The sequence below is a fragment of the Oncorhynchus tshawytscha genome, linkage group LG27 (genome assembly GCF_018296145.1).
Source record: "Oncorhynchus tshawytscha isolate Ot180627B linkage group LG27, Otsh_v2.0, whole genome shotgun sequence".
Lineage (NCBI taxonomy): Eukaryota > Metazoa > Chordata > Actinopteri > Salmoniformes > Salmonidae > Oncorhynchus > Oncorhynchus tshawytscha.
In genome coordinates, this window is record NC_056455.1 from 7580078 (window position 1) to 7651393 (window position 71316).

General features: G+C 44.8%; 2 protein-coding genes across 3 annotated transcripts in view; both read right to left on the reverse strand.

The window, feature by feature from the left end:
• Positions 1-13567: 13567 nt before the first annotated feature.
• On the reverse strand, positions 13568-57409 carry LOC112225722 (C-type mannose receptor 2). Of its 2 annotated transcripts, none has more exons than XM_042307251.1 (29): positions 57166-57409; positions 50786-51220; positions 46748-46921; positions 46438-46602; positions 46013-46126; positions 40564-40707; positions 39855-40046; positions 38857-39011; positions 38598-38702; positions 36196-36311; positions 35917-36065; positions 35360-35580; positions 34273-34418; positions 33750-33846; positions 33356-33485; positions 25478-25510; positions 25195-25361; positions 24665-24833; positions 24419-24561; positions 24058-24172; positions 23491-23657; positions 23166-23274; positions 22706-22944; positions 22320-22485; positions 22006-22152; positions 16532-16651; positions 15982-16161; positions 15790-15813; positions 13568-15657 (listed from the first exon to the last, which is right to left on the reverse strand). In XM_042307251.1, the coding sequence occupies exons 1-29, from the start codon at positions 57281-57283 to the stop codon at positions 15437-15439; spliced, it is 4461 nt and encodes a 1486-aa protein (XP_042163185.1). In that variant the 5' UTR covers positions 57284-57409; the 3' UTR covers positions 13568-15436. The 2 variants fall into 2 exon arrangements, with proteins under 2 accessions (XP_042163185.1, XP_042163184.1); XM_042307250.1 differs by having other exon boundaries at positions 22006-22155.
• Positions 57410-60381: 2972 nt separating this feature from the next.
• LOC112225973 (tousled-like kinase 2) overlaps positions 60382-71316 on the reverse strand; it is an 11719-nt gene continuing 784 nt past the window's right edge. Inside the window, exons 2-21 of the mRNA XM_024390131.2 lie at positions 70229-70311; positions 68271-68342; positions 68103-68172; positions 67930-67973; positions 67738-67839; positions 67465-67566; positions 67188-67280; positions 66870-66980; positions 66616-66752; positions 66331-66483; positions 66171-66237; positions 65964-66061; positions 65800-65881; positions 65455-65546; positions 65251-65340; positions 64726-64895; positions 62162-62300; positions 61948-62059; positions 61709-61816; positions 60382-61516 (exon numbers count right to left, since the gene is read on the reverse strand). Of these exons, the coding sequence (XP_024245899.2) occupies positions 61343-61516; positions 61709-61816; positions 61948-62059; positions 62162-62300; positions 64726-64895; positions 65251-65340; positions 65455-65546; positions 65800-65881; positions 65964-66061; positions 66171-66237; positions 66331-66483; positions 66616-66752; positions 66870-66980; positions 67188-67280; positions 67465-67566; positions 67738-67839; positions 67930-67973; positions 68103-68172; positions 68271-68342; positions 70229-70309 (2097 nt within the window). The 5' untranslated portion in view covers positions 70310-70311 and the 3' untranslated portion in view covers positions 60382-61342. The remainder of the gene's footprint in view (positions 61517-61708; positions 61817-61947; positions 62060-62161; positions 62301-64725; positions 64896-65250; positions 65341-65454; positions 65547-65799; positions 65882-65963; positions 66062-66170; positions 66238-66330; positions 66484-66615; positions 66753-66869; positions 66981-67187; positions 67281-67464; positions 67567-67737; positions 67840-67929; positions 67974-68102; positions 68173-68270; positions 68343-70228; positions 70312-71316) is intronic.

A 71316-nucleotide genomic window follows, 5' to 3' on the forward strand; every position in this document is an offset into this window, starting at 1 on the left:
CCAGGCCCGCCACGTCTGTTAACTCATCCAGCTGTAACAGACATATACCAGGAGCTGTGCCAGGCCCGCCACGTCTGTTGACTCATCCAGCTGTAACAGACATATACCAGGAGCTGTGCCAGGCCCGCCACGTCTGTTGACTCATCCAGCTGTAACAGACATATACCAGGAGCTGTGCCAGGCCCGCCACGTCTGTTGACTCATCCAGCTGTAACAGACATATACCAGGAGCTGTGCCAGGCCCGCCACGTCTGTTGACTCATCCAGCTGTAACAGACATATACCAGGAGCTGTGCCAGGCCCGCCACGTCTGTTGACTCATCCAGCTGTAACAGACATATACCAGGAGCTGTGCCAGGCCCGCCACGTCTGTTGACTCATCCAGCTGTAACAGACATATACCAGGAGCTGTGCCAGGCCCGCCACGTCTGTTGACTCATCCAGCTGTAACAGACATATACCAGGAGCTGTGCCAGGCCCGCCACGTCTGTTGACTCATCCAGCTGTAACGCATATAATTCACTTGCTTGTATGCAAAGCAGTAATTGTTTCAAAACATCTCCTGCCATGTCACTGATGCGTCATGAAACAGTGTTGTTTGATGAAGACATTGTCTGTATAGTTATTTTGGCCTTTTCCCCCAGCATTGTCCCAGCCCATATCCGCGGCAGCAGGAAGAATGAAGTCCTCCACAATAGTATGGGGCTTGCCTGTCCTAGCCAGTCGGTAGTTCACCATATAAGACGGTTCTCGCCCTTTCTTATTAATGCTATCTGTTGCTTTTATACACGTCTTACCACTCAAAAGTCGTCTTTATTCTCGCTCAAACACTCCCCTGGCTTATTTTTCAAATGGTCATGTTTCGTTTCTAAATGTCTGCGCAAGAGTGAAGGTTTCCTACCAGAGAGTAACGGTTAACGTGATTGGATGTTCATTATTTGACAAGGCTACCTGTATTTGACATTGTGTTGTTACTTCGCTGAACACTAGATGGTTTAACTTTATTTCACCAACATGTATAGCCCCATTGGAAAATATAAATGTACAGTTTGAAAATGTGAAGAAAATCACATTTTTATTTGGCGTACCCCCGACGACATTGCGGGTACCACAGTTTGAGAAAACCTGCTCTAGATATGCCTTTCTCCTTTGTGGATTTGACTTGTTGCAAATGAAGCTGGAAATGCAGCAGTCCAGTTGTTTGAACATCGACTTTGGCAGAAATATGGGAATCATTTGGAATCACAGTCGTGGCCAAAAGTTCTGAGAATGACACAAATATTAATTTCCACAAGGTCTGCTGCTTCAGTGTCTTTAGATTTTTTTGTCAGTTACTATGGAATACTGAAGTATAACTACAAGCATTTCATAAGTGTCAAAGGCTTTTATTGACAATTACATGAAGTTGATGCAAAGAGTCAATATTTGCAGTGTTGACCCTTCTTTTTCAAGACCTCTGCAATCCGCCCTGGCATGCTGTCAATTAACTTCTGGGTCACATCCTGTGATGGCATTCTTGCATAATCAATGCTTGGAGTTTGTCAGAATTTGTGGGTTTTTATATGTCCCCCAGCCTCTTGAGGATTGACCACAAGTTCTCAACGGGATTAAGGTCTGGGGAGTTTCCTGGCCATGAACCCAAAATATCGATGTTTTGTTCCCCGAGCCACTTAGTTATCACTTTTGCCTTATGGCAAGGTGCTCCATCATGCTGGAAAAGGCATTGTTCGTCACCAAACTGTTCCTGGATGGTTGGGAGAAGTTGCTCTCGGAGGATGTGTTGGTACCATTCTTTGTTCATGGCTATGTTCTTAGGAAAAATTGTGAGTGAGCCCACTCCCTTGGCTGAGAAGCAAGGGAGTGGCATGACACAGGACTGATGGTAGCGCTCACCTTCTCCGGACAAGCTTTTTTCCGGGTGCCCCAAACAATCAGAAAGGGGATTCATCAGAGAAAATAACTTTACCCCAGTCCTCAGAAGTCCAATCCCTGTACCTTTTGCAGAATATCAGTCTGTCCCTGATGTTTTTCCTGGAGAGAAGTGGCTTCTTTGCTGCCCTTTTTGACACCAGGCCATCCTCCAAAAGTCTTTGCCTCACTGTGCGTGCAGATGCACTCACACCCGCCTGCTGCCATTCCTGAGCAAGCTCTGTACTGGTGGTGCCCTGATCCCGCAGCTGAATCAAATTTAGGAGACGGTCCTGGCGCTTGCTGGACTTCCTTGGCACCCTGAAGACAATTTCACAACAATTGAACCGCTCTCCTTGAAGTTCTTGACGATCCAATAAATGGTTGATTTAGGTGCAATCTTACTGGCAGCAATATCCTTGCCTGTGAAGCCCTATTTGTGCAAAGCAATGATGATGGCACGTGTTTCCTTCCTTCCAAGCACCACCCTCCTTTTGAAGCTTCCAGTCTGTTATTCGAACTCAATCAGCATGGCAGAGTGATCTCCAGCCTTGTCCTCGTCAACACTCACACCTGTGTTAACGAGAGAATCACTGACATGATGTCAGCTGGTCCTTTTGTGGCAGGGCTGAAATGCAGTGGAAATGTTTTTTGGGGGATTCAGTTCATTTGCATGGCAAAGAGGGACTTTGCAATTAATTGCAATTCATCTGATCACTCTTCATAACATTCTGTAGTATATGCAAATTGCCATCATACAAACTGAGGCAGCAGACTTTGTGAAAATGAATATTTGTGTCATTCTCAAAACTTTTGGCCACGACTGTACAGTCATCTTAACAGAATTAATGCGACCCACTAATGAAATGGGAAGAGACGAACACATTATGATGTCCTGCATAATGCACTCCAGGAATGTTTAAACAGAGCCTTAAACGAACGTGTGATCTTTATCCACAAATAAGTAAAGACCTGATGCTCCACCTTCAACGTAAAATTGGCATACCCAATACCTTCTGCTAAACTATTAATGGGGAGGAGCACACTTTTTGTTAGGTTTAACTTACAACGAAAGAATGTCCCAACACCTTGTAGCATGTCCAAGAGATAGGGTATAGACTCCACAGGGTTAGAGATGTATAAAAGAAGATTGTCTGCACATAAAGACACCTTGTGAGTTATGTCACCCCTTAACATTCCCTTAATCCCAAGTGGTGCAGCGGTCTAATTACCTACATCTCAGTGCTAGAGGTGTCACTACAGACCCTGGTTTGATTCCAGGCTCTCTCACAACCGGCTGTGATTGGGAGTCCCATAGGGCGGAGCACAATTGGCCCAGTGTCAGCCGAGTAGGGTTTGGCCGGGGTAGGCCGTCATTAACTGACTTGCCTAGTTAGATAAAGGTTCAATAAAAGAAAGAAAGAAAGGTGTCTGAGGCAGTTTCTGATTAGAAAGGATTTCATTGAGCTGAGGATAGGGGATAGCTTGGAGGAGAATGATTTATTATATTCAGTAGGGAAGCCATCAGGCCCAGGAGCGTAACCGCTCTGCATGGACTGGATTGCTCGAGTAACCTGCTCATCCCTTATTGAGGCATCCATGTTAGTGAATTGATGTCCAGATTGTCTAGAAATGTCTGCATACAAGATGTGTCAGGAAGAGCCTCTGACGAGTAAAGAGCAGAGTAGAATTGCTTCAACTGATTGTTGATTTCTTTGGGATTGGTAGAAGTTAAATCAGCTGCAACACAGATTTCAGGTATGGTGCTGCTAGCAGTGGATTGTCAAAACAACTTGATAGCTTTCTCTCCGTGTTCATAAAATGTCTGCCTCGAATGAAACAGAATCTGCTCCGTTTGTTCCGTGGAAAGCTTGTCAAATTCCGATTGGTGTAGCAGTCTCTCTTTGTTGAGTTCAGGAGCCGGAGAAGAGGAATATCTGTTGTCCACATTTAGAATGAGTTGAGATATCTCCAATACACTTTTAGTGCGCTGTTTATTGTCATACGCTGTGTATGAAATCATTTAGATATGCTTTTAACGACTCCCACACAGTAGTATGAGACATGTCAGGTGTGCAAGTTGATCTGTATAAAGACATCAACGTGAGTTGATATGCATTTTTTAAAGGCACTACAGGATAGCTTTAGTGGGTCAAGTCGGCACGCTCGTTGTGACGCAGTACTGTCCGGAAAACTGGTATTTTAGCTGGACAGGGCTATGGTCTGAAATAAGATGCTGTGATATTGGCTATTAGTTACAAAAGGAAGATTTCTACTGTCCAGCAGGAAAAAGTCAATCCTAGAGTATGAGCTGTGGACTGGAGAAAACAAGGAGTACTGTTTAGCAGTGGGATTGCTACTCCTCCATGGATCAGACAAATTATAGGATTCTAGAATTGAGTTGATTACTGCGTCTGATTTTGAAATGACATTGTTGGGCTTCGGTCTGGCTCTGTCTTTACTTGGATGTAATACACAATATCAAATGGTGGGAGTTGAGGTCTGGAAGGGTTGCAAATGAGGTCAGAGGAAAATCACTATAACATATCTGCCATTAGTGTCTGAAATCCCTTTGGAGACAAACGGGGTGCATTTTCTGACAAGGAGGGCTGCCCCTCTGGCCTCGGCACCAAAGAAGGAGTGAAATGTTTATGGTCGCTGGACCGAAGATGGGTCTCTTGGAGATAAACAATGTCCGGACTTAAAGACTTGATGAGCATGTGCTCGGCTACGCTTAACCACATGGTAAATTCCAGCTGATAAAGTATGCAAATTAGTCATAGTAATTACAAATTAATGTTATTACAATCACATGGCCAGTGTGCTGAAAGATCATAATAATATTATAAAAAAATTTAAAACAGGTAAAAAATATAAAAAATACTCAGAAGAAAACCTTGGACCCCTATGCTGCTCTAGTCTACCTCTCCGAGACTAGAGCAGGATACTACCATGTTAAACCAAACTTCAGTAGAGCTCAATCCAGGGTGAACATAATCAAGTTTACACTTACGGAAGGTATTCTGGAGGGAACCACCTCAGTTCTCTAATGTATCTCACACAATATGCATATTTGAAGGATAATGAAAAATATATATACGGTAGCAGTTAAAAGTTTGGACCCACCTACTCATTCAAGGGTTTTTCTAAGTGTTTTATTATTTTCTACATTGTAGATTAATAGTGAAGACATCAAAACTATGAAATAACACATATGGAAACATGTAGTAACCAAAAAAGCGTTAAACAAATCAAAATATATTTGAGATTTGAGATTACGGTGGGAAACTACGGTGGGAAAGCTGACATCAAGGCAAAGGGTGGCTACTTTGAAGAATCTCAAATCGATTTTGTTTAACACTTTTTTTGGACCCTTGAATGAGTAGGTATGTCCAAACAAATAGGAAAACAAACCCAGTATAATTCACCATTTGTATAAATGTAACCGTCGATTGAACATCCTAACAAGCCAGAACACAGAAAAATTACTGGCAAATGCTTGGTAATTAATACACGTCTTGCAGTGTTCACTCTGCTGTACAACTTGCAGCCCCGTGCTAGCAGCCACGAAGCACCAAAGTGGGCCAACCAGTCAACTAGTATTCAATAATACACGTGGTCCTTTGGGAGTATTAACTTGTAATGTTAGGAATTAAACATGCTAACAGTATTCTGGTAGGGTATCCTATTAACATGGAAATAGAGAGCTAAGTGACTAGCCTTATGTAGCGACTAGACATACATGCGCTGGTTATCAAGGGGCAAAGTATTGGCACCTTCTTTTTAATTTAGAGACGAGCTCAAAGATTTCTTTACTGACCATAATTTTCACTTGTCTGACTGCTTGCATGATGACGAGTTTCTCACACGACTGTCCTGTCTGGGTGATGTTTTTTCTCACCTGAATGATCTGAATCTAGGATTACAGGGACTCTCCGCAACTATACTCAATGTGCGGGACAAAATTGAGGCTATGATTAAGACCTTTTCTGTCTGCATTAACAAGGACAACACACAGGTTCTATCATTTTTCTATCATCTTTCTATCATTGTAGGATTTTTTTGTGTGCAAATGAACTCAAGCTTACGGACAATGTCAAATGTGATATAGAGAAGCACCTCAGTTGGGTGGGCAATTACGCAGTTACTTTCCCGAAATGGATGACACAAACAACTGGATTTGTTATCCCTTCCATGCCCTGCCTCCAGTCCACTTACCAATATCTGAACAAGAGAGCCTCAACGAAATTGCAACAAGCGGTTCTGTGAAAATTGAATTTAATCAGAAGCCACTGCCAGATTTATGGATAGGGCTGCTCTCAGAGTATTCTGCCTTGGCAAATCACACTGTTAAGACACTGATGCCCTTTGCAACCACGTGCCTATGTGAGAGTGGATTCTCAGCCCTCACTATCATGAAAACTAAATACAGGCACAGACTGCGTGTGGAAAATGATTTAAGACTGAGACTATCTCTAATACAACCCAACATTGCAGAGTTATGTGCATCCTTTCAAGCACACGCTTCTCATTAACCTGTGGTGAGTTATTAAAAAATGTTGATGAACAAATAAGGTTTTATATGTAAGATGGCTAAATAAAAAGGAAAATGATTGATTATTATTATATTATTATATTACTTCCCACGAGCCGGGATGTGACAAAAACATTCTTATGTTTAATAAATGTACCATATTGTCACGTTCTGACCATCGTTCGTGTGTGTTTTATTTGTTTTAGTGTTGGTCAGGACGTGAGCTGGGTGGGCATTCTATGTTGTGTGTCTGGTTTGTCTATTTCTATGTTTGGCCTGATATGGTTCTCAATCAGAGGCAGGTGTTAGTTATTGTCTCTGATTGGGAACCATATTTAGGTAGCCTGTTTTGTGTTGGGATTTGTGGGTGGTTATTTCTGTGTCTGTGTTTGTTTCACCACACAGGACTGTTTTCGGTTTTCACATGTATTGTTTTGTATATTTGTAGTGTTTTCTCTGTATCCATCTTTACTAAATATGTTTAACCCTAACCATGCTGCGTTTTGGTCTGCCTCTCCTTCCCAGGAAGAAAGCCGTTACAGAACCACCCACCACAACAGGACCAAGCAGCGTGGTAACAGGCAGCGGCTGCAGGAGAAGCAGCCAGCATCACAAGACTCATGGACATGGGAGGACGAGTTGGACGGAAAAGGACCCTGGGCAGAACCAGGGGAATATCGCCGCCCCAAAGCAGAGCTGGAGGCAGCGAAAGCAGAGAGGCGGCATTACGATGGAGCACTGCGAGGAAGGTTACAGGAGAATGAGGTTGGCGACACGAGCACGACAGCGCGGTAGGAAGCCCGAGAGTCAGCCCCAAAAATGTATTGGGGGGGGCACACAGGGAGTATGGCGAAGCCAGGTAGGAGACCTGCGCCAACTTCCTGTGCTTACCGGAGAGCGAGAGAGACCGGGCAGGCACCGTGTTATGCTGTGGATATAAAAAAACTCATAACTGTCACTCAGATCGGTAGAAATGGTAGGCTAAATTACAAGCTTAGCCAAACTTGAAACTCACGAGCTGCAATGGTCTACTAGGTCCCGTGAAATAACGTCCCCACCTCTGGATATCAAAGGCCCGTCCAAGTGATTTGTTCTGTCGCCGGCCCTGCCTCAGACTCTAACTGAGCCTCATCTGTCCTGAATGGACGATGCATCAGGACCACTCTCTCCACAAACTGCGGTGGGGCAGGCACCTCAAAACATTCAACCACGGTCTATGTAAAAAGCAGTGAGTCTGAGGCTTCTCAAAACATTCAACCACGGTCTATGGAAAAAGCAGTGAGTCTGAGGCTTCTCAAAACATTCAACCACGGTCTATGGAAAAAGCAGTGAGTCGGAGGCAAATAAAAACATTCAAAAGGTTTCTCCGTTTGACCTTTTATATGGTAATGAAAAGTTTACAATGAAACTGAATTTAACGTGTTCAAAAACTGTATTCTTCTCATCTACTGATTAAAGCTTGTTGTCCTGGCACCACATGGCCAGGTCTCTGACCTCCTCCCTATAGGTTGTCTCGTCGTTGTCGGTGATCAGGCCTACCACTGTTGTGTCATCGGCAAACTTAATGATGGTGTTGGAGTCGTGCCTGGCCGTGCAGTCATGAGTGAACAGGGAGTACAGGAGGGGACCGAGCACGCACCCCTGAGGGGCCCCCGTGTTGAGGATCAGTGTGGCGGATGTGTTACCTACCCTTACCACCTGGGGGCAGCCCATCAGGAAGTCCAGGGTCCAGTTGCAGAGGGAGGTGTTTAGTCCCAGGGTCCTTAGCATAGTGATGAGCTTTGAGGGCACTATGGTGTTGAACGCTGAGCTGTAGTCAATGAATAGCATTCTCACATAGGTGTTACTTTTGTCAAAGTGGGAAAGGACAGTGTTGAGTGCAATAGAGATTGCATCATCCGTGGATCTGTTGGTGCGGTATGTATATTGGAGTGGGTCTAGGGTTTCTGGGATGATGGTGTTGATGTGAGCCATGATCAGCCTTTCAAAGCATTTCATGGCTACAGACGTAAGTGCGACGGGTCGGTAGTCATTTAGGCAGGTTGCCTTAGAGTTCCTGGGCACAGGCACTGTGTTGGTCTGCTTGAAACATGTTGGTATTACAGACTCAGACAGGGAGGGTTGAAAATGTCAGTGAAGACATGCTCGGAGTACACATCCTGGTAATCTGTCTGGCCCTGTGAATGTTGACCTGTTTAAAGGTCTTACTCACATCGGCTGCGGAGAGCGTGATCATACAGTCGTCCGGACAGCTGATGCACTCATGCATGTTCCAGTGCTACTTGCCTCGAAGCGAGCATAGAAGTAATTTAGCCCGTCTGGTAGGCTTGTGTCACTGGGCAGCTCTCGGCTGTGCTTCCCTTTGTAGTCTGTAATGGTTTGCAAGCCCTACCACATCCGACGAGTGTCGGAGCCAATGTAGTACGATTCCATCTTAGTCCTGTATTGGCGCTTTCCCTGTTTGATGGTTCGTCGGAGGGCATAGCAGGATTTCTTATAAGCTTCCAGTCTTTGAAAGCGGCAGCTCTACCCTTTAACTCAGTGCGAATGTTGCCTGTAAATCCATGGCTTCTGGTTGGGGTATGTACGTACAGTCACTGTGGGAACGATGTCATCGATGCACTTATTGATGAAGCCAGTGACTGATGTGGTGTACTCCTCAATGCCATCAGAAGAATCCTGGAACATATTAGTCTGTGTTTAGACTTTGTATAGGCTAGTCTGTGCTAGCCTATACAAAGGGGGATTCATATACAAATAGATATAAATATTCGAAATATGAACAAATGTACAAATAAATAATACGGTAATAACTTAAAATATCAATACCACTAACAGTGTAAAATATTTAGGCAGATGAGTTTTGACAGGCAGTCTAAGTGAGATAATGACAAAGACATTTAGTTCTCTCCCTGCAAGAGAAACAATCTCCTCTGTTTGATTTGGGATGAGCGATTCCCTCCGTACTCAGACAGAGAGGTCTCTCGCTTGATTAGGGCACAAACAATCTGCCTAAATACCAATATTAATCCAAGTGTTCTGCCTAATCACTACACCCCTGGGTTCATTGGTCCATGGAACAAACCCTGGAGAGACACCTAGGTCAAATAATATGCCAAACAGTGTACCCCTGGCCAGTGGATAGAGCCGTCAGGCCTCATGTCCACTTGGCTGGCATACCTGGTCTGACAAACTGATTGTCTGTCTTAAAAGGCTCCAGTTGAACTCGTTACAATGGCTCACAGTACATTAGTTATCAAGTATCAATGTGAGACCCAAGTGCAGACTGTATGAAGTAACAATGTTTATTGTAACAGAGACAGGCAAACGACAGGTCAAGGCAGGTAGGGGTCAATAATCCATAGTAGGAGCAAAGGTACAGGACGGCAGGCTCAGGGACAGCCAAAGTGGTCAGTCGAGCGGGTACAGTGTCAGGACTGGCAAGGTTTAAAAACCAGGAGGACGAGAAAAGAGAGCCTGGGAAAAGACAGGTTCCGACAGGACAAACACTGGTAAGCTTGGCAAACAAGACAAACTGGCACAACTAGACAGGAAACACAGGTATAAATACCCAGAGGATAAGTGGGGAAGATGGGCGACACCTGGAGGGGGGTGGAGGCAAGCACAAGGACAGGCGAAACAGAGCAGGGCTAGACATTAGTGCTCCAGCTACAGCTAGGGGGGGGCCAGCCACAATGCCTCGCTGCCAGATCAGCCGCAACAGGCAGGCCACACATAGAAAAGCTATTGGTGCCTGCCAAGCCAGGCGGAGTCCCTGCCAGAGCAAAGGTAGAGGTCCTCGGTCCATTCTCCTCCAATGAGGTGTGGCAGATCAGGATCACAGCCTGAACTGAGAGTCTGAAAAGACTGGATGGAGACACAGCCGCAGACATTCAAGCACACAGAAACATGCGCATACAGTAGATATGTATGGGGTGGAGAGAGAGAGAGACAGAGAGAGAGACAGAGAGAGAGACAGAGAGAGAGAGAATATGAAGCATCAGACCAGGAAAGTGAGGAACTCATTTGGAAACACAGTCAAGCTGTCACTGTGAGCAAGTTCTGCCCTCTGGTGGGGGTTCTTCAACATCACCACTATTTATCTTACTATGTCAGTCATGATATGTCAACCATGATACTATGTCAGTCATGATATGGTGTAACTAAAGTACAACTTATGAAATAATTCTATCGACAGTCATTTAGCCAACATATATTTTATTCATTTCATATAAAAACAACAAATATTTAAAAAATCAAAACAGGTGCTTTTACTTGAACCTTTCTTCACAGGGACTCACATTTTATAAGCCCACCACAGTCACACAGTCATTCCCAGACCAGGCAGAACATCAGGGCCAGACTCATACATCGTCACATTGTAGGCAACTCCAACTTGTAGGCAGCTCAAATGTATTACAACCAGTTCGGCAGTCATTTGGAAGCAGGGTGCTACAGCAACCCTCCACTAGGAGGCAGGGTGAACCGATGACATTTCACTTCTCTCATCTCCATTCCTCTCTCCCTGACCCTTTCTTTCCCCATACGTGCCTGTGCCTGTCTCTTTCTCTCCCTCCATTCTCCCCCCCCATTCTCTCACCCTTCTCTTTCGGCCCTGAGCCCTTTTGCTCTGATTGGTTCCAGACCTGCCACTGAGTTCTTCTTGTCGACTCAACATTCCACAGTTGGAGATGACAACACACACACACGACCCCCTCCGTCTCCTTCCATCTTCCCTCCCCCATCTCTCCTCAGCCCCATTTGTCTGGTTTACAGAGCAGAAAAGAGCTAGTTTCGAAGCGTGGCTCACTGGCCCACCGAGAGTTTCTATCTCAAACGTCTCCAAAGAATTCCACGGATCAGGAGGACAGAAATCCGGTCATGAGAAGGAGGGAACTGTAGGAAGAGGAATGTTATGTGGGGGGAGAAAACATCTGTTTTTGCCTCCTATTCAAATGGGAACCCAGAAGTTAGGGTTTGGGTTGATTCCCTGCATTGAATCTAGTTGTGCTTTGTTAGAAACCTTACTTTCCTCCCCCCCAATAATGTACTACACAAGGTTAAGACACGACAAGGGGAAATAAGATGGATGAGTTGATCTTTCTATTTCTAAATATTTGAAGTATGTGGTGGATTCTTTCCCGTTTCAAACGAGTTCTTTGGTTTTCCTAGCTGTATTTTGCATTGATATAGAGGGTACCCCTTAAGTAAGGTTCTCTAGTACCGTGTGGAACATCAAACATACAAATGACAACAAGTTTGTCACAACATCCAGAACTGTAATACTACATACTCATTCAAGGGTATTTTTTAATTTTTTTTATTACTATTTTCTACATTGTAGAATAATAGTCAAGACATCAAAACAGTGAAATTACACATATAGAATCATGTAGTAACCAAAAAGTGTCCTGTTGGTCAACACACCTTCGTGCTGTGTAAGGTCTATTTGACCAAGGAGAGTGATGGGGTGCTGCATCAGATGACCTGGCCACCACAATCACCTGACCTCAACCCAATTGAGATGGTTTGGGAAGAGTTGGACCACAGAGTGAAGGAAAAACAGCCAACAAGTGATCAGCATATGCGGGTACTCCTTCAAGACTGTTGGAAATGCATTCCATGTGAAGCTGGTTGAGAGAATTCCAAGAGTGTGCACATATTATTATTTATTTTTTAAACACTTTTTTTGGTTACTACATGATTCCATGTATGTTATTTCATAGTTTTGATGTCTTCACTATTATTCTACAATGTAGAAAAAAGTAAAAATAAAGAAAAACCCTGGAATGAGTAGGTGTGTACAAACTTTTGACTGGTATCGTACATGTTGACTCATGTCAGATGTGTCACTTTCAAGTGAATGACCTACAGGTGATCTAAGTTCCATGACCTGACCAAAGGTTTGTGGACACCTGTTCATCGAAAGTTTGTGGACACCTGTTCATCGAACATCTCGTTCCAAAATCATGGGTATCAATATGGAGTTGGTCCACCCTTTGCTGTTTTAACAGCCTCCACTCTTCTGGGAAGGCTGTACACTATATGTTGGGATTCCCATTCAGCCACAAGAGCATTATTGAGGTCGAGCACTGATGTTGGGCGATTAAGCCTGGCTAGCAGTCGGCATTCCAATTCATCCCAAAGTTGTTCGATGGGGTTGAGGTGAGGACCTCGCTTTGTGCACAAGGGCATTGTCATGTTGAAACAGGAAAGGGCCTTCCCCAAGCTGTTGCCACAAAGTTGGAAGCACATAATCATCTAGAATGTCATTGAATACATTAAGCATTAAGCATTAGGATTCCCCTTCACTGGAGCTAAGGGGCCTAGCCAGAACCATGAAAAAGAGCCCCAGACCATTAGTCCTTCTCCACCAAACTTTACTGTTGTCACTATGCATTCGGGTAGGTAGCATTTTGCTGGCGTCCACCAAAGCCCAGATTTGTCCATCGGACTGTCAGATGGTAAAGCGTGATTCATCACTCCAGAGAGTGCATTTCCACTGCTCCAATGCCGGAGAGCTTTACACCACTAAAGCCTACGCTTGGCATTGTGCATGGTGATCTTAGGCTTGTGTGTGGCTGCTCGGCCATGGAAACCCATTTCATGGAGCTCCTGACAAACAGTTATTGTGCTGATGTTGCTTACAGTTACAGTTTGGTACTCAGTAGTGAGTGTTGCAACAGACGATTTCTACACCCTACGCGCTTCAGCACTCTGCGGTCCCATTCTGTGAGCTTGTGTGGCCTACCACTTCGCGGCTGAGCCGTTGTTGCTCCTAAACGTTTCCACTTCCCAATAACAGCACTTACAGTTGACCGGAGCAGCTCTAGCAGGGAAGAAATTTGACGAAAGGTGGCATCAAAGTCACTGAGATCTTCAGAAACAGCCTTCTACTGCTAATGTTTGTCTATGGAGATTACATGGCTGTGTGCTTGATTTAATACACCGGTCAGCAACGGGTGTGGCTGAAATAGCCCAATCCAATCATTTGAATGGGTGTCCACATACTTTGTCTATATAGGGTATGTTTTCCATGGCTGCAGGTCAGTGTGTAATCGTACCACCAACACAGACATTAACATGGGAAACCTAACCATCCATACCAGTCATGAGACTAACACAGACGTTCACATACTTTACACCATATTACCCATCCAAAAGTCAAAGGAAGGAAATAACACAAAAACAATTGAAAAGTACCTTAGTAATAACGCATAAACAAAGGAGTGAATGCACTGTCCTTTGCTTAAAGTAACTGTCTAGAGGTCTCCTGAGTGGCACAGTGGTCTAAGACACTGCATTGCAGTGCTTGATGTGCCACGACAGGCCCAGGTTCAATACCAGCCTGTGTCACAACTGTCCATGTCCTGGAGTTCCACAGAGCGGCGCACAATTGGCCCAACGTTGTCCGGGGAGGGTTTGGCCGGGGGGCTTTATTTGAGTCATTGTGCTCTTGTGGCAGGCTGGGTGCCCGCATGCTGTAATTAGTTGGAGAGTGCAGCTGGCGGGTGGGTGTTGAGAAGTGTGGTTTGGCAGGTCATCTTTTGGAGGATGCATGACTTGACCGTCGCTCCTCCTGAGACCGTTGGGGAGATGCAGCGATGAGACAAGATCAACAAAAACAAAAGTAACTGTCTAGTGAAAATCTCACTTTTTTTCTTCTGTTAACCCATAACCAAGTAATGTTGTTGACTTATCCTATACTCGTATTTGTGGTCAAAGCATGAATTTGAGAAAAAATACTTCAAAAACCCCACCTCAAACCTGTATCTCAAACAGACTGTTTAAAAAACGCTTGCTACTTCCTCATAGAAGATGATTTCATCCTCCTAAGGAGGATGTGCTGGCGGTCAGCGGTCTACTCGCATGAATATTTTTAATGACCGATATACTCCCACACCATTCTGTTGTTGGGGTACGCCCACACCATTCTAACACAGAAAAGCTGCTTTTTAACATTTTTAAGGAAAACTATTTCACTCATATTGTAATTAATTATAGGTCTTATTTCATAGAAATCTGGAAACACTGGACAGTTACTTTAAGTAATAAATGTTGGCTCTTCTCATGATGGTGGTAGAAAGTGCTAAAACAAACCCTCTAAAACCCTCTAGAATGTTACATACTGAAATATAATGGGTGTCATACCCTTATCGACCCCATCACACTGTACCAAGACAACAAAAGACGGTATCAGTCTGTATCAACGTCAAATTTCTCTCTCTCTCTCTCTCCTACTGTATGTGCAGTTGTGGTGAACAGGCCAGGGACTCGTTAAAATCACTCTAAAATCGCCACTCTAAAAATCACTGTCCTCTTCTCTTCCACACTGAAGTAAGTATTGCTTTCCAACCAGCCTTTGCTGACGTGTCAGTCAGAACAGAAGGGGGGGGAGGGAAGGGGTCGGGCAACAACAAAAGCTTCACGACAACAACCAGAATTAGAAGGAGGATTCGCTACAGATTCACTACAGCTGCACTGGACAAAAAAACACACAAACAAACCAAAAGGAAATATACAAAGCAAACCTGAAGTTAACCTCAGGTAAATACTGTCATGGTGTCCATGGTAATTGTGTTGATATTTGGATGATACTGAGTCTCCTGACAAGGGAAGGACTGGTGCAAAGCCTTAGTCTATGGCTTTTGGCATCTGCCTTTTTGACTTAGGGACCAAAAACAGGAAGTGTTTGAAATGAAATGTGAAACTGACATCAGAAACATTATTGCTATACTACTAAGAAAAGCAGTTCATATTGTAATTTGCATATTATTAACCCCTTTGGAGAATGACTGTTTAAATGGAATTTGATTGGCATCTGCTGCGCTCGACACAGCACAGACCTTCAGCATCTTCAGCATCTTTTCAAACAGAACGGGGACATAAAATGTAGAAGCAGAATGCGTATCAGTCAGACAGTGGGTCAGTCAGTATTAGGTACTCCCAGGTGTCTCCTGCCCTGGGGGGAGGGGCCAGGCCTGGTTGGCTGTGCTACTCCGGCTGTTCGTTGAGCTCCATGTCAGACACCAGGATGTTCTTCTCGGCCTGTTCGGAGGGGTTGGAGTTGGTGCGGCTGTAGCGCGCCCCCTCGTAAGATCCACGGGAGCCTGCCTGGCGCCGGCGGTACAGGTAGATCACGCCTGCGATGAGGATCACCAACGCCAGGCCCGTCACCATGATCACAATCAGAGTGGGCAGGTGGTCCTCTTCAGCTGAGACAGACAGGGAGGGAGGGGGAGAGAGAGAAGGAGAGAAAGAGAGAGAGCGATTAGCATTACAGATTTAAACAAATCTAACATTTGATGACTTGAACAATCAACATGGGATATCCTATCCATACTTACAGACTACCGCCAAAGCCTCAGCACCTGCAACGGAAAAGATAACATTTGAGTTGTGTTGTCAGTTCAGAGATTGCTGTTTGCAGATATAAATGAAGCACAGTAAGTCGTTATACAGCTTTGCTATCACTGTGTACACGTATGGCGTTGTCCATAGTGTTATTTGTCTGTGCTACAGGGTGAGGCCTTCCTTACTGCGTGGCCGTTTGCAGATGACTCCGTGTGTGTGGTTCTTGCAGGAGCCTGGTTTCCAAAGGCCTGTGTTGCTCTGGATCCAGAAGCAGGCGTTGGGAAACAGCGTGCTCAAGTTGGTGCTCTGCACCTCCCAGTTAGTGAACTTCACCTCCGCACTCTCAGACCACATCAGACTGCCCCCTGCAGGACAACACCAGGAACAACACACACACACACACAAACACACACACACACACACACACATACATACACAAACACACACACACACACACATACATACACAAACACACACACACACGCTTGTCTGAAGAATATCTTGAAATATCCCTGGAGAACCCTATCACTGCTAATTTAGACTTATTGACGTGTACAAATCATGTATGTAATATATGAATGAGTATATGGATAGCATATGTCACTCTGATAAATGACTCTTCTTACAGTACCCATTAGATTATATGACCTTGCAGTATATGATATTTACATGTTTTTAACAGTTGGAACCATCTGTGTATACTTTTCACTGTGTACATCCTGAGGAGTTCCTTACCTTTGGAGTTAAAGGTCATACCCAGCCAGGCTCCGTGGGCCTGCTCCTGGTAGCCCTGGATGTGCTCCCACACAAAGCCATTCTCTGTTTCATCCAGGACCGACAGCAGCTGGCCACCCACTGGAGGGGAGAGAGGGGGGTATAGAGAGAGAGAGAGCGAGAAGATCAGATAACCATATTGAGATAATTAAATGCGGTCAGAGAGGAGTTGACAGACAGAGGGAGGTGTGAAACAAGGAAAGAGAGGGATGATAAGGAAAATGAAAGTGGGAAATCATGAGATAATAAATCGAGTGCATTTCAATTACAGCTCAATGAATCACTGCTAATTTACCCTTATTGACATATTTGGTCATTGACGTCAGTGCTGAGCGCTGAAAGCTCTCTCCATGACTACAGCGATTGAGTGGAAAGAGCTGTAATGTACTCTGTGATCTTTTAGTGTCACAATGTGCATGTAAAGTGTCACATATAGAGACTGTTTGTAGTTATTATGGATCCCCATTATCTATATATAGAGACGGTATTTGGATTTATTATGGATCCCCATTAGCTACATATAGAGACGGTTTGTATTTGGATTTATTATGGATCACCATTGGCGGCTGCCAAGGAAGCAGCTATTCTTCCTGGGGTCCGGCAAAATTAAGGCAGTTATACAATTTAAAAAAACATTACAATACATTCATAACAGATTTCACAACACACTAAGTGTGTGCCCTCAGGCCCCTTCTCCACAACCACATATCTACAACACAAAATCCATGTGTATGTGTGTGTGTGTATAGTGCGCATGTTATCATCTGAGTGTATGCATGTGCCTGTGCCTATGTTTGTGTTGCTTCACAGTCCCCGCTGTTCCGTGAGGTGTATTTTTTATGTGTTTTTTAAAATCTGATTCTACTGCTTGCATCAGTTACCTGATGTGGAATAGAGTTCCATGTAGTCATGGCTCTATGAAGTACTCTGCGCCTCCCATAGTCTGTTCTGTGAAGAGTGTGAAGAGACCTCTGGTGGTATGTCTTGTGGGGTGTGCATGTGTGTCTCAGGGCTCCCGAGTGACGCAGCGGTCTAAGGCACTGCATCTCATTGCTAGAGGCGTCACTACAGACCTTGGTTCGATTCCAGGCTCTATCACAACTGGCCGGGATTGGGAGTCCCATAGGGCGGCGCACAATTGGCCCAGCGTCATCCAGGTTAGGGTTTGGCCTGGGTAGGCTGTCATTGTAAATAAGAATTTGTCTAGTTACCTAGTTAAATAAAGATGAAGTAAAATAAAAGGTCTGAGCTGTGTGCTAGTCGTTTAAACAGTCAACTCTGGACTCTAGGTCACCAGGCTGCTCGTTAGGGCGCACACCTGTCACCAGCGTTACGCGCATAATGACACTCACCTGGACTCCATCACCTCCTTGATAACCTGCCCTTTATATGTCACTCTCTTTGGTTTCTTCCCCAGTCGTCATTGTTGCTGTTTCATGTCGGTGCGCTGTTTGTGTTTCTTGTTTTGTTAATTAATTAATTAAATGTATTCACTCCCTGAACTTGCTTTATGACTCTCAGCGGACATTGTTACAGAATGACGACTCAACAAAGGGAAGCATCAAGGAGTGTTTTACCTGCCTCAGCCGGTTTGTAGGCTCCCATGCCTCAGCGTGTTCGATAGCCTCCCCTGCCTAAGCTGGGTGAACAGGTTCCTGTACCTCAACCGAGGCAACCGGGAGGTCTCAGCCGGTTCCTCAGGTTTCTGTGCTGAGCTGGAGGCGACTTGTCCGCTCCGGAATCCCCGGGATCATCCCTTCCATTGGCATCCTGCGGTTGGAGCCGAACGTGCCGGGGCGGGGGTACTGTTACGTATGCTCTCTCTCCAGCGCTCTAGGTCGTCATGCTCCCGTGCCTCAGCCAGATTGTCAGGTCCCGCGCCTTAGCAGAGGTGACCGTTCCGCTCCTGATCCCCGGGATTGTCATCTTGGTCGGCGTCCTGCGGCTGGCGCAGCGCGTCGGGGAGGGGGTCCTGTCACGTGTGCTCCCCCTCTGGCCTCTAGGTCACCAGGCTGCTCGTTAGGGCGCACACCTGTCACCAGCGTTACGAGCATAATGACACTCACCTGGACTCCATCACCTCCTTGATAACCTGCCCTTTATATGTCACTCTCTTTGGTTTCTTCCCCAGTCGTCATTGTTGCTGTTTCATGTCGGTGCGCTGTTTGTGTTTCTTGTTTTGTTAATTAATTAAATGTATTCACTCCCTGAACTTGCTTCCTGACTCTCCACGCATATCGTTACGTTTCAACATGTCAATACCTCTCTCAAATGCAAGTAGTGATGAAGTCAATCTCTCCTCCACTTTGCGCCAGGAGAGATTGACATGCATATCCAAGGACCAGTTGTGCTGCCCTGTTCTGAGCCAATTGCAATTTTCCTAAGTCCCTCTTTGCGGCACCTGACCACATGACTGAACAGTAGTCAACGTGCGACAAAACTAGAGTCTGTAGGACCTGCCTTGTTGATAGTGCTGTTAAGGTAGAGCAACGGTTTATTATTGACAGACTTCTCCAAATCGTAGCTACTGTTGTAAAAAATATGTTTTGACCATGACAGTTTGTGTGTAGTAGTTTAGTCACCTCAACTTGCAATTTCCACATGATTTATTACACGTTTTAGTTGAGGTTTAGAGTTTAGTGAATGATCTGTCCCAAATACAGTGCTTATGGTTATTTAAATATTTAGGACTAACTTATTCCTTCCCACCCATTCTGAAACTAATTGCAGCTCTTAAGTGTTGCAGTCATTTCAGCCGCTGTAGTAGCTGACGTGTATAGTGTTGAGTCATCCGTATACAAACACACACACTGGCTTTACTTAAAGCCAGTGGCATGTTGTTAGTAAAGACTGAAAAAGGGGGCCTAGACAGCTGCCCTGGGGAATTCCTGATTCTACTTGGATTATGTGGGAGAGGCTTCCATTAAATAACACCCCCTGTGTTCTGTTAGACAGGTAACTCTTTATCCACATTATAGCAGGGGATGTAAAACCATAACACATACGTTTTTCCAGCAGCAGACTATGATCAATCATGTCAAAAGCCGCACTGAAGTCTAACAAAACAGCCCCCACAATCTTTTCATCATCAGTAATTTGTGTAAGTGCTGTGCTTGTTGAATGTCCTTTCCTATAAGTGTGCTGAAAGTCTGTTGTCAGTTTGTTTACTGTAAAATAGCATTGTATCTTGTCAAACACAATTTTTTTCCATGAGTTTACTAAGGGTTGGTAACAGGCTGATTGGTCGGCTATTTGAGCCAGTAAAGGGGGCTTTGCTATTCTTAGGTATCGGAATGACTTTTGCTTCCCTCCAGGCCTGAGGGCACACACTTTCTAGTAGGCTTAAATTGAAGATATGGCAAATGGGGGTGGCAATAACATCCACTATTATCCTCAGTAATTTTCCATCCAAGTTGTCAGACCCTGGCGGTGTGTCATTGTTGATAGACAACAATAATTTTTTCACCTCTTCCACACTCACTTTTCAGAATTCAAAATTACAATTCTTGTCTTTCATAATTTGGTCAGATATACTTGGATGTGTAGTGTCAGTGTTTGTTGCTGGCATGTCATGCCTAAATTTGCTAATCTTGACAATTAAAAAAATCATTAAAGTAGTTGGCAATATCAGTCCGTTTTGTGAGGAATGAGCCATCTGATTCAATAAATGATGGAGCTGAGTTTGCCCTTTTTCCCAAAATTTCATTGAAGGTGCTCCAAAGCAATTTACTATAATTCGTTATGTCATTTATCTTTGTTTCATAGTGTAGTTTCTTCTTTTTATTCAGTTTAGTCACATGATTTCTCAATTTGCAGTACGTTTGCCAATCGGTTGTGCAGCCAGACTTATTTGCCATTCATTTAGCCTCATCCTTCTTCAACCATACAATTTTTCAAATCCTCATCAATCCACGGGGATTTAACCGTTTTTACAGTCGTTTTCTTAATGGGTGCATGCTTATTAGTAACTGGGATAAGCAATTTCATAAATGTATCAAGTGCAGCGTCTGTTTGCTCTTCATTACACACCATGGACCAACAAATATTCTTTACATCAACAACACAAGAATCACTACAAAAGTTATTGTATGACCTCTTATACACTATATTAGGCCCGGACTTTGGGACTTTGGTTTTCCTAGATATGGCTACTATATTGTGATCACTACATCCAATGGATTTGAATACTACTTTCAAGCACATTTCTGCAGCATTAGTAAAGATGTGATCAATACATGTTGATGATTTCATTCTACCCTGGTAGGTTGACTGATAACCTGAACCTGGTTACAGTTTTAAGCTTTTTCTTGAGTGGGCAGTCAAGAAGCCAGTCAATATTTAAATCACCCAGAAAATATACCTCTGTTGATATCACATACATTATCAAGCATTTCAGCCATTATCCAGATACTGACTATTGGCAGTTAGTGGTCTATAGCAGCTTCCCACAAGAATGGTCTTTAGGTGAGGCAGATGGACCTATTACTTCAACAGTATTCAACATTATGTCCTCTCTAATCTTTACAGGAATGTGGCTCTGAAAATAAGCAGCAATCCAGAGCAGGGACAGAAGGTTGCAGGGGTCAACTTCGAAATCATAGGGGAAGGAGTAGGAGTAGGCACAGCGGCTGCAGACACAGGTACCCCCAGTGACCAAGGTGCAGGAAGTTCAGACTCTAGGGCAGATAAACTATTTGTTGTTTTTAATCCGCTCCGGGCCTCTCGTTGGGAGTGTAGACTGGTTTACGGGAGGCCGCTGTCTTTGGTTCCACGGCTCGAGACATGCGACCATCGTTTATTGCCATGCTCCTCTTGCTGTGCTTCTTCGACTCCGCTATCAGAAGGGGGAGGGGAGGCAGGAGATGGCTCCCCTGGTGAAGAACTCCTGGCAACACCGGCCAGTCGGATAACGACAAACGACAAGGCGGAGATGCATCCAACAAGGCCGAACGCCGTCCAGCCACCGGCAAGGTAAACATTCCGTTTTCTCTAGTTCTTTACGTAGGCTGGCGACCTGCATAATCAAGGAAGCCACCTCAAGCCTATAATCCTCAGCAGCTCCTACAGGGCTGGCACCGTTCATTCACTTCTCCGGACAAAAGGGCCCCAATGGAAAACTAATCTGGGACTAACTCTGATAGCTTGATGGCTAGCAGCTTTCAGGCAGACTTTAACCTGTCAGTTAAGCGGGATTTCAAGACAAGAAATAGTGGTCCTTGCTGCTAAAGTCGAACCACGTCACGGAATCCACTGTTGTGCGTCCAAAATGGCATCCTATTCTCTATAGGGCTCTGGTCAAAAGTAGTGTACTACATACGGAAAAGGGTGCCATTTGGGACACACTCAATGTGCATGTATAGAGACTAAGGAGTGTCTGGTTGACTAAGGGCGTATCTAGACTGTGTGATTGGCAGTTGACAGAGTGTCCTCCTTACCCTTCCTGCAGGAGGAGTGGGCGTCGGTCTGCAGCCGGAGGCTCTGCAGGTTGAAGGAGTAGCAGTGGTTCCTGAAAGGCACCCAGGCCCAGTCGCCCAGAGAGTGAGGGCACTGTCCTGGGAAACTCCACTTGTGCACCAAAGCCTCTTCTGGTGTGTGTGGGGGGGGGGAGAGAGAGAGACAGAGAGAGAGAGAGAGAGAGAGAGAGAGAGGAGGACAGGGCTTACACACTATATACACACATGTTCATGTACTGTATTAGGGCACACACACAAACATGCACACACACACGGATGCACACACACACACACACCTGTATTCATCTGACAGATGACAGCATCCAGTTTAGCATCACAGGGGGTCATAGTCCACTGCCCCACCGTGGTCATGTGACCACATCCAGACAGTGTATTAGGCTCCCCATCCCGCCAGGCAGTGTAAATCAGGTCCTCCTCGCCCAACCAGCTGAAGTGCCGTCCCTGAGTGTGGAACAGAGGAGGAGTTAATCCTAAATCGTATCTCATTGGTCAATCTAGTTAAATCAATCTTTGAAGATCTGATTATATCAATGTAATATTGATTTGTAGTGATACAATTATCTCACCCTACATGTTACCATGTTGTTGTATCAAAACAAACCAATTAAGCATCTCATAGATGTGCATTACTGCTCCCAGCTTGTCATGACCAGGGCCTCACCCCATAGTTGTAAAGGCCTATCCATGCTGGGAGGTGTAGGCTGTTCATCAGCAGGGTGAGGTAAGCCTGTTGGTAGGGGTCTCTCACTGAAGCCAACGTCCCGTTCAAAGACTCGCACACATGCAGCGCCCCCATCCAGTCCAGACGCTTCTTCACTATGCGGTACGACACCCCACCCAGGTCCAGGGCTCCGGACAGGGAGGAGGGCAGGAGGGCAGCGCCAGGGGGCAGAGCTGGGTCTAAGGAGACAAAGTTAAATCAGTATATAAAGGAAACTGTTTCTGCTGACTGATATAAACACAACTGTTTAATATATCAGGTATGTTTTTCAGTAGGTACAGTACTATGTAATAGATTCCCACAGGAATGCTTGTCTGTTACATAATTCACTGGTTAGTTATGTTATGCACTGTTGAATTGCGAGTGGCTGTGCCGTTTGGAGTTGTGACATGTCCTGTACCTTGTTTCTTCTGGCAGATGTAGCCATGTTTCTCCATCTCACAGGCCCGGGATGCCCACATGCCAGTATTTTTAGCTGGGTTCCCATGGATCATCACCACACAGTTCCCCTGTCAGGTGACAATGACGAACAATGGACATGACAAAGACTGAACCCACGGACCAAATATGCATCCCAAATGGCACCATATTACATATATAGTGAACTACTTTTGACTAGTACCCTGGTTCTGAAGTAGTGCACTATGCGGGGAATAGGGTGCCATTTGGGATGCCACCAAAGACTGGATTAATACAGAAAAAGATTAGACCAGGGTGGTATGTACCGGACTCTTGTTGTGGAGTGGTCCACTGTTGTCCAGGGGTTCTCCAGAGGCCCAGTTGGTGTAGCTGAGGAGTCCAGGACGAGCCCATTGGAAGTGGCCTTTAGAGTCAGACGTGAGCCCCACCCACAGGTCAAAACTCACATTGGACAGCAGAGTGGTGACAAAGGCTGTGGGAGACAGCATACATGATGTTATTCAGTGCTTCCCAAACTTTTTTGCCCCTCTTTCATCATTGGGGACCTGGGACAAGTTACAAAAAGCTCTAAGGTCTGCAATGACTGACATGACAAGAGCAAAACTGCTGATGCACTTCCCAATTTCGAAACTTTCAAGAGTAAGTTGAAAGCCCGACTGAGTTCCTCAAAAGCATGTTTTCGTGTATCTCCCCCTACCTCTCCGCCCCCCCCCTCTGCCGACAGCCCGACAGTTTGGGAACCACTGATGTTACTGGATGGTGTATGTGTGTGTTTGCCCTTGTGTGGGTATGTGAAACCGTGCGTGTGTTTGTTTGCTTGTGTGTGCGTTCGTGTGTGAGTGCGTGCGTGTGTCAGTTGAGTATAAAACTACCTTGCTCCACGTGATTGGGCACCACAGCCAAGGCTCCTCCCTGTGACTCACACATGAGCCTGGCTCCTGACCATGTGGCCCTCCGGCTCTCCTCATGACCAAACACCTTATAACACTACACACACACACAGGAAGGTCAGAGGTCAGGTCAGGAAGGACCATCATGCTCTCACACGTAACATAACCCAAGAGAAACCAGTACCTCGGGTGAGAGGTCTGTTTGAGATCTAACGTGAGATCTGATAACAACTGAGAGGCTAAAACGGAAGAGCAAATCAAAACATAACACCGTAATGTCACATTCATATAACTGTCACATCTTTATCAGCACAGTAGAAACTACATAACCCAGGAGCCCTACCTTGTGTAGGAAGGGGCCCCAGCCATCAGGGCAGCCCGCGGGGGGCAGGGGGGTGGAGGGTGTGGGTGGGATAGTGCCTGTGACATTCACTCTCTTACAGATGTAGGGCAAGTCTGAGTGGCATTTCTGATCTGCCCACTCCGCTGTAGAACGTTTTAGAATTAAATATTAAATATGGTATAAAAAAAAACACACACAAAATATGCTATTTACGGGACAAACATTACAGCATCCCACAACCCTCACCTTTGCTGACTGACATGTGGACACACTTGCGGTCGCGGCTGAGTGGGTGTGGCCTGCTGAGAGCCCAGGACACATAGTTGAGCACAGAGTGGTCTGACCAGTGGAAACGGCCATCGTTCTCATACGTATGAAGCCCCACCCACCAGTGGTCCCCCTCTACCTTGGTCATCTGTAGGTGAGAAAACACACGCGACCTCTAGCCATACACACTTGACCTCCAGTGACATGTACAGTACATGTACAGTACAGCAAAGACTATTGGCTTGTATAAAACAACACGTGGTGGCTGGTACCTTTTGTAGAGTTATGAAAGTGCCCACGTGGATGTTTCATTTCTGTCACGTTCTTCATGAACATGAAGTAGCTATAAAAGGGTTATAACTTTTTTTTTACGAAGGTTTATAAAGGTTATGTAGCGCACCTTGTGCACTATGTCAACCAGGAAGGCCTCCTTCTCAGCAGTGGATGTGTTACTTTATGAAGGGTGATAAAGTTGTTGTAATGTTTTCATTAAAGCTTGTGTGTGGTACCTTGTGCAGTGTGTTGGCAAGGAAAACCTCCTCCGCAGAAGAGTGGATGGAAGCCAGAGAAGCACCGAACCAGGAGCAGATCCTCTGGGCTTGGTCCCACGTAGACCGGTGGTCGAAGAACTTATACTCTGCCTCCTGGAAGCCCACCCACTCACTGGCAGTGGGGGCTGGGGGGGGTGAAGAGAAATAGGAGAAAGAAAAGAGAAGTTGGTGCTAGTGGGTTATGACAGAAGACTATAAAAAATAACAGAGACAATGAGAGGAGTGTGGTTTTTAAACTGACCTTCAGTGGGGTTTGGATCCTTATCAACATTTCCTGAAAACACAAAACAAAAAGTGGTCTGAATTCATAATTCAGAACAAATGCATAACACTAGTGCTGAGTGATGTGTTTCTTGAGGTCGTTTCGGTTTCGGGTAGATTATTAATAAATAATTACTGTTTTCGATTTCAGTTTCGGTCATTTTTTAAAAGATTAAATGCATTATCAAATCATGAATGACATTACAAATATTTTTGAGTGTTTTAATGGAAATTCCAAAACCATAAATTGTGAACATTCAATTGCCAAAACGTTGAAAATATTCCATTGTCTTGTCAGGTCCACATTGGGTAGACGTCAATAGAAAAGTAGGAAATGACTATGAAATAATATAATATTTCAGGTGTGTACGGTGCATTCAGAAAGTATTCAGACCCCTTCACTTTATCCACATTTTGTTACATTACAGCCTTATTCTAAAATAGATTAAATACATGTGTTTCCTCATCAATCTAAAAAACAATAGCCCATAATGACAAAACGAAGCAGGTTTTAAGAAATACAGAAATATCTTATTTACATAAGTATTCAGACTCTTTGCTATGAGACTCGAAATTGAGCTCAGGTGCATCCTGTTTCCATTGATCATCCTTGAGATGTTTCTACAACTTGATTGGAGTCCACCTGTGGTAAATTCAATTGTTTGGACATGATTTGTAAAGGCACCCGCCTGTCTATATAAGGTCCCACAGTTGACAGTGCATGTCAGAGCAAAAACCAAGCCATGAGGTCGAAGGAATTGTCCATATTTTGGGCTTATTTTGGACCGAGGGTGAAACCTCTCGCTTTGCCTCTTCTTCTCTGATCCTGTCTTTGTCCGAGTCAGAAAAAACTGCCGCAGTGGATTATGTTCATTGTGGTTAATTACCACGTTTTTTTTTGTGTTGAACTAGGTTGAATATGTGACTCTGTGATGTTATACTTGTGCTATTGTATCTAACCAATTCCCATGGTGCATGTTTGTGCTTTTCTGTAAACTATTGCCTGTGTTCATGCGAGTCACTCTAATGCCTGTGTTCATGCGAGTCACTCTAATGCCTGTGTTCATGCGAGTCACTCTAATGCCTGTGTTCATGCCTGTGAGTCACTCTAATGCCTGTGTTCATGCGAGTCACTCTAATGCCTGTGTTCATGCGAGTCACTCTAATGCCTGTGTTCATGCGAGTCACTCTAATGCCTGTGTTCATGCGAGTCACTCTAATGCCTGTGTTCATGCGAGTCACTCTAATGCCTGTGTTCATGCGAGTCACTCTAATGCCTGTGTTCATGCGAGTCACTCTAATGCCTGTGTTCATGCGAGTCACTCTAATGCCTGTGTTCATGCGAGTCACTCTAATGCCTGTGTTCATGCGAGTCACTCTAATGCCTGTGTTCATGCGAGTCACTCTAATGCCTTGTTCATGCGAGTCACTCTAATGCCTGTGTTCATGCGAGTCACTCTAATGCCTGTGTTCATGCGAGTCACTCTAATGCCTGTGTTCATGCGAGTCACTCTAATGCCTGTGTTCATGCGAGTCACTCTAATGCCTGTGTTCATGCGAGTCACTCTAATGCCTGTGTTCATGCGAGTCACTCTAATGCCTGTGTTCATGCGAGTCACTCTAATGCCTGTGTTCATGCGAGTCACTCTAATGCCTGTGTTCATGCGAGTCACTCTAATGCCTGTGTTCATGCGAGTCACTCTAATGCCTGTGTTCATGCGAGTCACACTCTAATGCCTGTGTTCATGCGAGTCACTCTAATGCCTGTGTTCATGCGAGTCACTCTAATGCCTGTGTTCATGCGAGTCACTCTAATGCCTGTGTTCATGTGTCACTCTAATGCCTGTGTTCATGCGAGTCACTCTAATGCCTGTGTTCATCAGTCACTCTACTGCCTGTGTTCATGTCACTCTAATGCCTGTGTTCATGCGAGTCACTCTAATGCCTGTGTTCATGCGAGTCACTCTAATGCCTGTGTTCATGCGAGTCACTCTAATGCCTGTGTTCATGCGAGTCACTCTACTGCCTGTGTTCATGCGAGTCACTCTAATGCCTGTGTTCATGCGAGTCACTCTAATGCCTGTGTTCATGCGAGTCACTCTAATGCCTGTGTTCATGCGAGTCACTCTAATGCCTGTGTTCATGCGAGTCACTCTAATGCCTGTGCTCATGCGAGTCACTCTAATGCCTGTGTTCATGCGAGTCACTCTAATGCCTGTGCTCATGCGAGTCACTCTAATGCCTGTGTTCATGCGAGTCACTCTAATGCCTGTGTTCATGCGAGTGACTTACTGAACGAATCCTCACTATCAATAGCTGCAATTAGGCTGTACGACCAGACCTTTGTTTTGAGAATGAAAGATATCTTAGTTTCAAGGTCTCAGCTTAGAGAGAAGAAGCCTTGTGAGGTGTTGGTATGTCACATGTTATGAACCAGTATTGGTCGGTCGAATGAATGAAACAAAACGGTAATGAGGAATGAATTATGCTAAATCATGCAAATATAACTCGTCTGTGTAAAGCCATTATATAAGACAACTGCTGGGACTGTCCCAGCAGAGCTTCTGACAGACATTCACTATGGTGCATTAGGTTTGTTGGAACCTATCCAGCACAGTGTCAATAAACAACGATTCATTTCAAATTGACTTTGAGTGTCCCTTGTGTAAGAATTTCCACAACATCTCATTTCAGGAAACTAGGCGAATGTTGCGCGTCACTACTTCACAGGAGAGACATTTGAACGTAAACATACATTTCTTTATCAAAAGGCATTTTTTAGCAGAAATGCCTTCTGGAACATGTGAACCTTTATGTGCCTTAATAACAAACTTGTTTCCTATCTGTAAATACGAATACAATTGTTAATTTACGAGCCTATTTGTTTTAGACACGGAAAAGACAGGAATCCTCCGGATAGCCATAATTGACTGAGATAATGGATGGGCTGGACATGCCGAGATTTCGGATTGGTCTGCCATGTAGCAGGCTTTTGTCTATAGTCGTGGTCAAAAGTTTTGAAAAAGACACAAATATTAATTTCCACAAAGTCTGCTGCTTCAGTGTCTTTAGATATTTTTGTCAGATGTTACTATGAAATACTGAAGTGTAATTACAAGCATTTTATACGTGTCAAAAGCTTGTATTGACAATTACATGAAGTTGATGCAAAGAGTCAATATTTGCAGTATTGACCCTTCTTTTTCAAGAACTCTGCAATCCGCCCTGGAATGCTGTCAATTAACTTCTGGGCCACATCCTGACTGATGGCAGCTCATTCTTGCATAATCAATGCTTGGAGTTTGTCAGAATTTGTGGGTTTTTGTTAGTCCACCAGCCTCTTGAGGATTGACCACAAGTTCTCAATGGGATTGAGGTTTAGGGAGTTTCCTGGCCATTGACCCAAATATCGATGTTTTGTTCCCTGAGACACTTAGTTATCACTTTTGGCTTATGGCAAGGTGCTCCATCATGCTGGAAAAGGCATTGTTCGTCACCAAACTGTTCCTGGGTGGTTGGGAGAAGTTGCTCTCGGAGGATGTGTTGGTACCATACTTTATTCATGGCTGTGTTCTTAGGACAAAATTGTGAGTAAGCCCACTCCCTTGGCTGAGAAGCAACCCCACACATGAATGGTCTCAGGATGCTTTACTGTTGGCATGACACAGGACTGATGGTAGCGCTCACCTTGTCTTCTCCGGACAAGCTTTTTTCCGGATGCCCCAAACAATCGGAAAGGGGATTCATCAGAGAAAATGACTTTACCCCAGTCCTCAGCAGTCCAATCCCTGTACCTTTTTGCAGAATATCAGTCTGTCCCTGATGTTTTTCCTGGAGAGAAGTGGCTTCTTTGCTGCCCTTCTTGACACCAGGCCATCCCCCAAAAGTCTTTGCCTCATTGTGCATGCAGATGCACTCACACCTCCCTGCTGCCATTCCTGAGCAAGCTCTGTACTGGTGGTGCCCCGATCCTGCAGCTGAATAAACTTTAGGAGACGGTCCTGGCGCTTGATGGACTTTCTTGGGCACCCTGAAGCCTTCTTCACAACAATTGAACCTCTCTCCTTGAAGTTCTTGATGATCCGATAAATGGTTGATTTAGGTGAAATTTTACTGGCAGCAATATCCTTACCTGTGAAGCCCTTTTTGTGCAAAGCAATGATGATGGCACGTGTTTGCTTGCAGGTAACCATGGTTGACAGAGGGAGAACAATGATTCCAAGCACCACCCTCCATTTGAAGCTTCCAGTCTGTTATTTGAACTCAATCAGCATGACAGAGTGATCTACAGCCTTGTCCTCATCAACACTCACACCTGTGTTAATGAGAGAATCACTGGCATGATGTCAGCTGGTCCTTTTGTGGCAGGGCTGAAATGCAGTGGAAATGTTTTTAGGGGATTCAGTTCAGTTGCATGGCAAAGAGGGACTTTGCAATTAATTGCAATTCATCCAATCACTCTTCATAACATTCTGGAGTATATGCAAATTGCCATCATACAAACTGAGGCACCAGACTTTGTGAAAATTAATATTTGTGTCATTCTCAAAACTTTTGGCCATGTCTGTATAACATGAGCTGCTCAGTATGTGTAGGTAATCCTTTTGAACGCAGCTTTTTTGGAAGATATCGCGAAAAACTGCAAAAGTGTTGCTAATGCTCGCCACTTTCAAGATGAAGTGAGTTTTAAAATCAGTGGAATGTCCGGTGGAAGCAAAGTATGATAGCTAAGGAGATTGAGAAAATTCTGCCGTTCAAATATGTGGAGGGAGTCAAAAAGGGATACAGAAGGTTGTTGTATAAAACACCTGTCTCTGGATTACATCTTCAAACTAAGGACAACCATGGCATCTGTAACAGGGAGGGAGAAGCGTTCATCCATGTATACGGATAAGAGAGTCTAGCTTGCTACATTTTCAGATATTATACGTTTCTCTAATTTTGTCATAAAGTTGTTTTCATTGCAAGTTGAAGCGCACTGTTAGCTAGCTAGCTAGCATTAGCTGGATGGCTCACTAGCTAACACTACGTGTATGATCTGTGTAGTAATATTATTTGTATCTCAGTGCCATTTGCATTGCTAGTTACATAGCCTAATGTGAACTAGCTAGCTATCTTTGAACCTAGTTGTTTAGCGTTCGCTACCTGGAGATTCATGCATGATAGTAACATTATGAGTTGGGATTATGGTTCTTTATTTAGCTAGCTAGCTACATTTCTACTCAACTATACAAGTAACCATTTCACTGTACCATTTACACTTTCTGTATCCTGTGCATGTAACAAATAAACATAGATTTGTTTTAATATAGTGTGTGTTTACCAGAGACGGTAATGTGAGAACAACATGACCTGCACCAATGTCAAATTAGTATATAATGTTAGGCCAACAAGTCAGTGTTAAAGTTCTTAAAATTCTTAGGTAGAATGTCCTGCTTTTATTTGTGACTGTAAGCTATTTTCTGTCATTAGCTCGCCATGAACTTTTCCTGTAATAATGAATACAAATTAACTAACATTGTCAGCTATATGATATGGTCATTATTTGAACTGGCTAGCTAGCTAACTTAACATTAGCTAGCTAGCTAACAACCTAGAAACAAACCAAAACATTGTTTAGAAAGTTGCTTTTGGTTGCCTGGTTTGCTAGATTGACATATACTAAATTCATTTTTAAACAGATCGGTTTATTGGTGTTAAAATAGACAATTTATGCTATTTTAGACCAGCAGGCTGCTCATTTTTGTGTTCAGTAGAATATTCTTGATGTCACTGCAACAACTGTCTACGGACATGTCGATAGAAGTAGTATCAACCAGCCGTTAGTCTTGAAATCTTTGGTTGTTTAGTGCACTACCGTACTCACTCTGTTTTAGCAGATGGCCTCACGTGTGAATCCTTAAAGAGATGGGTGGGGCTAAGGCTTAAGAGGGTGTGAACAATGCTGAATGTGTATAGATAAAGAAGAGCTCTCCTGTAGGTGTGCCAAAACATTCAAGGGACATTTTCTCAAAAGTGGTGTTACAAGGTTATCAACTTCCAAAGCAGAATTACTTTTCTATTGTTCCTCAGCTGTAGCCAGTGCTTAATTTGAGTGGGATTCTGCTGGAACAGGATCCGGGACCTCGCTGTTTTGGACTATTTTGATCCCGAACCAATTTGTCCTTATACGGTAAAAAATTGCAATGTAAAAATCTGAATAAAAGTGATCAAAGTTCATTCGAGTTGCCCCTTCGTTAATTCTCCTGCCCCCACAAAAGAACGTGGTACAACATTGTAACCTACTCTGTGTGAGATGAACGGGTGGTGGCTGTGTGAGAAGCATGCCTGTATCTCTTACATAACTAGGATGAGATTCACTTTCTATTTACTCTCTCCCTCTCTGCTCTGATAGACTGATAGAGCTGATAGAGCCTGCAACTCTCATCTCTCAAGCCTTGCACTTCATAATTTATTTCCTTATAGAATGGTTCTAGAATTACTGCTGTCAGTTCATAAATAAATGAAATCATTCCGAATAGCCTACTACACCATGAGAAGGATCAATAGCTTCTTGTGGATTGTTGCCCAATAACAAAGAATAGCCTACTACACCATGAGAAGGATCAATAGCTTCTTGTGGATTGTTGCCCAATAACAAAGAATAGCCTACTACACCATGAGAAGGATCAATAGCTTCTTGTGGATTGTTGCCCAATAACAAAGAATAGCCTACTACACCATGAGAAGGATCAATAGCTTCTTGTGGATTGTTGCCCAATAACAAAGAATAGCCTACAGTTGTGAACGCGTGGCAAATTTGTCAGTGAACAAGCAGCATGCAGACAAAACAGACAAATACAATCGAGGGAAAACAGAGGTTGGAAAGCAAAATGGCTCCTGCTGAAAAGAGAAGACTATGTTGCAGGCTACCAACATATTTGATGAACTTCCAAATATTGTTTTACAAAGTAAAACAAGCGAGAGAGAGGCTTTTGGCACGAACGCATTGGCCATCACCAGCGACTGAGCTGCATGTCATTGGGTGAGTCAGTGAAACTGGAAAGTATTTTTAGGACTATAATTTCCTCCTCAAATTGTAGCCTACAACATGCGCCTCCATACACCTAGGCCTAGGTTGTTTTTATTGATCTCAGATTCACATTTGTGCTGTATTAAAAATATTCTGCCAACGTCTCCAAAAATGTTCCCCAATGTGTGCAACTTGTGTAAGTGCCTCTACTCTACTGCTCTATGTCACCACGCAAATGCAATGATATGCATGCAATGCTTTACTATAAAGGTACCTCAGAACCTCAGAACTTCTCAACCCCCCTCTCGTGCTCCCTTTTTGTTCCAGAACCTCCCGAGTTACAAATTAAGCACTGATTGTAGTGTAAGACATCAAATGTTCTAGCTCCGAGTCTCTACTTTTATCCAATGTAAAAAACACCATTGCAAATGTTGCTACATAAGACCGAATCAAGCCGGTCGGTCACATATTTGCTTAATGAAAACTACAACTCCCTTCAACATCCCACATAGTTAATGACTGGATTTCTCTCCTGAAGTATTTGATTTCTCTCCAGAGAAACGGTGTATTAGGCTCACCCCCAAAAAAAAAAAAAAAAAAAACGAAATGGAATTCAAGTAATTGAACCAACGTCAGACAATTAGTTGTTTAATAACCGATATAAACATTTTGGGGGGTTATTCGCTCAGCACTATATAACACAGACTTGAATGTTCAAAATGAAAGCTTTCAGGCAACAACAAGGGCCCCTTGTGTCAGCGTGTCTCTATAGTGTCTGTATACAGCAGTAGCACTCCTTTGTGACTGTATCAGTGTCTATGTGTGGTTCTGTTGTCTTGCTGTTACCTTTGGGGATCTTGCAGATCCAGTCCAGTTCAGCGTCACAGCGCATGGCCAGCCAGGTCATGGTGCCCAGATCTGCTGCTGCACACTGACGGACGTTGTAGTAGTAACGCCCAAAGTTCTGGTACGTATACTGACATGCAGAGGAAGATGGGTTAGAGGACGTTACAAAATTAGCTTGAAAAGTAGGTAGCTATATCTCTAAGCTTTGAGGAAACACGTATAGGGTGCAAGAGGCTGTATGATGTTGTAGCTGGGCTGTAGCTATCGGTAAATCAAGGTCGCTGTGTCAAGCTGGGTCAATAATAGATAGTGCTGTGGTTTGGCTGCTCGAATTAGGTCTATGCTGTGGTGTAATGCTGTGGCTGGATGACGGGACGGTGATGCTGTGACTCACGGCCAGTCCATCGCTCCACTTCCAGCTACCGTTGTCCATGGGGTTCCTGCGGTTCAGGCCGATCCAGAACCAGCGCTGCTCATGGTCCTCTGACTCCCTGTGGACCATCATCATCATCAACATCATCATCAGCAGGAGCAGAGTCGTCGGCATCATCATTATTGTCATTGTGATCATCAGCAGCAGCATCATCATTACTATCATCATCATCATAGTCTTCACCATAAAATATATATATATATAATCTGTCACTGTGCCCTTGAGCCAGGCACTTAACCCTAAATGCAAAAAAACACATTTCCATTACACACTGTGTGTAACAGGACAAATATAAGCACCCCTCAAAAATTCTTATTATATTTATTATTATCATCCTCATCATTACATCCACATTCCCTCTTTAAATTACAAACCCATCCCCTTTTCAAATAAGAACAACATTCTCCCTCCATCCAGTCTAGGCCCTGTAATAGAGACCCTTTCATTACAACCCATGCATGATCAAGGTGGAGTGTCCACCCACCCAAAGGCTTCGTGTAATATCTGCAGTATGAAGTGCTCCTCCTCTGGGCCACTGACACTCAGCAGGTTGGCTCCATGGTGTCTCTGACAGGCTAGGTGGGCCTGCAGCCAGTTCAGCTTCTGGTCCATCTGGGCCGAGTCGAACACCTGGGGGACACACACATGCAGGCAGGCAGGCAGGCACGTGCATACACACACACACACACACACACACACACACACACACACACACACACACACACACACACACACACACACACACACACAGAGGCGTTAGAGGCAAATAAATGGTATCTATATTGACTAAACTAATACATATCCTTAAAATATACACTATCGTTCAAAAGTTTGAGGTCACTTTGAAATGTCCTTGTTTTTTAAAGAAAAACACATTTTTTTGTCCATTAAAATAACATCAAATTGTTCAGAAATTGAGTGTAGACATTGTTAATGTTGTAAATGACTATTGTAGCTGGAAACGGCAGATTTTTTAATGGAACATCTACATAGGCGTTGTGTTAGCCAATACAAGTTTAGCATTTCAAAAAGGCTAATTGATAATTAGAAAACCATTTTGCAATTTTGCTAGCAAAAGAAGCAATAAAACTGGCCTTCTTTAGACTAGTTCCGTATCTGGAGCATCAGCATTTGTGGGTTCGATTACAGGCTCAAAATGGCCAGAAACAAAGAACTTTCTTCTGAAACTCGTCAGTCTATTCTTGTTCTGAGAAATGAAGGCTATTCCATGCGAGAAATTGCCAAGAAACTGAAGATCTCGTACAATGCTGTGCACTACTCCCTTCACAGAACAGCACAAACTGGCCCTAACCTGAATAGAAAGAGTGGGAGCCACAACAGAGCAAGAGGACAAATACCTTACAGTGTCTAGTTTGAGGAACAAATGCCTCACAAGTCCTCAAATGGCAGCTTCATTAAATAGTATCTTAGAATGGCCAATAAAAAGAAAAGATTAAGATGGGCAAAAGAACACAGACACTGGACAGAGGAACTCTGCCTAGAAGGCCAGCATCCTGGAGTCGCCTCTTCACTGTGTAGTAATATCAAGCAGTGGAAAAGGTGTAGGATACCTTGTAGCAGTGGTGCAGCTTGCCGTTTGTCTTCCACCCGTTGGGGCAGGATCCAGTGAGGCTGGGGGTGGGGAGTGGGGTGGGGGGCTCAGGGCTGAGGGACGTGTCCTGGTTCAGTCTACAGATGAACTTGGCCCGGGCCGACGCACAGTCCTTCACCTCCCATAGGCCTGTGGCGTAGCCCGTCTCCATGGTTACACAGCCCCCCTTGATGTTTCCTCCTGACAGAGGAGAGGGGGGAGAGAGTGGTCCATGTTACGTAGTTGCATGAGTCTGGGTCTGGGAGTAACTGACTGACTGGCACACCAGTGGGGATGGTAGAGATCGTGGCAAAAAGATGGTCTTGAAAACGGCAAACAAATCACCTGATTAAGTCATTGGCAATTTATCCACAATGAATATTCAAGAGATAAGTGTTTATACCGTATCTAGTTTTGACTTTGCTCTGGGCATATGGCATACAGCACAGACAGGTGCCCTGAAGACTAGTACAAGACCAACATGTCCGTCATGATAGCTCTGTGGACAGATAGAGAGACAGAGGTCCATGTCCCCACCTGGCTGGTCTCTGTTCCAGTTGGTATAGGCCACTTCATCCCCGCTGAGCCAGCGGAATTTCCCGGGGCTTTTCTGGTCAAGCAGGGCTATCCAGAACGAATCCCCAGAACGGCCAAACACCAAACTGTTGACAAATGCCTGCTCAAACCTACAACAACGCACATGGAAAAGGCTCGGGGGTCAGAGGTTACCCTAGGTGTGTGTTTGTGTCTGTGCGTGCTTGCTTGCTTGCATATGTGCATGAGTGTATGTACAGGTACGCATGTGTGTGTGCGTACCTATTGGTGATGGTGATGAGGGTTGCTCCGCTGCCAGCGCAGGCCTTCCTGCCCTCCTCGAAGGTCACCTGCTCCTCTCCCACCCAGTAGCAGGCCGGACTGTGCCATCTCCAGCCCTGGCGAGAGAGAGAGAGGTGAAAGGTTGAGGAGGTGTAGAAATTACAACTATCCAAAGAGATCTATCTACGTCCAGATACTTGCATGAAAACACAACCAGATGAGATGGTAACGTATAAGCATAAAGTACTATAAACCACACACGGCTAACAAGGAGAGGGCTATTCTTTTTCCCCTACTTATAAAACTGGGACAGGACAGAACAAGTCAGAGCTACGCTCTCTCTCTCCACCGCTCTCTCTCTCTCGCTCTCTCTCCAACACACAAAAAGGTCACAAGGGTTTGAGTGTGTAGTCGTGTAAATGTGTGCGTTGAAGTGAGTGCGTACGCGAGAGAGGGAGGTGGAGAGAGTCACTTTGTGTGATTCAGTCCAACTTCAGGCTTTTGCACAACTGCACTTGGCAGGGAGGGAGAAACCTCAGACTTCCAGCTGGTGAGCAGCCCTCCTCTATACGAGAATCATACTGGAGAGGCAGATGCACATGTTATCTATTTCTCTCTCTCTTTCTCTCTCCTGTCACATGACCCACAATGCAACACTCTCTGGGGATCTCTAGTGTTACAGTTCTCTGAGCCAATGAGCTATGGATCATATAGACCCTATTGTTCCGACAGAACCGCAGAACCGCAGAACCATTAAGTTAGTAACTTGGTTGTCTCACACTTTCTCTTCAGATGTTGAGTTAACTCAACAACAAAAAAGCGAGCATTAACTCATACAAAATCGCACAATGCAGTCAACTCCACAGAGAAGTTGGCCAAGCAGGAGCCAAGCTAACAGCAGTAGCTCATTTGCCATGAGGCATTAGCTGGGCTATCCATCATGTCTAGTGAGGGAGGGAGAGAGTACATAAACACTAAATTACTGAAGCATCAGGATCAAACAGCCATACCTCTGCCCGAGTAAACGTTTTTACCCCTTTAAACAGGAGGAGAGGGTTGAAATATAGCAGGAGAGGAGAGCACACAACCACGGGGGAAACTAGTCAAAGATATGAAGAGAATTACAATCTGTGAAATTGCAGAGAGACAGACAGAGAGACACAGAGAGACAGAGAGAGAGACAGAGAGAGAGACAGAGAGAGAGAGAGAGAGAGAGAGAGAGAGAGAGAGAGAGAGAGAGAGAGAGGGAGGGAGGGAGAGGGAGGGGAGGGAGGGAGGGAGGGAGAGAGAGAGAGAGAGAGACAGAGAGAGAGAGAGAGAGAGAGAGAGAGAGAGGGAGGGAGGGAGGGAGGGGAGAGGGAGGGAGAGAGAGAGAGAGAGAGAGAGGAGAGAGAGAGAGAGAGAGGGAGGGAGGGAGGGAGGGAGGGAGAGAGAGAGAGAGAGAGAGAGAGAGAGAGAGAGAGAGAGAGAGAGAGAGAGAGAGAGAGAGAGAGAGAGAGAGAGGAGAGGAGAGGAGAGGGAGGGAGAGGGAGGGAGGGAGGGAGGGAGGGAGGGGAGAGAGAGAGATGGGTTTACCAGATGTGAGACCTGTGGATATGGTTCATTTGTGTGTGGGTATTTTTGTGAATGTGAACACATTTGTGGGGTTGTCTGGGGGTTGTCTGGGGGTTGTCTGGGGGTTGTCTGGCTGATCTCCCTGGCCCTGAGGGAGTGATTCAGAGCAAATACAGACTGGGGCAGAGGGGAGGTGGCGTGTGGTCAGAGCGCAGAGGGGCGGAGGGGGAGGGGGCGGAGGGGTGCACGGGGAGGGGGAGAAGAGTGTGAGGGGGTGCACTCAAATATGTACCATCTGCATTCAGAGTGCCAGTGCTGACTGTCTGCATCTGGAGTTAGAACAGCGTGACGCTGCTAGAACTGTGAATAGAGCGTTTCTAGGCAGACAGAGACGGAGATAAAGGGAAGCAGATAAAGGATGGCGGGGAGCGACAGATCAGACAGAATAAGAAAGATACAATAGATACAGGAGGGGAATAACAGATGGAATTGTTTGCCTTCAGCAAGCACACTAATGAGTGGGGGAGTGAGAGGAAGGAGTGAGAGAGAGGGAGAGAGAGGGAGAGAGAGAGAGAGGAAAGAGAGGAAAGAGAGAGAAGGAGTGAGAGAGAAAGAAAGTAGAGAGAGAGGGGGAGGGAGAAACAGAGGAGAGACAAAGGGAGAGGGAAAAAGAGAATGTAGAGAGAGAGAGGGGGAGGGAGGGAGAAACAGAGGAGAGACAAAGGGAGAGGGAAAAAGAGAACATAGAGAGAGAGAGGGGGAGGGAGAAACAGAGGAGAGACAAAGGGAGAGGAAAAAACAGAACGTAGAGAGAGGGAAATAAAGAAAGGGACTACAGTAAATCTTACTGGTTTGCACCCGTGGTCCTGTGCCTCTCCGTCAGTCTTCTGGGCTGCTTTCTTACAGATGGACGGCAGGGTCTGGTTACAGGGACTGTCATTCCAGCGGCCTTCCTGTACACGTACACACACAAACACAGAAAGAGAGAGGGCACAGCTGCAGAGTATAAACAATCGTTTTCTGTAGGGCTTGTTGGCAGTCAGAACACAATGCTGTGAGATTACGAAGGGTCCAGACTATAGGGGTCAAAGGCCAAGGGTCACTCACGGGTCCCCAGATGGTGACACAGTCCTCTGGGGTGTTTTGGAAGTTGTTGGGCTCAAAGGGATGCCAGTAAGTGAAGATGACGGGCGTGTGGTCTGTCCACTGGAAGTCCATCTGCATAGCCGTGTCATGGAGACCAATCCACAGCTCCTCCACATCTGACACACAGAGATAGGACGATAACTATCACAGAGCAGGGAGGAGGAGACACTACAGCAATCACATTAGGACAGAAACAAGATGGGAGAAGCAGTGAGTGGATTGGAGTATTAGACAATCTTCAACAAATATGCTCCTAAGGGGTTCTTCGGCTGTCCCCATAGGAGAATCCTTTTTGGTTCTAGGTACAACCCTTATGGGTTCCATGTAGAGCCCTCCGTGGAAAGGGTTCTACTTTGAACCCAAAAGGGTTCTACTTGGAAATAAAAAGGTTCTTTCTACCTGGAACCAAAAAGGGTTCCTCAAAGGGTTTTTCCAATGAGTGCACCCGAAGAACCCGTTTAGGTTCTCGATAGCACCTTTTTTTCTAAAAGTGTAGGCAGGGTGGAACTACAGTATGCCAACCCCTGTCCTCATAGTGTGGTGGTGAAAAAGTTGTAAATAACTTATTATATAAAGTACCAGTCAAACGCTTGAACACACCTACTCATTCAAAGGTTTTTCTTTATTTCTACACTGTAGAATAATAGTGAAGACATCAAAACTACGAAATAACACATATGGAATCATGTATTAACCAAAACATTTCCAAACTTTTGACTGGTACTCTATTTTTATTTCATTTCATTGTTGTTGTTTCAGGTAAACAACGTAAACAAATTGTACATAGGTGCTATATATAATCACGAACAAGAACCAAGATCAACTGTCTCCCGTGAGAGAAACTATTGACACCGAAGTTGAAGCTCCCTTTCGAGACATGTACATTGTTGTACTATCTGTGTAGCTGCCTGTCTTCGGGTTGAGGAACCTTTCCGTGACATGCTGCACTATCTGTGTACCTCGCTTGATGTTGTTGATGATGAACTCTAGTTCAGGCAGGGTGTGGAGGCTGACCAGGTTGGCCTCCATTTTCTGACAGGTTTTCTGAGCAGCGTCCCAGTCCACCTTCTCTGACGTCAGTCTGTAGCAGCCTGCCTGGAACGCCTGCCAGCCTACATCACACTCGTACTTCTCATCATCCGCCCACGAGTCTGCAGCCCACAGAGCAGTGACAGAGAGCAAACAGAAGGGAAATATACCCTATATTAACTATTTGTTAATACAGTAGCGAGCATATAACCCGATGGTATCACAAATCTATGATTTTTTTCTATGACTCTAACTGCTCACATACAGGGGATGTAACTATCCATGAAACAACAAGCTACAGATGTATCTTAATTTGAGCCGGTTTGCCACAGCGGGAAAATAAGCCTGCAGCAACAGGAAATGTGAATTCTTATGTGGATTGTAACAAATTGACATTTTGTAGGGGTTGATACATTTTACGTAAAGGAAAATCAAGTCTGAATTTTGAAAGTGGAAATTACAAACATTCTAAAACTTTCTAAAAACTCAAATATACTAAAAATGTGCCTTTCCTGTTTTGCAGGAAAATTCTCAGCAACAGAAGAGTGATCAAATGAAGCTCCTACAGCTGTCAAAGCTTTAGCAGGGAGGAATTGATAAGGAGGTCTAGAGTCTCGACCGGTGACTAGGCAGACGTACCGGTGGTGAAGGGGTCCAGGGTGGCATTGGGTCTCTTCTTACAGACATAGGGAAGGGCTACAGAGCAGTCTCTGTTCTGCCAGCGGCCGGACGACTCTGTCCTGATCGCCGCACAGTTCTCCTCATCCACATGGCTCGGCTGGTCTGGGATTGAAATACAACACATATTGTGAGATAGAAAGAAGGGAACGTTAGATGTTATCTGTAGAGTCTGTGGTGTTGTAAACAGATGGCAGAGGTTGGGTTGGGTTAAACGGATGGTTGAGGATGGATGGGGTTGGGTTAAACGGATGGTTGAGGATGGATGGGGTTGGGTTAAACGGATGGTTGAGGATGGATGGGGTTGGGTTAAACGGATGGTTGAGGATGGATGGGGTTGGGTTAAACGGATGGTTGAGGATGGATGGGGTTGGGTTAAACGGATGGTTGAGGATGGATGGGGTTGGGTTAAACGGATGGTTGAGGATGGATGGGGTTGGGTTAAACGGATGGTTGAGGATGGATGGGGTTGGGTTAAACGGATGGTTGAGGATGGATGGGGTTGGGTTAAACGGATGGTTGAGGATGGATGGGGTTGGGTTAAACGGATGGTTGAGGATGGATGGGGTTGGGTTAAACGGATGGTTGAGGATGGATGGGGTTGGGTTAAACGGATGGTTGAGGATGGATGGGGTTGGGTTAAACGGATGGTTGAGGATGGATGGGGTTGGGTTAAACGGATGGTTGAGGATGGATGGGGTTGGGTTAAACGGATGGTTGAGGATGGATGGGGTTGGGTTAAACGGATGGTTGAGGATGGATGGGGTTGGGTTAAACGGATGGTTGAGGATGGATGGGGTTGGGTTAAACGGATGGTTGAGGATGGATGGGGTTGGGTTAAACGGATGGTTGAGGATGGATGGGGTTGGGTTAAACGGATGGTTGAGGATGGATGGGGTTGGGTTAAACGGATGGTTGAGGATGGATGGGGTTGGGTTAAATGGATGGTTGAGGATGGATGGGGTTGGGTTAAAAGGATTGTTGAGGATGGATGAGGATTGGGTTAAAATGCGTAGGTTGGCATTTATTGTCATGAATATTGCCATGAAGGCAGCTCTGCAGAGTGGTCACTTGCTGGCATAGCCACAAAATCATAAAATCTGATTTTAAACTTAACCATAACCCTAACACTGCTAACCCTAACCTTAAATTAAGACCAAAAGCACATTTTCCTTTTCATACATTTTTACTATATAGCCAATTTGGACTTTTCAGCTGGCCCATCGAGCGAAGATCGCTCAGGTCTGCTTCCAGGGGAAGATTCATAACAATAAGCATCAATCTGCTTTTAAAGGAGGGTTGATGATGGTTGAGGTTGGGGTGGGTTAAAACGATGGTTGAGGATGGGTTAAACAGATGGTTGAGGTTGGGTTAAAAAGATGGTTGAGGATGGATGAGGTTGGGTTGGGTTAAACAGATGGTTGAGGATGGTTGAGGTTGGGTTAAAAAGATGGTTGAGGATGGTTGAGGTTGTGTTGGGTTAAAAAGATGGTTGATGTTGGGTTGGGTTAAAACGATGGTTGAGGATGGGTTAAACAGATGGTTGGGTTAAAAAGATGGTTGAGGATGGTTGAGGTTGGGTTGGGTTGGGTTAAACAGATGGTTGAGGATGGTTGAGGTTGAGTTGAGTTAAACAGATGGTTGAGGTTGGGTTGGGTTAAACAGATGTTTGAGGATGGTTGAGGTTGGGTTGGGTTAAACAGATGGTTGAGGTTGGGGTTAAACAGATGGTTGAGGATGGTTGAGGTTGGGTTGGGTTAAACAGACGGTTGAGGATGGTTGAGGTTGAGTTGAGTTAAACAGATGGTTGAGGTTGGGTTGGGTTAAACAGATAGTTGAGGATGGTTGAGGTTGGGTTAAAATGCAGATGGTTGAGTCATGACGGTTGAAGGCAGCTGGGTTAAACAGAGGTTGAGGATGGCCACAAAATGAGGTCTGATTTTAAACTTAACCAAACAGATGGCTGAACCCTAACCTTTGAGTTGAGTTTTCCTTTTCACAGATGGTATGAGGTTTGGGTTTTCAGGGCCCAGATAGTTGAGGATGGTTGAGGTCTGGGTTAAACAGATGGTTGAGGATCAATTGAGGTTGGGTTAAACAGATGGTTGAGGATGGTTGAGGTTGAGTTGAGTTAAACAGATGGTTGAGGATGGTTGAGGTTGAGTTGAGTTAAACAGATGGTTGAGGTTGGGTTGGGTTAAACAGATAGTTGAGGATGGTTGAGGTTGGGTTAAACAGATGGTTGAGGACGGTTGAGGTTGGGTTAAACAGAGGTTGAGGATGGTTGAGGTTGGGTTTGGTTAAACAGATGGTTGAGGTTGAGTTGAGTTAAACAGATGGTTGAGGTTGGGTTGGGTTAAACAGATAGTTGAGGATGGTTGAGGTTGGGTTAAACAGATGGTTGAGGACGGTTGAGGTTGGGTTAAACAGATGGTTGAGGATGGTTGAGGTTGAGTTGAGTTAAACAGATGGTTGAGGTTGGGTTAAACAGATAGTTGAGGATGGTTGAGGTTGGGTTAAACAGATGGTTGAGGTTTGGGTTATACAGATGGTTGAGGATGGTTGAGGTTGGGTTAAACAGATGGTTGAGGATGGTTGAGGTTGGGTTGGTTAAACAGATGGTTGAGGTTGGGTTAAACAGATAGTTGAGGATGGTTGAGGTTGGGTTAAACAGATGGTTGAGGTTTGGGTTATACAGATGGTTGAGGATGGTTGAGGTTGGGTTAAACAGATGGTTGAGGATGGTTGAGGTTGGGTTGGTTAAACAGATGGTTGAGGTTGGGTTAAACAGATAGTTGAGGATGGTTGAGGTTGGGTTAAACAGATGGTTGAGGACGGTTGAGGTTGGGTTAAACAGATGGTTGAGGATGGTTGAGGTTGAGTTGAGTTAAACAGATGGTTGAGGTTGGGTTAAACAGATAGTTGAGGATGGTTGAGGTTGGGTTAAACAGATAATTGAGGATGGTTGAGGTTAAACAGATGGTTGAGGATGGTTGAGGTTGGGTTAAACAGATGGTTGAGGATGGTTGAGGTTGACTTGGTTAAACAGATGGTTGAGGATGGTTGAGGATAGTTGAGGATGGTTGAGTTAAACAGATGGTTGAGGTTGAGGTTGGGTTAAACAGATAGTTGAGGATGGTTGAGGTTTGGGTTAAACAGATGGTTGAGGATGGTTGAGGTTGGGTTAAACAGATGGTTGAGGATGGTTGAGGTTGGGTTTGGTTAAACAGATGGTTGAGGTGGTGAGTTGAGTTAAACAGATGGTTGAGGTTGAGGTTGGGTTAAACAGATAGTTGAGGATGGTTGAGGTTGGGTTAAACAGATGGTTGAGGATGGTTGAGGTTGGGTTAAACAGATGGTTGAGGATGGTTGAGGTTGGGTTGAGTTAAACAGATGGTTGAGGTTGGGTTAAACAGATAGTTGAGGATGGTTGAGGTTGGGTTAAACAGATGGTTGAGGTTTGAGGTTATAAACAGATGGTTGAGGATGGTTGAGGTTGGGTTAAACAGATGGTTGAGGATGGTTGAGGTTGGGTTGGTTAAACAGATAGTGGGATGGTTGAGGTTGGGTTAAACAGATAGTTGAGGATGGTTGAGGTTGGGTTAAACAGATGGTTGAGGTGGTTGAGGTTATAAAGATGGTTGAGGATGGTTGAGGTTGGGTTAAACAGATGGTTGAGGATGGTTGAGGTTGGGTTGGTTAAACAGATGGTTGAGGTTGGGTTGGGTTAAACAGATAGTTGAGGATGGTTGAGGTTGGGTTAAACCGATGGTTGAGGACGGTTGAGGTTGGGTTAAACAGATGGTTGAGGATGGTTGAGGTTGAGTTGAGTTAAACAGATGGTTGAGGTTGGGTTAAACAGATAGTTGAGGATGGTTGAGGTTGGGTTAAACAGATCGTTGAGGATGGTTGAGGTTTGGGTTATACAGATGGTTGAGGATGGTTGAGGTTGGGTTAAACAGATGGTTGAGGATGGTTGAGGTTGGGTTGGGTTAAACAGATAGTTGAGATGGTTGAGGTTGGGTTAAACAGATGGTTGAGGATGGTTGAGGTTGGGTTGGGTTCAACAGATGGTTGAGGATGGTTGAGGTTGGGTTAAACAGATAGTTGAGGATGGTTGAGGTTGGGTTAAACAGATGGTTGAGGATGGTTGAGGTTGGGTTAAACAGATGGTTGAGGATGGTTGAGGTTGGGTTAAACAGATGGTTGAGGATGGTTGAGGTTGGGTTGGGTTAAACAGATAGTTGAGGATGGTTGAGGTTGGGTTAAACAGATAGTTGAGGATGGTTGAGGTTGGGTTGGGTTCAACAGATAGTTGAGGATGGTTGAGGTTGGGTTAAACAGATGGTTGAGGATGGTTGAGGTTGGGTTAAACAGATGGTTGAGGATGGTTGAGGTTGGGTTAAACAGATGGTTGAGGATGGTTGAGGTTGGGTTAAACAGATGGTTGAGGATGGTTGAGGTTGGGTTAAACAGATAGTTGAGGATGGTTGAGGTTGGGTTAAACAGATGGTTGAGGATGGTTGAGGTTGGGTTGGGTTCAACAGATGGTTGAGGATGGTTGAGGTTGGGTTAAACAGATGGTTGAGGATGGTTGAGGTTGGGTTAAACAGATGGTTGAGGATGGTTGAGGTTGGGTTAAACAGATGGTTGAGGACGGTTGAGGTTGGGTTAAACAGATGGTTGAGGATGGTTGAGGTTGGGTTAAACAGATAGTTGAGGATGGTTGAGGTTGGGTTAAACAGATAGTTGAGGATGGTTGAGGTTGGGTTAAACAGATGGTTGAGGACGGTTGAGGTTGGGTTAAACAGATGGTTGAGGATGGTTGAGGTTGGGTTGGGTTAAACAGATAGTTGAGGATGGTTGAGGTTGGGTTAAACAGATGGTTGAGGATGGTTGAGGTTGGGTTAAACAGATAGTTGAGGATGGTTGAGGTTGGGTTAAACAGATGGTTGAGGACGGTTGAGGTTGGGTTAAACAGATGGTTGAGGATGGTTGAGGTTGGGTTGGGTTAAACAGATAGTTGAGGATGGTTGAGGTTGGGTTAAACAGATGGTTGAGGATGGTTGAGGTTGGGTTGGGTTCAACAGATAGTTGAGGATGGTTGAGGTTGGGTTAAACAGATAGTTGAGGATGGTTGAGGTTGGGTTAAACAGATAGTTGAGGATGGTTGAGGTTGGGTTAAACAGATGGTTGAGGACGGTTGAGGTTGGGTTAAACAGATGGTTGAGGATGGTTGAGGTTGGGTTGGGTTAAACAGATGGTTGAGGACGGTTGAGGTTGGGTTAAACAGATAGTTGAGGATGGTTGAGGTTGGGTTAAACAGATGGTTGAGGACGGTTGAGGTTGGGTTAAACAGATGGTTGAGGATGGTTGAGGTTGGGTTGGGTTAAAGGCAGTGTTCTCTCACCGTTCTCCCAGTTGAGGTATTTGAGCGGGGAGGAGTCAGCCCACTGCCAACCTCCGCTGATGTCCAGGTCATTCAGACCGATCCACAGAGAAGCACTGTAACCAGTCAGCAAACCTACAGCAGCAGGGAGAGACTTCTCTTAAAAACCTAAGATGTCCTCATATAAACCCGAGACAAGAACACACTCTACCTCTTTAAAACTATTGGAGAAGAGGTAAGTTGGGAAGAGATGGTAACACTTGATTTTAAGGTATCCTTTTAAATGGCTTATAAACGCTTAATACATAGTTGTTTATCAGTAATGTTTAATACCAGTTCATAACACACCTATAAACATATTTCCATCAAACCGAGAATAAGGGGGAAAAGCACTCCCGTGTTGTAGCACAGAGAACTGCATTTTAGACTCTCCTCTGGTCCCCTACCGTTGATGTAGGTCTGCTCATGCAGCTTGGTGATACTGAGCAGGTCAGCTCTCTGCTGTTGGCAGCTGATGCGAGCCTCGCTCCATGACAGGGTGGCCTGGAAGTTGAACTGGTAGCAGCTGTCTGTCAGGGGGTCTGTGTCCCAGAACGTCTCACAGTCATTGCCTGGCAGGGGGATAGAGAGAGAGAGAGAGAGAGAGATAGAGAGAGAGATGGGGGGAGGGAAGGAGAAACAGAGATCATTGCAAGGGGAAAAAGTCATAAAGAAACATAGAGTCTGTGGTGTGTGTGTGTGTGGGGGGTGACTCACTCTTAACAGGACAGAAGCCCCAGCGTTCGTCCTTGGCATAGTCGAAGGTGGTGGCACACCACAGGTGACCGTCCTCTCTGCCAATACTGGTGCAGTTGTGGAACCACTGGCCATCGTACATGAAGGGCAGGTAGCAGGGCCGACCGTGAGAGTTCCCCTGGATAGTATAGATCTCTGCAAAGGCACACGATGGAAAGACTTCACATCCCAGGAAGCACTGAAGCTCCACTTCCTGTCCCATATTGATTTGTGTGGACCGTTTTACTGAGTAAACAAATATGTGTACTCAAAGACGTGCAATTTAAACATGAGAAATAAATACTAGATATATTGCAGGAAATGAAGACACACGCCAAAGTGTGATTTTGGACCAAAAGCTATGGGAAAGCTCATCAGATGTAAACAATAAACCAAAATAGACCAGATAATGGAAAAAAAATCAAACGATTTTCACCTGAAAAATATATAACTGAGGACAAAGCTTTTGAAAACTCAATACACTGTCTCAAACTAAAAAAGTATGCCAGAAAAAGTCATTTTCACTAGCAATTGACAAGGGTAGAAAGGATACTCCTTCCAAAAAACCTTCTCTAAAATAATAAAATAATGAGTTTAATTTCTAAGCAGCTGTTTTAGTTATTTTCCCAGTCTATTATGAGACTGCCATGTATAAACTAAACGTATTTTTTGAGAGGTGAATGAACATTACTTTGAATGAAACCTGATCTCCACAGTTTGACAAAAAGCCCAGGGGTTGCCACGGTAGCCTCTGCATTCCACTGGATGGCGGGGTATGAAGGAAAGGGCAGCAGGGAGAAAACGCAAATCAACTCTCCAAGACACGGTGGAGAAAGAGAGAGAGAGAGGGGGAAGAGAGCGAGCAAAGAAAGATAGGTAGAGCGAGGAAAGAGAGAGAGCGAGAGAGAAGAGCGGGGAGAGAGAGAGAGAGAGAAAGAAGAGCGGTGAGAGAGAGAGAGAGAGAGAGAAGAGCGAGGAAAGAGAGAGAAAGGGTGAGGGAGAAAGTGAGAAAGAGAGCGGTAGAGAGAGAGAGAGAGAGAGAAGAGCGAGGAAAGAGAGAGAAAGGGTGAGGGAGAAAGGGAGAAAGAGAGTGGTAGAGAGAGGTAGAGAGAGAGCTGTAAAAGAGAAAGACTAGAAGGGTGTTTGCGATGTTACCAAAACACACAGAGAACTAGCCAGGCCCATGGAAAGTAGGGCATATGTGTTAAAACAAAAGTGGGAAAGGCCTAGAAAGTTCCCTCCCTCCTTCATTCCCAACTCTCCTCCACCAGTGGCTGGTTCGTGTCAAGCTGCTAGCCTGCTAGCTACACAGCGGGGTGACTAATGTCCGTGGCATTCATTATTCAGCAGCCTATTGACTTCACAAAAGCAAGTTGTGAGGAATGGCAGTTCAAAATGACAAATGCCCGTTTGCCTCGCCACAAAAAAAGGCAAGAAAAGAAGGAGAGGAACGATAGAGAAAAAAAGGAAAGAAGGAGAGGAAAGATAGGAGGAAAGTAAAGAAGGAGAGGAAAGAGGAGGAAAGTAAAGAAGGAGAGGAAAGATAGAGGAGGAAAGTAAAGAAGGAGAGGAAAGATAGAGGAGGAAAGTAAAGAAGGAGAGGAAAGATAGAGGAAAGTAGAGAAGGAGAGGAAAGATAGAGGAGGAAAGTAAAGAAGAGGAAAGATAGGAGGAAAGTAAAGAAGGAGAGGAAAGATAGAGGAGGAAAGTAAAGAAGAGAGGAAAGAGAGGAAAGTAAAGAAGGAGAGAAAGATAAGGAAAGAAAGAAGGAGAGGAAAGATAGAGGAGGAAAGTAAAGAAGGAGAGGAAAGATAGAGGAGGAAAGTAAAAGAGAGGAAAGGAGAGGAAAGATAGAGGAGGAAAGTAAAGAAGGAGAGGAAAGATAGAGGAGGAAAGTAAAGAAGGAGAGGAAAGATAGAAGGAGGAGAGAAAGATAGAGGAGGAAAGTAAAGAAGGAGAGAAAGAGAGAAAGTAAAGAAGGAGAGGAAAGATAGAGGAGGAAAGTAAAGAAGGAGAGGAAAGATAGAGGAGGAAAGTAAAGAAGGAGAGGAAAGATAGAGGAGGAAAGTAAAGAAGGAGAGGAAAGGTAGAGGAGGAAAGTAAAGAAGGAGAGGAAAGATAGAGGAGAAAAGTAAAGAAGGAGAGGAAAGATAGAGGAGGAAAGTAAAGAAGGAGAGGAAAGATAGAGGAGAAAAGTAAAGAAGGGGAGGAAAGAAAGTTTTTTTTTTAACGTTTCCTTTAAACTACTAACTTACTACGAGTCTGATGGTTGTAGCCATCAATTGTCCCATTAACAATCACCCAAATTAACACACTTATTTCATTTCAAACTTCACGTTTCTCTAGTACAGGCTACGCATCATAATGAACGATATCAGGAAAATGCCTGCGATAAATTATTGTTATGGTCGGTGTCGATCATTTCCGGTTTAATGTCCCAGCTCTACCGTGGTCTATGCGAGGGCAAGGGCATTCCACTGTTTACGTCTTGAGTTTACGAACACAGAGAGAGAGGGCTTTCCTTAGCTGTCTAGCTGGCGGGCTGCCAGTCAGTCATACAGTCAACAGAGAGGCCCAGGGCAAAAAAATTGCAGCGTGCGTCTGAACAGACACAGCTGTACCCTCCTCAACAGTGCAACACAGCTGACTAACCCTGCCTCAGCATTTCATTTACAAGCACTGTTGGGAGAAATAGAGACAAACCATATTCTGACTTGTATTTTATATTGCAAAATGGCTGACTCCCCTGTTCTACCAGATTCAAACGAATGTCTTGTTGCTCCATACCAAAACAAAATCAAGACTGTTAATTTACTTGTCAACCAACAAGTAACCAACACCATCACTTTATATAATTACAGTTGAAGTCGGAAGTTTACATACACTTAGGTTGGAGTCATTAAAACTTGTTTTTCAACCACCAAAAAATTGTTTACAGACAGATTATTTCACTTATAATTCACTGTATCACAATTCCAGTGGGTCAGAAGTTAACATACACTAAGTTGACTGTGTCTTTAAACAGCTTGGAAAATTCCAGAAAATTATGTCATGGCTTCTGGTCCACCGGTGATGTCCTCTGGTCTGATGAAACAAAAATAGAACCGTTTGGCCATAATGACCATCGTTATGTTTGGAGGAAAAAGGGGGAGGCTTGCAAGCCGAAGAACACCATCCCAACCGTGAAGCATGGGAGTGGCAGCATCATGTTGTGGGGGTGCTTTGCTGCAGGAGGGACTGGTGCATTTCACAAAATAGATGGCATCATGAGGGAGGAAAATTATGTGGTTATATTGAAGCAACATCTCAAAACATTAGACAGGAAGTTAAAGCTTGGTCGCAAATGGGTCTTCCAAATGGACAATGACCCCAAGCATACTTCCAAAGTTGTGGAGAAATGGCTTAAGGACAACAAAGTCAAGGTATTGGAGTGGCAATCACAAAGCCTTGACCTCAATCCTATAGAAAATGTGTGGGCAGAACTGAAAAAGTGTGTGCGAGCAAGGCTTTGTGAAACCTGAGTTACACCAGCTCTGTCAGGAGGAATGGGACAAAATTCACCCAACTTATTGTGGGAAGCTTATGGAAGGCTACCTGAAACATTTGACCCAAGTTAAACAATTTAAAGGAAATGCTACCAAATACCAATTGAGTGTATGTAAACTTCTGACCCACTAGGAATGTGATGAAAGAAATAAAAGCTGAAATAAATAATTATCTCTACTATTATTCTGATATTTCACATACTTAAAATAAAGAGGTGATCCTAACTGATCTAAGACAGGGAGGTTTTACTAGGATTAAATGTCAGGAATTGTGAAAAACTGAGTTTAAATTTCTTTATTTGCTATGGTGTATGTAAACTTCCGACTTCAACTGTACATGTCAGTCATTTCCTGGCCAGAATGACTCAACTTACACTTGAATTTATCAGACAAAGAGTACCAAAATAGTCTCATCAACCCTTTGTAATCCACTGGAATGACTTTGTAAACCAGAAGCAGAAGCTCTTCTACTTACCACGATAGGCCCTAGAACAAAGGTCCTGATCGTCCCCAAAGAGCCTCCACTTGAGCCCCTCCCGTGGGGGCTTGACATCCGAGGCCAACACTGAGGAGTTAGCGGAGGGGTTAACAGGGTGCGAGGGTGACGGCATGTACAGGTTGAGGTTCTCCAACACATGGACACAGTACCAGGTCCATCGGACCCCTGGAGGCTCTCTGTCACAGGGGTAGACGCCCAGTGGTGAGGCGTCCTCCCTGGAGCTGTAGTTGCCTGTTGTCAGGCCCAGGCACAGAGAGGAGCCTAGGTTGAAGAGCCGGCCCCTGGTCACCCACTTCCACTTCTGGGCGTCATCCTCGCAGGACTCGGACAGGGACAGGGAGAGACCCTGCACCCCTAGACAGCCCTGAGCCCCCTCGTGGAAGAACACAAACACATCACCATTCACAGGCTCTGTGGAGAGAGAGATAGAGAAACAGAGAAAGAGAGACACACACATAGAGAGATACAAAGAGAGAGAGAGAGAGAGAGAGAGAGAGAGAGAGAGAGAGAGAAAGAGAGAGAGAGAAAGAGAGAGAGAGAGAGAGAGAGAGGACAGTCAATAACACTGTTCAGAAATGATTCCATCTTTAGCTGCCAATGTGGAGAGAGCCGGAACACGATCAATATCACTGTTAATGGATGTCCTGCTTTGTTAGAGCAAGCATATTTCAGCTGGTCGTGGTGCTGTCGAAAGGCTAGCTTCCTCACAAAGATACCTAGCCCACTGTCATGTCTCCTCTCACATCTATGACAAAGCAGACAAAAAAAGTTGGAGAAAGAAATAATTTAATTTGCATATTTAAAAGACCAAAGGAGGCTCTAAAACCTGTATCAACTGAAGCAGACATTGACCCAGGTTATGTGTCTAGACATGTGTTAATTGGACGGGCCTGCTGCTTTGAAAATGTAGTTGCACGTGTTTTTTCACGCGTCTATTAGCGTTGGTAATGTCTATGTATTTGTTATTTCCTGTCAGACTCTGGGACATTTGCCCCATTTCAGACATGTGACCTGGAATGACCTTTCTCCTCACGGGGAGTCTGTGGTCTGAATGTCATGTGAGGGAAGGTTGGCTGAAGAACGAAATGAGGAATGGGCGGTTTGGGGGTTTTGGGGGACTGGTTTGGAACTTTATCAGGAGAAAATGTCTGGTTTCATATTTGAAGATGTTTCTGTTGTCAATATCAGATGATATTACATGTCATTACTTCACTTAATTATGTTAGTAATTTACCCAGACCGAGTGACCCTACAGTTAACTCTCAAAAAAGTTACAATGAAATGTCATGAACTGTACCTTGGCTTATTTCATCCTCATGTAGTAATGTATATGTCAATGTGCCATGCGCATTGGGTCTCCACTGTAGGCTCTGTGTAAGACCAGAGTAAGTATACTGTGTACACTCCAAGCCTGTATGAACTGAAAAGAGGAGGAGGTAGAGAGAAAGTGAGATATTTAACTCCGAGCTAGCTAGACGATACTGGCTGGACTCCAGCCTCTATGACTGGAATGTCGGGAAGAAAACCCAACAGCCATCCAAAAAACCCAGTGTGGTTTTCACTCATTCCCACTTCTTCTCCAATATTTTCTTTTTATTCTCCTGCAAGGGGGGGGGGTACGGGGATTGGGAGGTTAAGGCCAGGTGATTCAAAAGTGTGCGCACTGGTGGAAGAGAGCGAGAGACGGGGCGAGAGATGGAAAGGGAGAGAAAGACAGGAAGAAAGAGAGGAGGGGGAGAGCAGCTGTGATGTTAAGCGAACACAAAGAGCAAGGAGAGAAAAGGAATGACCCCAAAACAAACAGAAGCTCTCCTTAGTGAATCTGGGTCCAGAGAAGAGAAACAGAGAGAGAGAGAGCGTCAGCACTCCTCCTTCACGGGGCCCTCCGAGGGGCCAGGAAGTAGGGAAGGTGGGACAGATCACTGGGCGTTGGGCTGGACATAGGGAAAGGGGGATACCTAGTCAGTCGCACAGCTGGAGGCATTCAACTGAAATGTGTCTTCCGCATTTAACCCCTTCTGAATCAGATGGTACTGGTATGGGGGTACTTCAGTCCACACACAGAACACGGGTCCTGGCCTGTAGCACAAAAAAACTCCTCAAGTCATCTAATCGATCCACTGTAGCTCTCTCACAGAACTAGCAACACCGCCCTTGCAGCACTACCAACACTAAAACGACGGAGAAGCTCCACAAAAAGAGTCCCTACAAAAGTCGTTATAAAGCAGACCTTCAATCAGTGTTTAGCACTGTTTTTCTCAAGACTCACACAACCTCTGTTGCGACGTTGTTGAGAAATAATAGTCAGCTTGTGGCCTTGGTCGGCTTCCAGATGCTGCGAACGCTGTAGTTACAAAACACAATGGCTGCGTGGTTCCACGGAGCTGTGAGAGCCTCCACCGGCAGTGCTTTGTACAGTGTAATCAGATACAATTACCAGCTGGAGCCGACTGCTGCAGACGTCTCCTTGTAGCAACCTGTTGTTAGTCCTGTTTGCTGTCCACTAATTGTGACGCAGTAAAGAGTCAGAAGTCAAAAGACCTTTTCTCACCTGGTAACGGGGCACCTCTGGAAACATCTTTACTCGGCACTCTTAGAAGAAAGTGTTCCAAAATGTTTTATTTATTTATTTAACCTTTATTTAACTAGGCAAGTCAGTTAAGAACAAATTCCTATTTACAAAGACGTCCTACACCGCCCAAACCCTAACGACGCTGGGCCAATTGCGCGGCCGCCATATGGGACTCCCAATGTCGGCCGGTTGTGATACAGCCTGGAATCGAATATGGGCCTGTAGTGACGCCTCTAGCACTGAGATGCAGTGCCATTACACCGCTGCGCCACTCGGGAGCCCAGTTCTGCAGTTGTCACCATTTGAAGAACCCTTTTTGGTTCCAGGTAGAACTATTTTGGGTTCCATGTAAAAACCCTCTGTGGAAAAGGTTCTACCTGGAACCAAAAAGGGTTCTTCAAAGGGTTCTCCTATTGGGACAGCTGAAGAACCCTTTTTGGTTCTAGATAGCACCTTCGTCATTAAAGTAAAAGAATGAGATTCCAACAGACAAAAAGCAACTGAATGTCTTAACATTGACAAGTCTGCCTTTCCATGAGTTTATAATGTCAGACTCCTATTATTAACGTAACACAATCCATAACAGTCTGGAATGAAAAAACGTTCCATGGACTCATTTCTCTCCAGGGAACTCATTGTCTGTCATTTCCATTAAATGGCACGTGTTCAATAACCTTGCTACAGTTATTCAAGCATTCTCTACAGATCTCCAACAGCAAGGACAAACTGAGTCCTGTTAATGCCATACCGTATGGACCCTGTAGAGCAGACCGCTCAGCAAAGTCGCTGTCTTTGATGCCTCTCAACTCAATGATCTTTCTTAGCTTTTGGTCCATGCCAAAACATTTAGCAGTCCTCACAGCTACCTCGGGTCTGAAAATCCAAACTTTCTATTTGTTATTTTAATTGGCTCTACTCTGCCATGACAGGCAATCCACCCCAGCTGTGAGCAGATTACAGGATCAACTTCGCCCTTCCCAAATTTGTCAAAACACTGTACAGAACAATGAATTCATTTTGGACATCTACAGCGCTGACTTAAGCCGGATGCTCTGAGGCAAGCTGCACTGCCTCCAGTGGTGTGTGATGTCCCTGACAAGGCTTACATAACGATGGTTGTGGCCACGCTAACGCTTGGCTTAGCAACACTCCCGACGGTGTGGTAAGAGGAGTTTGTAGGAGACGTACATTTTATTAAAAGCCGCCTGATGTCATTTTGTCTTCTGTCGTGATGAGAATAAGAGCCACAACAACAGGAATGTTGGTTTTCTGTTGCTACCAAGGCAGTGAAACTGGGACTCCCTGTTAGGGGATGACCAATTTCCCACAGGCTATGACTAGTACCCAACAAGCTGGGTGCTGATGTTACTGATGTTGTGAAGTAGAAGCTCTTAACTTCTCAAAGTGCTCAAAGCTGGGCCCTGCAGCTGTGTTTTGAAGTGCTGATTCAACCTCAGACGGCTCTGCCAAGTAAAGGACAAACTTTGAATGTAATTCCAGAAGCGGATTTGAAAGTGTTTGATGTGAATACAGTGAAGCACAGATGAACAATTTCACTGAATCTTGGCGAAAGTTAAACCTTGGGCAAATACAACCAGAACAACACCCATCTAGCCTGATGCCTCCTCTCCCTCTCTCCCACTCCCTGCCCCGTCACCCTACTTAGACCCACGCCAGTTTCCTGCTGCAAAAGAGAGAGGCTTAAACCTGCAGCCAAGAACAACGGAACACAAGGAGCCAAGAGCAGAGAGTTTGATGTTCCCAGAACCACCTTCTTCTCCTCCAACTCTGGCTGGTGTGTTGATGAGGTCTCTCTGGGCGTGGGGGTGTGAGCAGGGCACTGGAGCTGGAGGACAGAGGTCCAATGAAGGCCGAGGTACACGAAACCAAGGTGACTGACTTGATCCACACTGAGGTGAGACGTACTGTAGAGATGGAGGCACTGGGACTGGGAACAATATGCTGATGTCAATTTGAGATAACAAGCATTTTACTCCCATAGATGTTGAAGCAAAGTTGGAGTAAAAGTGTGGGTGGATGTTATTGGATAAGAACAACAACGATGATAGATTCTGGTATCAGGTTAAAGACCCCCAGGTCTAGATGAGGGTCTGGTGGACCACAGGATTGTCCCTTGAACCTTTTTCTTATTTTGACAGATGTTTGAGATGAAAGGGGACGCTTGTTTACCGGGTAAGCTTTATAAAACAGAACATCTCCTTGTTCAGTAAAAACAGCAACCAACAAATTGACAGGACATTCCAGCCTGTTAGTATGTTTGTTTTTATTTATTTTATGACAGTCCAGGCCAGCCTCTGACACTGCTGGAAGAGGTGGTAGGCCCCCACCCAGGAAACATCTCAGTGGGAGGGGAGGAGAAGCAGCAGTGAGTGGGTGGGATTTGTTAGGGGCTGATCAGCCCTTTAGTGGGTGGTTGGGGGGGATTTGTTAGGGGATGATCAGGCTGTTGGCTTCCTGCTTTCTGTACAGCTCGAGTCCAAAGACACAGAGGTGGGACCTGAAATTCCTCCATGATCCTAAAGGTAAGACCGAGCCCCAGGATAGAGACCTGTTCTGAGACCTGTACACTCAGGTAGACCTCAGGTTGTGAATAAGTGTCTAAAAGACAGAATAAATAGAAATGGTGGAAAACAAGAACGAAAGCATGTGAATGAGAGATCTGCCTTGCCTTTGCAGTCTGCAAACAAACCCGGAAATATCTGCACTGCAGGTGTAACAGTTAGACACAACAGTATATCTGGCCCTTACATGACATTGTGTTGAGATGACGCAACTGTCCTTTCCTCAGAGAAATCACACAGAAAACAAAAATGACTGTAATAACACAGCAATAACAGAACCCTGGTGAATTACAGTGTATGGTCGTCTTATTCATGTCATCACCTTGAATCATCATACTCAGCTTCAGTTTCCTCTCCCTTGTACCAACTGAACTAATTCTGACCCCATAACACACAATGTATATTCCGGGGGGGGAGACCCCCATATCAAAGAACTGAATAGATCTTGTTGAAAGTTCAATTCCCTCTGGATTTGTGATCTAGGGTCGGCCAAGTAAGTTTAAGCTCTATTTCCACTTGGGAGGAATTGAGGATTTCAGTTTTTAGTTCGGCCCACCTCGAAAAGTTGTCGACACTGTCGAGTTGGTTACTGGGCCTACTTTGTCTTCATTTCAGAGTGGCAGTGTGGTATTTCTCGAATTAACTGTCATAGCCTAGTGTTATCCGTCTTCATTAATGTAATATAGCTTTTTTTTTATACCTAGATTTAATCTCTACAAATCGACCCATAGCATGCCTAGGAGTAAGGCAGGTCAGTGTTCAAAAGCGAGAGGTCACTGTCGTGGCAATAGGCCTACACGGTAGTGAGAAAGACTAAAAAGGCGACCGAGAAGAGATGGACATAATTGTATAACAGGATGTACGGGTCACATCTGCCTGCGGGGCAGTCCCATACCAGCTTACAGAGAAAGGACACGGAGGTGTAGGACATGTATGGCATTTTAAGTTTCCAAAGACCCCCTCCAGACACACACACTCACATACATCTGGTTCCACTTAGAATTCGGACTTTCGTGGCATTCCAATGCATCAGTGAATTTCAGATTTAAAAGTACCAGTAAAATCCCACCAGGTCTCCTACCCCAAAACAAAAAAAAGCTAAATAAGCTTTAGGTGGATATTCAAACGTGCCATAACAAAGAGAGTCTGCGACTCTTGAATGAAAAGCCGAGAAGCATTCGACAGCAACATATTGTTCTTACCTGAAACGCTGCTGTTTAGTTCCAGACTAAAGATGAATAAATATAAAGTGCATTTGTAAAAGTGAAGGCATTTTTTCCATGTTCTCCTCGAATCCTTGTTTCGGTCGCAGCGTGGCATGCCCGCTATTGCTCAGCAAATTGTAAATCGGAGCAATTTTTTTGAAAGCTTTCCTTTCGGGACGGATGGGTAGAGTGGTGGTGAGTATGATGGGGTGCAGAAGAGAGGAGGAGTAGAGTGGGCTCTGTGTCTTTTTAGTGCGTCGTTAAAAGTGAAGTTAGCAGACGCGTTGTGTCAGCGTCACCATACTCTAGCCCGCCTCACATGCATACACAGTTGTGCACAAACTAGACACATTGTGTTGCAGATATGCGACATTGTATCTCAGAATCTCAGACTTGCAACATTGTTACTTTGCATCTTCTTGAGATCTGCCCCGCTGTTACATTGTAACAACATCCCTGCTTGTGATACGCTACATGCTGCGAATATGTAGCCTAGCTACCCTAGGCCCATTTGTTTCCTTCAAAATAAGGTATTGGCATTACAAATATAATATATATATTTACACCTATATACACTCGATTTAGCTTATTTAAAACTACAGTAAAGATTGAAAACAGAAATGTTTTATTTTACTAGATTCTGGCTCATAGAATCATTCCCCAAATCAGCAGTAGGGTGACAGTTAAGCACACAGATCATCCAAGTGAGATTGCAACAAGAAACACTTTTTACTCTTTACAAAGCTAACTCATAAATATTTTTTTTTAAATGCTAAAGTGATGGCTTCTTGGCCTCCACCGTTGTGAAGAAAGTATTCTGGATGATTTGATTATCACAGTATTGCTGTCCCTTCCTCGTGAATCAATTAAGATGCCATGGTGCACATAGTTTCACATGGAGTCGTCTTTATTCACCCCTGGAATGATTCCGTGTTGGGGATTGGTAGTGGTGGATGTGGGGGAGAGTGGAAACAATTCCATGTCAATCTGTTGGGAAATGCAAGAATGATGCATCAATCAGAACAATCTTACATTGGTGGACAATGTGGGAGTGTGTGCACAATCTGCACATGTATCCTAACAGTTCAAAGCTGGTGTCACTGATGTGTTGGCTTCATCCTCTCTCTTGTGAACACAGTCATTGTTTGACCATTAGCAGTATGTATGGCTCAGGGCCCTGTCTGTCTTCCTCTCCACTGATCGTTATTGATCTGTGGCTTTGGCAGTGCACTGCACACAACCACACTCAGTTTAACATACAGTGTATAGAAAGAGAGATGTTGAGATCAGACTGCGGACCCCCTGCAGTACCTCGGGGTCCGTGGACCCCACTTTGAGAAGCCCTGGGGAGCATAGACGGGTTGGTTGTTTAGCAACAAAACACATAAGAAAAAATGGGGCAAAAGATACAGTGTTGGTTTAGATTGTTGACATGTAAACTATATTTAGTCTCAAAATGTTTATTGAAAACAAATACATTTGCAGAAGGAGCACTTGTTTCTCAAATACATCATTACAGTTGTTGGTTAGCTAGCGAATTTGAGCCATATTAGCATAGACATGAGTCAAAACACCTCAAAACAGTATCAACGAGATGAAACTAGCCACCTACGATTCCCCACATGGTTGTTAGCTATTTTATTCATACCACCACATGGCCTTCTTCCTCATCGATGTGCCCACATTCTCGTGACGTTGTCAGCCAACCCGTCTCTGGGTCATTCAGACTTTTCCATCAGGTTTGGTTTCCCCCACTTCGTTATATTAATTTTATATTTTTGTCATTTAGCAGACGCTCTTATCCAGAGCGACTTACAGGAGCAATTAGGGTTAAGTGCCTTGCTCAAGGGCACGTCGACAGATCTCATTTACAGTTGAAGTCAGAAGTTTACATACACTTAGGTTGGAGTCATTAAAACTCGTTTTTCAACCACTCCACAAATTTCTTGTTAACAAACTATAGTTTTGGCAAGTCGGTTAGGACATCTACTTTGTGCATGACACAAGTAATTTTCTCAACAATTATTTACAGATTATTTCACTTATAATTCACTGTATCACAATTCCAGTGGGTCAGAAGTTTACATACACTAATTTGACTGCCTTCAAACAGCTTGGAAAATTCTAGAAAATGTCATGGCTTTAGAAGCTTCTGATAGGCTAATTGACATCATTTGAATCAATTGGAGGTGTATCTGTGGATGTATTTCAAGGCCTACCTTCAAACTGAGTGCCTCATTGCTTGACATTATGGGAAAATCCAAAGAAATCAGCCAAGACCTCAGAAAGAAAATTGTAGACCTCCACGTCTGGTTCACCCTTGGGAGCAATTTCCAAACGCCTGAAGGTGCCACGTTCATCTGTACAAACAATAGTGCGCAAGCATTAACACCATGTGACCACGCAGCCGTCATACCGCTCAGTCTCCTAGAGATGAACGTACTTTGGTGCGAAAATTGCAAATCAATCCCAGAACAACATGAACGTCCTTTACCTTGTGAAGATGCTGGAGGAAACAGGTACAAAAGTATCTATGTCCACAGTAAAACGAGTCCTATATCGACATAACCTGAAAGGCCGCTCAGCAAGGAAGAAGCCACTGCTCCAAAACCTCCATAAAAAATGTCAGACTACGGTTTGCAACTGCACATGGGGACAAATATCATACTGTTTGGAGAAATATCCTCTGGTCTGATGAAACAAAAATAGAACTGTTTGGCCATAATGACCATCGTTATGTTTGGAGGAAAAAGGGGGAGGCTTGCAAGCTGAAGAACACCATCCCAACCGTGAAGCACGGGGGCGGCAGCATCAGATTGTGGGTGCACTTTACAAAATAGATGGCATCATGAGGGAGGAAAACTACGAGGATATATTGAAGCAGCTGGACTACCTGCCTCCCTTTGAAAAATGTTCTTGATTATTTTATTTCCTCCTCGATAGACCTTCTCCAGCTGTTCCTGGGTCTTCCCAGTTTCCTTTTCCCCCTAGAAATTCCAGGTTACAGATAATAAATATTACACAAGTGTGCTTTTGTGTTGTTGATGTAGAGAAATGAGCTTGCCGAGCCTTCTGAGAGTAAACAACCCAACCAGAACCAACCCCCCCCACCCCCACATACACTCAGATCGCACAGTTTAACCAATAGCATTTAATGGGTTATGCAATTCTCTGCTAAGGCCCAATCTCCTCCCAACAGTACAGTACAATGAGTAAACCAGTCCCTTGCATTTTATTGGCAAAAGAATTCAATAAAACAGACCTAAATAAATATGTGTTTTCAAGAAGGGGCAATTACTAAAAAGAGAACAGGGCAAAAGACAAAATAAAACAAATTTAAAAACCACCAATTGCTTTTTTTTCCCTTCGAATTGGAAAAATGTAAAAGTAACAATTCTTAAAAAAGGGACCATTCATTCATTTTCCACGTCATATATCATGTAACACAACTAGAACCAATATAAAAAACTGCAGCGGAACAGTGCCACCATCTGGAAGTCTTAAGCTTTGGTCACAGGATTTAAAACACACAGCGGCGGGGGGGGTATGCCTCCCTTCAAAACTACCTGGACCCTGGAGAGTGGCTTAAATTAATCAACTCCATAGGTCTTGTACAGGTCCAGTCTAAAGGCAGGCTAGACTGGTACTGTCAGTCAGGGGAGGGGGTTGGATGACAACCAAAGCATTTATCAAAGGAGAACCCAGAGCATCTGGGACAACTCTGAGGCATGGTGTGTATGAGATGGAAAACCAGTCCCATTTCTCAAAACTAATGCAGCCAGATTCCATTCTTTTCATCTTAAAATTGTTGAATTTTCCCATTTTTCATCAGCTCAGTGCCATGCCCCCCTCCTCACTGTGGGGGGACCCTAGGGCTTTGACCCCCAGAACAACACCGCCCCTCAGGGGAGGGAGAGACAGGGAAGCTGGGTGGGTGAACATGGGAGATGGAGGGCTCCAAGTTGCAGTTGGAACACTGATTACCCCACCCCTCCACTTCACCCATGATTACTCGCGCTCCCCCTGCCTGCACCCCAGAGGTTTCCCTGGGGTGCTGAGCCCATGACAGGACATAGAAGGATGGTAAGTGGTGAGGGGGCTGAATCAGGCAGCCACCCCCACCTCCACCTTCCACTCAGGTCAGTCAGTTCGTAGTGAGATAGATAGTGAGGGCTCAGTTTGAGGCGCTGCTGTTGGAGGAGCTGGAGGTGGAAGGTATAGCCGTGCCAGAGGCTCCGGACGTGGCCACAGACTTGCGGATGTGAGGCATGAGGAAGGGGTCACTGGCTAGCTGGTGCACATCGATACGGTCTTCCTTCCGGTAGACCAGACAGCGCCTTATAAAGGCCTGGAGAGAGATAAGGAGGGGACATTTAGAGACGTTGTGACAGGGGAAGAGTTTGTGTACAGAGCAGAAAGGGATGAATGTGTAAAGTGAAAGAGGGCTGGAGAAACAACACCAGGTGAGGATGATTTTAAGGGATGGACTAACAAATGACAGAAATGGGAGGGAAGGACAGACAGAAAAAACAAGCAGTACCTTAGCTTCTGGGGTGACTACTGGTTTGGGGGGAAACTGCACCTCTGTTGCCTTCAGTATGGTGTTCTCCTGCAGGATGTCCTGTTGAGACTGGTTATGGCCAAAGGGCTGGAGGGGAAGACAAAGAAAGAAAAAAGGCTAAAGTTAGCAACACAAAACATCCTCATCTCTTAAATGGAATATAAAGAGTATGAATACAATTCCGAGAGTAGTTAGTAGCGTGTGCGTGCTTGCATTACCTTGCGTCCATACAGAGCCTGGTAGAAGATGACTCCCACTGACCACACGTCCACCTTGTTGGAGATTTTAGGAGGCTCTTTACCCACCACAAAGCATTCTGGGGGAAGGTACCTGCAAGGGAAGATCATTTATTAGAGAAACACTCTTTCCACAATAACAAATCATCCAAAACAAGATAGTCATTCTATTGTTGTAGTTTGTGCGAAGCCTCACCAGTAGGTCCCTGCACCCTGCGAGGTCAGCTCCATCCCATCCACTGAGTTGTAGCTGTCGTCGTCCATGATCTTGGACAGGCCGAAGTCGGTGATCTTGATCTCCCCACAGGCTGTGCCATTCACCAGGAGGATGTTGCCTGAGGAAAAGACAAGTCAGAGATCAAGACAAAAAAAAGGTCATAATGAACATTCCCCAGTAATATGTGGTCAAGGCTGGTTTATAAATTGGTCTAACGACGTGTCTGTAGACAATTTGAATATGACAAGTTTCGCTGGGCCAAACAACATTTCATTTATACTCCGGTGGAATGTCTATAGGAGACGGTTACTGAGACTTTCAGTTTCCTTGTCGCAGACCGATTAAAAAAGTGTTGTCATGGTTACCTGACTGCGATAGCAATGAGACAAGTTTTAAAGAAATATCCGGTAGAGTGCCCTGCATTTAATACGTCACACTCGCAACCGTAAGCTATTTTCTGTAATTAGCTTGCCTTTACCTTGAAAAATTCTCTTGTTGTGAGTTTACTTTCCTGTAATAATGAATAAAAATGTACTAAAAAAGGTAGCCTAGTGGTTAGAGCGTTGGGCCAGTAACCGAAAGGTTGCTGGATTGAATCCCTGAGCTGACAAGGTAAAAATCTGTCGTTCTGCCCCTGAGCAAGGCAGTTAACCCACAGTTCCCCAAATGCCGAAGACTTGGATGTCGATTAAGGCAGCCCCCCCGCACCTCTCTGATTCAGAGGGGTTGGGTTAAATGCGGAAGACACATTTCAGTTGAATGCATCCAGTTGTACAACTAACTAGGTATCCCACTTTCCCTAAAAAGATGTCAGCTATGCTCATTATTTGAACTGCCTACCTTCTAACACGCTAGAAACTAACCAAAACATTGTTTCTAAAGTTGCTTTTAGTTGTCTGGCTTGCTAGATTAACATATATCGAATTAACGGATGGGTTAATCGGTGTTCAAATACACCAGTTATGCTATTTGGACCACCAGGCTGCATATCATAACAACAACAACAAGTTTGATGTTGGGCAACGATAGAATGTTCAAGATGTATGGATGTGATGTCTTTGACTATTTTCTACACTGTAGAATAATAGTGAAGACATCACAACTATGAAAGAACACATATGGAATCATGTATTAACCAAAAAACAAATCAAAAACACATTTTATATTTGAGATTCTTCAAATTAGCCACCCTTTGCCTTGATGACAGCTGGGCACACTCTTGGCATTCTCTCAACCAGCTTCATGAGGTAGTCACCTGGAATGCATTTCAATTAACAGGTGTGCCTTATTAAAAAGGTAATTTGTGGAATTTCTTTCCTTCTTAATGCGTTTGAGCCAATCAGTTGTGTTGTGAAAAGGTAGAGGTGGTATACAGCAGATAGCTCTATTTGGTAAAAGACCAAGTCCATTTTATGGCAAAAACAGCTCAAATAAGCAAAGAGAAACAACAGTCCATCATTACATGAAGGTCAGTCAATCCGGAACATTTCAAGAACTTGAACGTTTCTTCAAGTGCAGTCGCAAAAAGCATCAAGCGCTATGATGAAACTGGCTCTCATGAGGACCACCACAGGAAAGGAAGAACCAGAGTTACCTCTGCTACAGACACATCTCAACATCAACTGTTGACAGGAGACTGCGTGAATCAGGCCTTCGTGGTCAAATTGCTGCAAAGAAACCACTACTAAAGGACATCAATAAGAAGAGACTTTCTTGGGACAATAAACATGTGGAAATCTGTCCTTTTGGTCTGATGACGCCAAATTTGAGATCTTTGGTTCTGACCGCGTTGTCTTGGTGAGACGCAGAGTAGGTGGATGGATGATTTCCGCATGTGTTGTTCCCACCATGAAGCATGGAGTAGGAGGTGTGATGGTGTGATGTTTTTTTCCTGGTGACACTGTCTGCGATTTATTTATAATTCAAGGCACATGGCTGTCACAGCCTTTTGCAGCGATACGCCATCCCATCTGGTTTGCGCTTAGTGGTACTAGCATCTGTTTTTCAACAGGACAATGACCCAATACACCTCGAGGCTGTAATCGCTATTTGACCAATAAGGAGAGTGATGGAGTGCTACATCAGATGACCTGGCCTCCACAATCACCCGACCTCAACCCAATTGAGATGGTTTGGGATGAGTTGGACCGCAGAGTGAAGGAAAAGCAGCCAACAAGTGCTCAGCATATGTGGGAACTCCTTCAAGACTGTTGGAAAAGCATTCCAGATTAAGCTGGTTGAGAGAATGCCAGGAAAGTGCAAAGCTGTCATCGAGGCAAAGAGTGGCTACTTTGAAGAATTTGCTTAACACTTTTTTGGTTACAACATGATTCCATATGTGTTATTTCATTGTTTTGATGTCGTCACTATTATTCTACAATGTAGAAAATAGTACAAATAAAGAAAAACCCTGGAATGAGTAGGTGTGTACAAACTTTTGACTGGTACTCTAAGTGATGGCATCAGTGTTGACTTGGTACTAATATTGCAGTGTAACTGCTGCCATGCTAGTGTCCATGCGATCCGTTGCTGTGTGTACCCACCAGGTTTAAGGTCGTAGTGGATGATGGGTGGGCGGATCTCGTTGAGATACTTGAGGGCGTTGACCATCTGCATGATGATGGAGCGGCCCTCCTTCTCCGACATCAGCTTGTGCTGCTTCAGGTAGAAGTCCAGGTCGTTCCCTTCACAGTACTCTAGAACCGTACAGAACCTGGAACACAACGAGACAGAGGAACCCACGGTGAGGTAGTGTTTTAATCTCGAACCGTACAGACCCTGGGACATAACGAGAGAGAGGATGTGGTACTGTTAAGCACTAGAAACGCACAGAACCTAGAACAATGACGGTGCAATCGGCTGTGTGGTACTGTCTTAGTTTAGAACCGTACAGAGCCTGTTCCACAACGAGAGACAAGGGAACCGACTGTGAGGTACCGTTTCAAAACAGTAGGATACAGAGTTGAAAGGAAAAAAATAACACCACCACCACCCCCCCCAAATCTCAAGTTATATTCCAAAGATGTGTTGGATATGTTCTGCTGCTGTTTTGGGGGGGGTCGACTTACGAGTCTGTGTCGAGTGAAAAGTAGTCGTAGAGTTTGACTATCCGTGGGTGGTCCAGCTCCTTGTGGATTCTATACTCTCGACATGCGTGTCTGAAACAGAGACCACGTTAAAAACTCCAATGTTAAAACCAAAGTGCTTTTGTTACCCGTATCACTCTGAGAAAAAAAAAGGTGTCCGTCTATGATAAGAAAAAGGGAACTCACTTGTGGTAGTTCTCTTTCTTCTCATCCCTCCAGTTCTTGTTCAACTGGTGGATTTTGACTGCGACGTATCTCTGCTCCGTTAGGTCAAAGGCCTTCAAAACGTGAGACACATCGATTACAAATAAATCTTTCGATCACATCCATTATTCTTTATCATATCCGAGCGAAACCTGGCACCAATATGAAACCTTGGCAGAGACTTAAAAATGGATTCAGGTGAACATCAAAAGTTCATCATTATGAGAAATCCTTTAGACCATGTAGTCACTGTACTTAATTCAATGGGTATACAACTATGCATTTGACCATGATGACAAAAAGGTCAGTTCCAATGAGTGCCCTCACCTTGTAAACTTCACTGAAGCCACCTCGGCCTAGTAAGTAGAGCAGTAGGTACCGGTCGTTTAGCGTAGGGTGGTCTTTGAACCTGTTGCGGAAATCAGACATATTTTGATTAAAAGTCAAACAGAGGGAACACAAATAAGAGAACACTGATAGAGAGCACGTACGTGGAGTTATCCTCGTTGTGGATCCTCTTGAGCTCACGGATGTGCAGGTTCCGTACTCGCTCCAACCTCTCCAACTCAGCCTGGATCTCTGCCTCTTCCTGCAATACACGGCAAGCTTATTAGCAACTTTTACAGGAACCAACAGATTAACAGTATACAAACTATATACACAAAATATAGAAACATTGCAGGTAAACAGCACACCACCTTCTTGAGATGGCCCAGTCTTAGTTTGAAAATCTCCTCTTGCTCGTGATACTCGGCCTGTGATAACCTGGAAGAAGAAGAAACTCACCATCACAAACAGAAGCAAACCTGGGAAAATGTATGCATTTATACAGAGAGGGGAAGAGGCGGGGTAACGTACGCGTCGCTCTCGGCTCCGTTGGCCTTGCTCTTGCGTTTGTTCTGCTCCAGGCTAAGGGGCGGGGTTTGGGCCATTGACGGCGGTTTCCTCTTGGCCAGGGCCTTCCTCTGTCTCTCTATGTCCTCTCGCTGGGAGTTGATCCTCTCCTGTTGCCTAGAGACGAGACACAGACAGACAGGTGACGGGGAGGGTCAGTGCTGGTATGAGAGAAAGATTAAAAACAACAGATGAGTGTAGAGAGGAGTATGAGATGTAGAGTGAGAGAGGCTTTTGAGTGACCCTTACTTGATAAGGTTCTGAAAGGCATATCCGTCGGTCCACTGTTCTGTGAATGAGGCACCATGTCGGACGGTGGTGAAGTGACCCAGACGAAGACGGTCCTGCATGCTCTTGTCGCGACATGCCATCTTCTCCTGCTTCGACTGGGGGGAGAGACACACGTTATACCTGGGGAAAGCTAGTCCTTGGTCAAGAAAATAGACATGGGTGATGGTATTCTAGACTCCCAAGCCTGTTGTAGGGACAGAGGGAGAACTCACTTTCTCAATCAGCAGCTTCTTGCTCATGGTCACGCATTTGTTCAAGCGTTCTTTGTACCTCTCCAGCATCCTCTGCTGCTCATCCAACTGCCTTCGAAGGTCACAGTTCGCCTGAAACAGAACGGGTCAAAATCCCATTAATTAATAGTCCTTTTAAATGAAACAAAGTTGTTTTAAAATGTCAGTTAGTAGTTTCTGAAGAGATCCGTTTCCATGTCTGGAGCATCATGCTGTCTCATGACGAGGCCCACAACATGCTATTCCATTAGAAGACAGAATGGGAAAACAAGGGCGTGTTGATGGCAGATGTGTTCCCACCCGCAGTAAGTCATCTATCCTCCCCTCCTTCTTCTCCAGGTCCGAGTTCTTGTTATTCTCCATTGCAGTTAGCTTCTCTACCGTCAGGTCAGACTGCAGGAGGAGAACCAGAGGACGAGAAAGAGAGACGAAGTCGAACAGTCATTAGAGACAAGGAGACGTGTCATAATACAGGAGTTATTACAGACATCACCAGTGCTCTGTGTGTGTGTGTGTGTGTGTGTGTGTGTGTGTGTGTGTGTGTGTGTGTGTACAGATGGTGTAAGGTAACAGCTACCTGTGTGGCTTTGTGGTTCATGTAGAGGGAGACAGGCTTTAGGGAACAGGATGAGTGCTCTGTGTTGGCTGAACCCATAGAGGACGGGCTGCCCTGCTGCATCTGGGATACAAAGACATCCACACATACCTCTAACATCATGTCACAGACCACAGTAACATTATGCTCTGCATTCAGGTCAGTTTGAAGGACACGATGGGTTCGTTAGGAATTGGGGGGGCACGGTGAAAAGGGAGGCGGAAAAAGAAAGGAGAAGTGAGGGAGCATGCTCACCGTGCCTGGGGGGTTGGAGAGGGAGTGATGTTGTGGGGAGGAGCGGACAACTGGAGGAAGACTCCTGGCAGGACTAGTACCAGGACCGCTACCACCCGCAAACTGACAGATTTAATGGAAAAGTCAGAAGAAGAGCGAAGGAATTCAAAGCTATGGAGGAGTCTTGCCAAAAAGTGCATCTTGCACACTCACCTCAAAATAATCACTAATTTTCTGTCCTCTTCCTCCTCCTTTCCCTGGAGAAGAGAAAAAAAAGGCTGAAAATCTGTGGGCCATTGATATATTCTGACAACAAAATGGCCGCCGGCAGGGCACGACTGAGGTGAATGAGAGAGATCACGGAGGAAGGGAGACCGACATCTCACCTTGGCTGCCATCGTACGGCTCTGCTTTCCTCTTCCTCGTTCTCTGGTCGTTGGGCTTTTTCTCTGGGGTCTGGAAAACGAGTAGGAGAAACACATTGTAGTTTAAGACAGTGGAAGATGCATAAAATATCATATAACAAGAGTGAAAAGATTTATGGCGCCACTGACCTCCAGCTCTTTGTCACTGAGAGAGCCCACACTGCACAGGCTCTGATTGGACGACTCATTGTGGCCTGAACCCTGTTCAAAAACAAACAAACCCACACAATTACACATCAGACAAAGAGTGGAAGGATATGCCAAGTGCTGGGAGGGACTAAACTTAATTCACAGTTAAACCAGGGGTGTGGAAGGGAGGGATGACTGACTGTTTCTGACTTTCTCCCCATGTCTACTCTCTGGTGAACAGATAAGGTGAGTGATTGTTTTTGAGAGAAAGAGAGAGCAGAAGAGAGTCGGAGAGGAATAGGGTTGAGCTAATATCATCACCATTCGTCTCCACACTGTGTACCTACCCTATCAATTCTAAATGTCTGTTGCCTAGGTGATGCCTGTCACTCAAATGACTCACTTTTGAATTCACCAGACTCTGCCATATCAGAGAAATATACTTAGTCATTCTGGACACATAATGCTGCTCCCTCTAACTAAATTGAACCTGAAATTGCTGAACATCAGACATAACTAATGCAGGTGGGAGTAGGTCTCTCAATCTTTTTCTCCCTCACACTCTCGCCTTTCATTATTTCATCCTCATTCTCTCCAGCCTTGTTCAAACAATTTTAAAATCCTACTACTCAGATAGGGTATTGGAGGGCTTTCAGTGTTTCCCTTGTATTCACTTAGCAGTAGCGCTGCGAAATGAAATACATTTTAAGGATGGACAGAATGTAGAAAATATCAAATGGACCTATATATTGTTATATAATCTTTGAGAACTAGAAATCCCCAAAATAAAAACTAGCTAAACGACTTATTTAATACTATTTTTGGAATGGCTGGATTACTGACGTGGCATGCAGGGTACATGCCAAGGAGCCCCAATTGGGGTCCCCATAGGTTATGTTCTAATGTTTAAGCATAAGAACACAGAAATGCTTAGAATTGCAGAGAATTTGCTTTCACACTGCAGAATTCTTTCAGCTCCATGGAAAAATTGATAGAATTGCAGGAAATGAGCTGAAAAACAGCACATTTCTCTCTGCCGCCAATTCTGGACCGATTTAAGCCGCGCCGACAACGCTTATAAGGCAGCTCAGGATGACTGATAGGGAGCAGAGCTACAGGGCTGTTCAAGGTCGAGAGACACAAGTTGAGCTGCCACCACCACATCCTGGGGCTTTCAGACCTATAACACCAGAGCAGGCTATACGTCTCATCTCTCTCTAGGCTAATACTTCCTTTCTCTCTCTCCCCCCCGTCTTTCCACACACTGCAACTCTGTCAGACAGAACCTGGTCAGGCTGGTTCGGCCGTGGCATGACGCTTTAGCGGGAGCCGCCATTTTCTCTGCGACAGCACCATGCTCTGGGCTCAGTTCTGCCTACGGCTGGCATAGAGCCCAGTCCTGGCTCTCATTCACTCTCTGGGCTCCGAATCACTTCCCACAAAGGCAGCTCTCTAAGATGGAGTCTTCCTCAGCACCACCAGGCAGGACCTCTAATCAAAAGCCAGAGCGCTACTGCCATAACATCTGGTCAGGGTTTCTACGCGTATGAGAGTGACAGCCCTTCCCCACTTCCCCCTCCTGCCCGTTCCCTTCTTGGCAGCCCTCCGCACTTGCATATGCAGCCGCCACATCATGAGCCAGTAGGAGAGGATACCATACCACACCAGCCAACAAACACAGACACACAGCTCTACATTCTCAAGAGAGAGAGAGAGACGGAGGGGGCTCTCCTGTCCCTGACCAAGCTCAACCAGAAATAGAGAATCAAACAAAGAAAGGGAGAAACAAAGAGAAGGGGTGAGAGAGAGACAAAGACAGACAGATATGGTCCTGAAATAAAAGTTCACGACTGAGATCCTGTTGTCAGTCCTACATTAGTAGAAAGGGTGGAGCGGGAAGGAGCAAGACGCTATATAGGCCTCTCTCATCTCCAATGATATAGTGTAGTAACACAGACCTTAGCCACGCCGACCCCAGTGAAGCGAGCCTCCAGCAGCTCCTGCCGTCGCGGGTCCAGGCTGTGCAGTTCTTCCATCATGGCTGCAGGGACAATGAGCAAGAAACACACAATTTGATATCAGATCTGTTTACTTTCCATAGCACAGACGAACATCATACAGAGTAAGAATACAAGGGTCTGGAAATCCTCTGACAACAGCTTGAGGATTTAGTGACACAACCAGTTCAGGGTTGCCTATAGATGAATGTGTTGATGCTTGCAACTATAAATTCGTGGAAACTGACTCACGGATAACCTCAGACACACCTGTTTTTTTTTATCAAGTCACCACCACTGATTCCAACGCAGAACTTGATCAACAACAAGAGATGAAGCAAAGACTAAACAGGCAAGAGCTGAGCATACTCCTGTGCTGACAAGGGACATTTCAGCAAATATGGTTTCAAAACTGTGATTACAGTATCGTGATAAGATTAGTGAATCTGATGGACTCATTTTGCCACATAGCTTCGTTGCCTAGCTAGTTAGCTGACAGTTTTGGCAAGAAGGGTCAGGCCAGCGACCAACCAACTTGTTAATAGTATATCAAATCAACTCGATAGATAACTAACTAGCTAGCTGATCAAAGAGTACAGGCAGCTTGCCATCATCCACTTGCAGGTGACAAAATACTAACAATGAGAGTAACATGATAGATAGACATTGCCATGACTCATGATCATGTGTTCATTACATTAGTTGACATGTGTCAATAATTCAGGTTCCCCCCTTGGCTAGTCTATGGGAATGGCTGCCTTGTTGGTAATGGCATTCCAAACATGTTTTTGTTGCTAAACGCTTGTTGGCTAGCTAGTTAACTACAGTAGCCAGCTAACGTCCGACGTTGGCCATCTGGTGCAGCTAACTATTAACTAGCAAGTTGGTCACTTCGTTGGCAAATATGTCTGATAGGTAACTAAAAAAAAAACAGCATTTTATATTCCCAAATTATAACTACTTGCAAAATTGTCAATTTAAATAGATAACTAACGTTACTAGGCTAAGGGTGATGGATAGCGATATGGCAAATGTCCGACTAACATGTA

Coding starts and splice junctions, on each gene's coding strand:
- LOC112225722 (XM_042307250.1), bottom strand. CDS start 57,283: ATGCCACGCTGCGACCGAAACAAGGATTCGAGGAGAACATGGAAAAAA. Junction 36,066..36,195: donor CTCATCACCATCACCAATAG/GTACGCACACAC, acceptor GCGTTGTTGTAG/GTTTGAGCAGGCATTTGTCA. Junction 22,945..23,165: donor CATCTGCCAGAAGAAACAAG/GTACAGGACATG, acceptor TTGTCTCCTTAG/ACCCAGCTCTGCCCCCTGGC.